Below are 72,089 nucleotides of genomic sequence, written 5' to 3' on the forward strand. Positions count from 1 at the left end.
CCGCGCAGAATTTTCAGCACTTCTTCTAAGTGCTCTAGGTGCTCCTGCCATGAACGACTGTAAACCAGTATGTCATTGAAGAATACAAGGACATACCGCCGTAGTAATGGTCTGAATATGTCATTCATGAGCCCCTGGAACGTCGCTGGTGCATTGGTGAGGCCGAACGGCATCACTCTAAACTCATAATGGCCATCGTGTGTCCGAAACGCCGTCTTGTGCACATCTTCGGGCCTGACACGGATCTGGTGGTATCCGGCACGGAGATCAAGTTTGCTAAAGTATTCCGCACCAGCAAGCTCATCCAACAGCTCCTCGATGATTGGAATCGGATACCGGTCCTTAACGGTGATCGCGTTAAGTGCCCGGTAGTCGACGCAGAATCGCCACGTCCCGTCCTTCTTATGTACCAGCAGCACCGGCGATGAATATGAGCTTCTACTGGGCTGAATGATGCCGCTCTCCAACATCTCTCGTACCATCTTTGAGATCTCCTCCTTCTGAACGTGCGGGTAGCGGTAAGGCCTCACATTCGCCGGTTCTGCTCCCGGTACAATCTCTATGTGATGATCGTGCTCCCTCTCGGGTGGAAGACCATGAGGCTCCTCAAATAAATCTGCGAACCCCTGTAAGAGAGCAGCCAAATCAGTAGGTATACCTGCCTCCGTCATGGTCTCCGTCGACAGAGGTAAGAGCTGCATCAAGTAGCTGTGCGCGTCGGATCCGGGCAAGCCGACTAGGGGCTGAAGTGCAGCCCTTGGGCTAGGCCGAATGCCATCCAATCTAACTCGCCGTCCGCTCCGTCTGAAAGTCACCCACATCTCGGCGAAGTCGAATGTAACCGGGCCAAGACTCTGCAGCCACTGCGTACCAAGGACCAAATCAGCTCCTCGTAATGCCAACGGATAGAGATCGAGCTTGAATTGGCTGCCCTGAATCGTCAAAGTGATGCCTCGGCATATGCCCTCCGCCCTCAACGTGGCTCCGTCACCCAATGCCACGTCGAAGCCCAATGTCGGCTCTGCTATGAGACCGATCTGTTTGACGAGCCTCTCATCCAAAAAATTGTGGGTGCTGCCCGTATCTATGAGGATACGCACCACACGTCTTTTGATCATGCCGTCCACGCGTAGCGTTTTCGGTGTCGCCGATCCAGAGTAGGCATGTAATGAAATCTGAGGTGGCACGTCCTCTTCCTTGGCCTCTAAATCTTGGGGCTCATCCTCAGCAACCTCATCACCATCTTCAGCCACGGCCTCGTCCTCCAATCCGTCGATCAACATCACCGCTCCGACGGGCCGCGCACACCGGTGTCCCGGTGTAAATTTCTCGTCGCAGTGAAAACATAGGCCTTTTGCTCGACGTTCCTCCACTTGTGCCGGTGTCAAGGTCCTCCCGGGTGGACGCTCAACCCTCTTGACGTCACCTGACAAGCGAAGAGGGGTCCTCGGCCCTGTGTTGGCTGCTGCAACCGTCGGCGCTCTCGGCTGGCCGATGGAGCCCCCTGCGGTTTGGCCGGCCCGGGGGTTGGTCCAGCTGCCCCGTGCCGCTGATCGAGTGGTCTTGATCTTCTCTTCCACCATTAGGGCCAAGGCAAAGGCATCCTCCAGAGATTGTGGCCGCAAAGTCCTCACCTCGGCTTGAATGTCGACACGAAGTCCTCCGAGGTATACGCTTTTCAGCGCGGAGTCGCCCCACCCCACCACTCGGTTGCTGATCCTCTCAAACTCCTCTTGAAAGGCTCTAACAGTAGTCTTTTGGGTGACCCTTGATAGCATAGACTGGAAGTCATCGTACTCGGTAGGGCCGAAACGCCGACAAATTGCTGCAGAAAAATCCTCCCAACCGTTGAAAGGTCGGGCTCGGTCGGCGGTTTGAAACCATCGCAGGGCGGTCTCTTCTAGGTGAAAAGATGAGATCAATACCTTTTGGTCCTCCGCTGTGCCATGGTAGTGAAAGAACCGCTCAGCTCGATACACCCAATCGAGAGGATCGCCGTCTTTAAACTTGAGAAATTTCAGCCTAAGAGTCAGTCCGCGATTTCCTCCCTCTCGATCTCCATTACGGTCCCGATCTCGTTCATATCCTCGGCGTGGGTACTCCCCCACACGCTGGTTCCTCATCTGAAAATTCTGGATGGGATCATCCTCCATATCCGACCCGTCGTCGATGCCAATCGGGCTCATCCCCCGAGCCCTAGCGCGTGCGCCAATCGGTATGAGCTCGGGTCGAGGTCTAGGTCGATCTTCTCCTTGGTCCAGCCGCATCTCCTCTGGTGGGTTGGGAAGGAGAGGCTCACGAGGAGGGGGTCCCCTCCGTCCTGGTCGTCCACGGGTAGGGGCCGGAGATTCCACCCGGGTCCGATGCGGAGCTCCCCCCGGTGGAGTTTCTTGCCGCTGATTTAGCAATAGTTGCAACATCATCTCAATATGGCGTTGCGTGGTATCCATCTTCTCCATCAATTGTTGTTGGCTCTGCTGCATAGTTGTTTGATTCCCACGCAAGAACTCCAAGAGACGGTCGGTGGAATCAAGATCGGGTCTCAGGTCTGCCGGGGCCGCGGGTGATCGCGAGCCTTCTTGATGTGGGTCGACGCCCCTTGAAGATGCCGCTTCTTGCTGCTTCGAGGTTGTAGAGCGGGTGTTCACCATCTTCCAAGGCCAAGGATTGAACTGCTCTGATACCAAATTGATGCGATCCGATAGAATTTGATCCGTATCCCAAGATTCTTGACTCTTCTTGATTTCTGGAAGGGTAGTTCTGACCTGATTGCAGACACGATTTCTAAAGATCCGTCCGTCAGATTGATCTCAATTTTGGATATGTTGTAGATCTCCGCGTTAGCTTTCCAGCGGTAGGTCGTGGGTCTAGAGATGATGTCGGGATCTTAAGATATCAGCCTCCGACTGATGACTGTGCAGGGAAGGACGGGCTGAAAATCCAACGGGAAGGAGTTGTTTGTAGAAGGTGGAAGGGATCAAGGAGGGGAGGAAGAAGAGGGAGGAGGTGGCTGGCCTCTCGGGACAGAGGTGGTGCAGCCGGATGAAGGAGGGGGCGGCGGCCTTGGACGGCGGCCTAGGGAGAGGAGGAAGGCGTCGCAAGAAGAGAAGAGAGAAGGGAAGAGAGTTAGGGCAAAAGCCTTTCAATCAATTTTTGCATACTGAAATAGGTGCTCACCACATCTATTTATAGGTGGCTACCGGACCCCTTAACTTGACTTGATCTAATTGAATTCAAGAAACAACTAAACCCAAAGCGACTCTAATAAAGGCCAAGTCGGCTAACCCGAGCAAGGCTATGCTGAAATAAAATTAACATCAAGGACTCAAAAGCAAAAATAACCAAATGATTAAGTCCGAGGCGGTCTAGTGGATCCAACCGCATCACTGTCTTTCTGTCTGTTCTCAGTCGGAGTCGACTCGTAGAGTACCGAAGTTGACTCGAGGTTGTGCCAGAACCTTTAAACCTCTCGGAGTCGACTCGTAATCTTCCGGAGTCAACTCGGGATGCAGACTTTAGTTCAAATTGAGTCCAATACTTATCCAAATTATTTTGAACCAAAGATCAAGGCACCTAACTAGAAATTCACACATATTTGCCCGAAACACTCGATTGAATTCATTAGTATAACATACAATAACTCAAATGCTTTGAGCTCATCAAAATCAATTAGGGAATGCTCAATCAACCACAAATATAACATGCTGACTCAAGTGCATATTCGCAAAAGGATATGGGTAGATCAGCGAACCCCATCATGGATCGAATCATGTCTAATAGAGTTCGATTTCTTCTTTCTGACACACCATTATATTGCGGTGTACCAGAAGGAGTCCATTGGGAGAGAATCTCATTTTCACCTAGATATGTCAAATACTCATTGGTGAGGTATTCACCTTCTTGATTTAATCGAAGAGTTTTAATACTCTTTTCAGTTTATTTTTCTACTTTATTACGATATAATTTGAACATTTCAAATGATTCAGATTTATGTCTCATTAGATAGACATAACCATACCTAGAAAGGTCGTCTGTAAACGTAATGAAATATGAATATCCACCTCTAGCATTTGTGCGCCCACATACATCAGAATGTACAAGGGTCAATAAGTTACTAGCTCGTTCATCTTTTTCGGTAAAAGATGATTTGGTCATCTTTTCAAGAAGACATGACTCACAGGTTGTCAATGATTCATAATCATTAACATTGAGGATTTCCTCTTTACTTAACTTGTTCATCCTGTTCTTGTTAATATGACCTAGCCTATGATGCCAAAGGTAGACATCCGTGACATTATCTATCCTAGGGCGCTTACTTAACTTGTATATTACATTAACAGGCTGTGACAATATATAAATTCCATTGCTCAAATGTCCATGCATTACAGTAACACAATTCATAATAATATCACAATAATCTCTTTTTATTGAAATCTCATAACCATTCATGGATAAAAGGCCTATAGAAATTATGTTCAACAAAAAACTTGGACAAAAGTAACAGTCACTTAAGACAATTTCTTGAAAATTGACTACAAGTTTCAGACTTCCTAAAGCTAGAACTGGAACTGATCTTCCATCTCCAACATTCAGGAATGTTTCGCTTTCTCCAAATCTCTCACTGACTTGTAGTCCCTACAAGGAATTGCAAATGTTAAAAGGACTACCGGTATCCAATACCCAAGTCGAATTGTCACATATTGAAAAATTACAAGGTGTTATCATATAAGTACCTTGATTTGCAACATATTGAACATTTCTTCTAGGCCTGTTTGGATCAAGTGTGGCAATGTATTGAGGACAATTTCTCTTCCAATGCCTCTGCTTCTTGCAGAAGAAGCACTCTGCCTTACTTTGATCAGCCTTCTTCTTTTTAGTCTGACACTGCTCAGCACGATGCACCTTTTTCTTTTGATTTTTATTTTTCTTCTTTCCTTTCTTAAAGGTACTACGACCCCTGGATGAACCTCCCACTAAATTCATCGATCCTTTTAGGAGTTGGTGATCCTTCTCAAAAGTTTGTAGTAAATCCAACAATTGATAATATTTTACTACCGGTTTCGTCATATGAAAGTTGGTGAGAAATGGGCGGTATGAACCAGAAAGAGAGTTCAGTATAGCATCTTTCCCCAATTAATCATGAAGGAAAAAATCGAGAGTGCTCAGGTGCTTGATCAACTCAATCATGTACAATACATGATCGGTCACCGATGCCCCATCCTTCATCCGTGCGCTGAAAATAGCACAACTAGTCTTGTGCCTTTCAACATCGTCGGAAGTGCCAAAAGATTCGTTCAACACTTGAACGATCACTTCAGACTGGGCATTCTCAAACCTACGACTGAACTCGTCGTTCATTGCAGCAAGCATAATGTAGTGGACAATGATACGATCATTGAGCCATTTCTGATAAGTGTCTCTGACTGTACCCTATGCATTAGCAGCGGGCTGCTCAGGTGCTGGATCCGTTATCATATAAAGGATCCGTTCATGCTCTAGCACTATCTTAAGTTTTCTAAGCCATTTGTTGAAATTTTGTCCAGTCAACTTGTCATTATCCAACAATGAACGAAGTGACAAACTAGTGGCCATTTCTGCATAAAAAGAAAATCGGCTATCAGTATATGAATTGACAATATCCTAAAGACTTGGACTTTAGTCTAAAGGTCCTCCCACTATTTTATAAAAATTTATAGCCTTTACCTCAAATTTGAAGAATTATACTTAACTCTTTATTGAGCACTAGAACCCAATAGATCGTATATGGGCCCGAGTGTGGCTCGGCCAACCCATATGCACCTATTGGTAGGTTCTGAATCAATTATTTCACCAAACAATTTCTAGTGATGATTTTGCCCCAGTCTCTTCGGCAGGCATGTGGCGCCTCCACCGAAAATTCTGGTTAGGTCCAACCATTAACATGATAGGGTTCCGTGTAATCTACTAATAGATGACCAAGTCTGAGTGTGGCTCGGCCCACCTGATCACCTATTGAAGGTATACTCGACTCATCATATATTGAATGATAATTCCAATGATCAAATAATCACCAGGCGTGTGGTGCCTCCAATGATTATCTAGCCATTGGACCCATTATCGCCCAACTTAATGGGAGACTATGACCTAGTTATCTCTATAACTATTTTATTTTAAGAATCTAATAATTTTAGAGAATTGATTTAATTGAGAATAGATGAGAAGAACCGGTTAATCTAGATCCTTCCACTGACTTCATCAAGTCAGATTAATAAAAACTAGATTCAATCCAGTTAAGAAGACACCTAAATCAGTCATACTGATTTTTCTTAAAGGCATGGGTCAACTCGAATCATTATGTAATTCAATCAAAATGTGCTTGACCAAGTCAGCCAGGTAAGTAAGATCGGTGGAAGGAATATGTCATTAACTCGATAAAGACGAATCAGTGCGAATAGCTCCCAATTAAAAACCACCGATCAAGCTGCCAAACTTACCTTAGACACCGACTGGTCAATCAATTTCGATTTGGTTACTCAAATGACTCGGGCTCTACCTCTGACAAGTTCCATTTTGGTCTAATCAAAGACATGAAATTGATCAATCTACAACTATTGCAAATTGAACTAGAATTACCTTGACCTAATCTAGTTACTACTTAATTAGATTTGATTAATTAATTCTATTAGTCCATGAATGATTCTAACCTTAGGTCTAAACCCAATTTTAAGAACTTGATTCAAGCTAACCCAAATCCCCAAAAGTTTATGCAATTGTCATTTAATTGAGTTACAATTCTAGATCTAGATTTTCATATCACTTAATTCTCAATTAAGTGTAAGCTTATGAAAGTATAGATCTTTACATAATCCTTTTAATTATATCTTAATTATAAACTTTCAGTTCTTAAAACATTTTTCAGATCTGAGTTTGATAATTAATCATGTGTAATTCACCTTTTAATTCATGTTTAAATCGTTACGAAAGCATTCGATTGGTTCTAGCAGTGATAGCATGCTGAAATTTAAAACTTTTTCAAAACCAATGGCTGTACCTATTCAGGTTGCCTACGTACCCCTTCATAAGGAGGATCAAGCCACACGTAGTTCTTTTAATTTGAAATTTGCAGCGGAAAAACCGAATTAAACATTTTAATTCTAGCATGCATAAGAAATCAAATTTCAAAATATCACTACAAGTATTCATGATCAATATGTCGGGATCGTTTAAACGATTATGCTAAAATCATTGCATGATTAATTTCAGATCTGAAATGAGATTATTAATTAAGTTCTAGACTTAATCAATCTAACACCCAACTAATCTTCGAATGCCCATCGAATAGGCTCTAAAGATTACTCTGTAAAGAGCCCCAAAAGAGGTTTAACCCTCGAGGATTGGAACCTATAAGAAATCTTTAGATCTAGATTCATACCTTATAAATCTGAAAGTAATAGATCCGATACTCGAGCTTTGTAGCCACACACTTGTCTGGCCTCTATGAGTAATCTACATGAAGCTCCTGGAGTGATCCAATCCCACGGAAGTGCTAGCTTGTGCAGGATCGTCCTTTGCTGAACTTGGATCTTCCCGACGCAATCAATTTTTGATTTGCCTTCTTGGAAGAACTTGGAGGAATGTCTAGTAGGGATTGAAGAGGACTTAGATCTAATCTAAAAGCTCTTATCCAGGATCCCTAACTCTAATGGCGTGAAGGATTTAAGGAGAAAGAAGAACTCGATGAGATGGAAGGCTGAATTTTTCTCTCCCTTTTTAATCTATCTCATTCTATTTGGCGACACAAGGAGATCATCCTTTTATAGGCATGCTATCTGATCATTTGAATTCGAAATTCAAGTAAAATCTGGTATCTTGTTGGCGCATGAAGGGGATGGTTGCAACAAGATAGATCTTATATTTGTTTGAATTCAAAATTCAAACAATAGTTGGTTCATGCGGGTGAGATAGGATCGAAATGCATGGTGATGATCTTCCATCATCATCTAGCCATTTTTCCATATGTTGCACGATCTAAATCCCATCAGATTTCATTGAAAAACAACTTCTGGATTGAATCTCGCAAGATCAGCCTGTCCGCGAGCTCCAGAATTTCCGAAAGGAGTCGACCTTCCCGATCTCAAGTCGACTCCTTTCCTTTCGAGTCGACTCCAAAGTTGATCCAAGTCGACCCCGGCTGATACAACAGAGAACATCTTTCCTGATACGCCCAGCGAGTCGACCCCTTCATAGCTCGAGTCGACTTCCAACTTGCTCGAGTCGACTCCAAGGAAACTCGAGTCGACTCCACCTAGAAAATAGACGAAGACATTCTCTGGATTCTCTGAGAGAGTCGACCCTAGCCATCTCGAGTCGACCCCAACCCATCTCGAGTCGACTCCTCTTTAGTTCGAGTCGACTCCAATTAGGTGAAAAAAACTGATTTAACCCAAAATTGAATCCAATTCAATTTGGTTTATCCTTAATCCATTTACTCAATCAAATTGAGTTTATTAGTAATCTAATTACTAATTAATTCTCTAATAATTACTTTAATTATTTTATAGGATAATTTGCCAATCGAATTAACTAAATTATCCCAAAATGATTCTCAATCATCCATCAGCTATCTTGATCAATCAAAAAACTTCTATGCGTGTGACCTCATAGGTTCGAAATTAAACCGATAGTACATGAACGACTTCCTGCACTAATCGATGTGACCATCTAGCAATAGTATCCGACATCCGGATAGGCCGAATATATGTGAAGCAAATATTCTGGAATCCTGGACTATGGTTACTGTATAATTCATTCCTTTGACTCCTAATGCTAGGATGACCTCAGAGTTCTGTCAACTCTCTAATCAGTACATCCACTATGTGATCAACTTTAGAAATCTTGTGACTCATCACAAGGATTATCCTGGTCAAGGTTTTGTTAAATTGAACACAAAGCATTATCTCCTGTTTTTAGGAGGGATCAATTCCATCTGACTCACGCACCGATTTCGCAAGTACTTGACTGCACCCAGTAATCTTCCATCCCAGAATTAGAAATTCTGCTAGTCCGGTACCAAAGTACAGTGATTTGCTTGCTAATCACTGTGGTGATCTCAGGTCTAAGGGATACTTATATCCATATCTACTCGAAATATCTCTTGATAGTAGAGCATTCCGAAATTGGTCACGTTCAGTGAAATGTACTCCTACACTTCACCAGTGTGACATATCAGTATCTTCACACTTCTTGGTTAAGAGGACAATCAACGTATATGTCCCCCAATGATCTAATCTCGACAATGCTGTCGTTCTATTAACAGCATATCATTTGGTCGTAAACAGGTTTAAGGACTTGAAGATAAATTCTCCTTTATCATAAAATATGTCCTAAGGACTTCATCATATAAGAGTTCATTTGAAGATGTACAATGAAATGATGAATAATGCCAAATAACACTTTATTAATTTGTCAATTTATTTACAAAATTCAATCATCAACATACTGACGATTGACTCTTAGGATACAATTCCCAACAAATTTTGCCCCAGGCTCCTCTTCAGCAGGCATGTAGCGCCTCCACTGAAAGTCTTGGTTAGGTCCAACCATTAACATGACATAATTCAGTGTAACCTACTGACAGATAACCAGGCTCAAGTATGGCTCGGCTAACCTGATGACCTATAGAAGGCACAATTGACTTATCATATTATGAGTGATAATTCCATTGGCCGATAAGCACCAGGCGTGTGGCGCCTCCAATGATTATCGTACCATTAGACCCATTATTATTCAACTTAATGGGAGGCATTGAGCTAGTTATCTCTATAACTATTTTATTTTAGGGACCTAATAATTTTAGAGAATTTGATTTAAGAGAGAAGAGAAGAGAAGAACCGATTAATCTTGATCCTCCAACTGAATTCACCAAGTCAGATAATTAAGGACTAGATTCAAGCCGGTTCAGGAGGCACCTAAATCAGTCACACTAATTTTTCTTACAGGCATGGGTTAACTTGAATCATTAAGTAATCGAATCAAAACGTAATTGACCAAGTCGCCAGGTAAGTGAGATCGGTGGAAGGGATGTATCATTAACTCGACAAAGACGAATCAGTGCGAGTAGCTCCCAATTAAAAACCTCCGGTCAAAGCTGCCAAACTTACCTTAGACACCGACTGGTTAACCAGTTTCGATTTCACCACTCTAATAATTTGGGCTCAACCACTGAGCCTCAATCAAGTTTTATTTGGTCTAATCAAAGATATGAACTTGATTAAGTACAACTATTGTATTTGATCAAGAGCATCCTTGACCTAATCTAATTACAATTTAGTTAGATTTGATCAACTTCTCTAATTAGTCCATCTTTGATTCTAACCCTAGGTCTAACCCAGTTTGTAGGACCTGATTTGAGCTAACCCAAACCCCAAGATTTATGCAATGTAATTTGACTTTAATTCATAATTTTAGGTCTAAGATCTGATCACTTAATTCTAATTAAGTATAGGTTTATGAGAAATTTCAGATCATTACATAAATCTTAAATTACATGTTAATTACAAACTTTTAGTTCTTAAAACATATTTTCAGATCTGAGTTTGTCAAATTAACATGTTTAAATCAGATTTAATTCATATTCTTTATATCACATATATACTAAAATGAATTTAACCTAAAAATTTACATCATATGCAACTAATTTTCAGATCTAATTTATCATGTAAAAATAGTAATTAAATCAATCATAAATCTTTTTTAGATTAGATCTAAACATATCTATAATTTTTTCAGATTTAATTACAAAGATTAAAACTATATTTAATCATCTTTTCGTGGTTCATCTTCAAGGATTGGATCACAGTGGCACCCCTACACGCCATAAGAGATCCCAATTAATGGGAAGAGAGGGTTATGAACCCTTCTTTCTCCTATGACTGGACGGCCTGATGATCAACCCAATTGGATTACTTGACTACTAGGATTAGCAAACTTGTATTAAGCATAAATGTTTAAACTACACTGAACCTGTGGCTCTGATACCATATGTTGACCCCCTAATGGATTTTGATGAATACAAAATACTAGAGTATAATTTATTTATCTTAACAATTTAATTGAGGATTTCATGTATTTTATTAGGAATATTGTTAAGAAATGTCTAGGCAAGTTCCCATGATTTTTAAGGATTTATTAAAGAATTTTTGAGATGAAAGAAAAAGTTCAGAGACAGCCGAGACGTCTCGGAGTTGTCTCAGAGACGTCTCTGGCACAAACAGGAAGAACTGGCACGTCTGGAGACATCCCTGGCACCTGCCGAGTCGTCCCCGCGATAGCGGAGTCGACTCTCTCAGTAGCGGAGTCGACTCTCTCAGTGGCGGCAGAAAGGCAGTTTTCAAGAGATATGCGCGAGACGTCCCCACCGTACGCGGAGTCGTCCCCGCAAGTAAAAAGCAGACTTCCGAGTCGTCCCCAAGATAGCGGAGACGGTTCTCTCAGGGTTTTCCAGAGAATGACTTTTTCGGTGATAAGGCAGCGGAGACGTCCCCTGAAAGAGCGGAGTCGACTCTCTCAGGGAATTCCAGAAGACATGTTTTTCTGAGATAAAAAAGCGGAGTCGTCCCCGAGGCAGCGGAGTCGTCCCCATTCAAAAAGTGCAAACAAGCCGAGACGTCCCCGTAAAGTGCAGAGACGACCCTCTCAGCAAATCAGAAAGGCAAGGATTCAAACGGTACAATTCCAGAGTCGTCCCCGTAAAGAGCCGAGTCGTCCCCAGACAACGTAAAAGTAAAATCTTGTAGCCGAGACGTCTCTCGTTGAAGCAGAGACATCCCCGGAGAGCCTGGGATGCGACTGACAGCTTTTACAGGTTTGGTTGGAATTTCAAATCTCTTTTACTTTATCTCTAACGGCTATATTTGCTTTTTGAGCTATAAAAGGGAGCTCTTAAGTGCTTCTCAATAACTTTTTACCAACCCAAAGCAAAATCATTCAAGAGAGAAGAAAGAAAAAGAGGTTCAAGGGAGTTAGTGCATTCAAGTGAAGAAATCAAGTGCTTTCAAGCTTCCCAAGTGATTTCAAGCTCAACTACTCTCTTCCGCCCGGGATTCAAAGCTCACACTCAAACCTACGCAATCCACATCGGAAGAATCACCATTTCCCACGCTTCCAACGGCAAAAGGATTCTTCCGGGTTCTATTGTTTATCATTGTCATATTTGCTTATTTAGAGCTTTCTAATTGTTTGTAAAACTCCTTCAATATTGTGCTTGTTCCAGTCAAGGGACTTGGAACAAGGGAAAGGCGTCCCAAGCCTAGGTTAAATTGGGGGTTTTAGGGTTCGTTGTTAGCCCGGTGTAAAACAACGAGTTGGGTAGTGCACTCGCAAAACTATCGGACTGTAATCTTGGATTATAGTGGAAATTCCCAAAGGTGCTTTGGGGAGTGGATGTAGGAGCAGTGGAAGCTCCGAACCACTATAAAACCTTGTGTTTGCGATTGACTCTTCTCATCCCTCTATCTTTACGTTAGTTCATACATTTGCGTGTTTTACTCTTAATTAGGCAAAAAGTTTTAAAACACCCAATTCACCCCCTCTTGGGTGACCATCTCTGGGCAACAAGTGGTATCAGAGCGGGTGCTCTGTATAATTCTTGAAGACCTAACCGTCTTAGCTAAAGATCTAGATGGGAACACCCTTTAACAATGTTCCTGCTGAGGGGCAGGCAACCAATAGACCTCCACTCTTCAATGGGACAAATTATACCTATTGGAAGACTAGAATGAAGATTTTCATTCAAGCACAAGACTATGCCTTGTGGAGGGTTATACTTAAGGGACCACAAGAACCATCACACATGGTTAATGGCATTCAGGTTCCCAAACCTGAGGAGGAGTGGGATGAGAATGATGATAGGATGGCTCAACTCAACTCTAGAGCCATGAACTCATTATTTTGTTCTCTAGATGTAAATGAGTTCAATAGAGTCTCCACATGTAGTTCCGCTAAGGAAATATGGGATAGGCTTGAAGTTACCCACGAGGGTACAAATCAAGTCAAAGAGTCTAAAGTGAACATTCTAGTTCACAAGTATGAGTTGTTTAAGATGGAACCCAATGAAACCATCACATGCATGTTTACACGCTTTACCGATATAATTAATGGTCTAAAGAGTTTGGGTAAATCTTATACTAACCCGGAACTTGTAAGTAAAATTCTCAGGTCTTTGCCGAAAGCATGGGAAGCAAAGGTCACGGCGATCGTAGAAGCCAAAGACCTCAACACTTTGGGACTAGAACAACTATTGGGCTCATTGATGACGCATGAGCTCACAATGAAGCAACATGAAGAAGAGTTGCCAAAGAAGAAGACAATCGCACTCAAGGCTACTTCGAGTGTAGTTGAAGAAGAAAGTAGTGAGAGTGAAGAAGGAAGCGAAGATGAGGACTTAGGTTTGATAGTTAGGAAGTTTAAAAAATTCATGAGGAAAAAGAAACCCTTCCCAAAGAAAAAGTTTGGAGGGAGAAATGATTGGGAAAAAGAAAAAGAAAAAGAAAGAGACCCAATCATATGCTATGATTGCAAGAGACCGGGACACATTCGTTCCGAATGCCCTCAACAAAAGAAGTATTTTGGAAAGAAGAAGAAGAAGGCATTGAAGGCAACATGGGATGATAGTGACACATCATCCTCCGAGGAAGAGAAGAAAGAGACCGCCAATTTGTGCTTCATGGCGTTCGAAGACGACGAGGTATGTCAAAATCCAACTATAAATTTTACTTTAGAAGAATTATATGAAGCTTTTCAAGAACTTATGGGTGATTGTAGTATGTTAGGAGCAAAGAATAAAGAATTAAAAATCTCCAATCAAAAACTGAAGGAAGATATTGAAAACCTATTAATTGAAAAGGAGAGCGTTAAAAATATTAACACTACTAACCTAGAAATCAAAAATTCAAAACTTAGCATTGAAAATGAAAAGGCAAAAATACTAATTAAGGAACTAAATCTAAAGTAAAATCCCTATTCGATAATAATACCTCACTTGCACAAAATGTTGAATCTCTTAGAAAAGATAAGGAAGAACTAGTTAAAGAAAATTTGAACCTTAAGAATGAGGTACATAAGTACAAACCAATTGTTGAAAAATTCACACAAAGCTCTAAAAAATTAAATCTTATTCTTTCAAATCAAAGAGCTGTTTTTAATAAAGCCGGATTAGGATATAAAACTAACAAGCAACAAAAGTATCTAAAGAATTTCTTTGTAAAAGCAAAAGATATAAAAACTGAAAAACCTACATGCTTTCATTGTGGAAAAAATGGACATAAAGCCTACTCTTGTATTCAAAGAAAGATCCAAACTAACAAGAGTATATTTGTAAAAGCTAAAAACATAACTAAAGTATGGGTGCCTAAGAGAACCAACTACACTAACCACGAAGGACCCAAGAAAACTTGGGTACCTAAGAGCTTCACATGATCATTTTGCAGGTATGCCTTGCAGCCGGGAATAAAAAGAGAATGTGGTATCTTGATAGTGGTTGCTTAAGGCATATGACCGGTGACAAGAGTCTCTTCGTCACCTTGGAATCAAAAGAAGGAGGAGTAGTCACATTTGGAGACAATGCTAAAGGCCGAATCATTGGTGTTGGTAAAATCTCCATATCACCCTCCTCATTTATTGATAATGTATTGTTAGTTAATGGACTAAAACATAATTTATTAAGTATAAGTCAATTTTGTGACAAGGGCTTTAAAGTGTCATTTGAATCATCACTATGCATAATTAGTAGTCCAATTGACAATGAGATCATACTCACAGGACATAGGCATGGAAATGTTTACATGGTAGATCTTGATGATCTCACCATGAAGGATGGCCAATGTCTTGTAGCCATGAATCCCAAAGTCAATGAGACTAGTTGGTTATGGCATCGTAGGGTAGGGCATGCTAGCATGGATTTAATCTCTAAATTAATTACATAGGATCTAGTCAAAGGACTACCAAAAATAGACTTTGAAAAGAATAAAATTTGTGCTGCATGTCAATTAGGGAAACAAACAAGAAGTTCTTTCAAGTCTAAGAACATAGTCTCAACATCAAAACCCTTAGAACTAATTCACATGGATTTGTTTGGACCCACTAGAACTGCTAGTCTAGGGGGTAAGAAATTTGGTCTTGTAATTGTTGATGATTTTTCACGTTTTACATGGGTTTCATTTCTTGCACACAAAGATGAGTCCTTTTCCGCTTTTATCAAGTTTCATAATAGGGTTTCGAATGAACTCAATCTTAAACTAAAAGCAATTAGGAGTGATCATGGTACCGAGTTTGAAAATCAGTATTTTGAAAAATTCTGTGAAAAAAATGGTATCAATCACAATTTCTCGGCACCTAGGACACCCCAACAAAATGGAGTGGTAGAAAGGAAGAATCGCACACTAGCAGATATGGCTCGTACCATGTTGTGCGAATCGGATCTACCAAAGTATTTTTGGGCTGAAGCAATAAATACTTCATGTCATATTTTAAATCGTGCTTTAGTTAGATCCATCTTAAAGAAAACACCTTATGAGTTGATAAAAAGTAAGAAACCAAATATAAGTTATTTTCATGTTTTCGGTTGTCGATGCTTTATTTTAAACAATGGAAAGGACAATCTAAGTAAATTTAGTGCTAAATCAGATGAGGGGATCTTTCTAGGTTATTCCTCATCTAGTAGAGCATACAGGGTCTTCAACAAGAGAACTCTCGTTGTTGAAGAATCCATTCATGTTGTTTTTGATGAAGCTAATGGAGATTCTTCTAGAAAAGAAGAAGATGGTGATGCAGGTATACTTGAAGACCGAATGAAAGAATTGTCCATACAAGACAAACAACATGAGGATGAGATCAAAGAAGATACAAATCAGCAAGATGAAGAAGATCAACCTCCATCAAGAAATCAAGATCTTCCTAAGGAATAGAGGTATGCACATGGTCATCCAAAGGATCTAATCCTTGGTGATCCTTCACAAGGTATAAGAACTAGATCCTCTCTAAGAAATACTAGTAATTATCTTGCTTTCGTTTCACAAATAAAGCCTAAATCACTAGAAGAAGTTGAAAAAGATGATAATTGGATGAATGCTATGCAAGAGGAATTAAACCAATTTGAAAGAAATGAAGTTTGGACTCTAATGAAAAGACCCCCTAATGTTTCAATCATAGGCACCAAATGGGTATATAGAAATAAACTAGATGAAGATGGGATAGTAATAAGAAACAAAGCTAGGCTAGTGGCCAAAGGATATAATCAGGGGGAAGGAATAGACTTTGATGAAACTTTTGCTCCTGTTGCTAGATTAGAGGCTATTAGATTACTTTTGGCATATGCATGCTTCATGGATTTTAAACTCTATCAAATGGATGTAAAAAGTGCCTTTTTAAATGGTTATATAATGGAGGAAGTTTATGTAGGACAACCTCCAGGTTTTGAAAATCACTTACATCCAGATTATGTGTATAAATTGCATAAAGCATTGTATGGACTTAAGCAAGCCCCTAGGGCATGGTATGAAAGATTAAGTAATTTTCTAATTGAAAATAAATTTAAGAGAGGAAATGTAGACAAAACCCTCTTCATTAAAAGAAAAGGAAATGACTTATTGCTTGTGCAAATTTATGTGGATGATATAATTTTTGGTGCTACTAATGATAGTCTTTGTCAAGAGTTTGCCAAGCTTATGCAGGGAGAATTTGAAATGAGCATGATGGGTGAGCTCAACTTCTTCCTTGGGCTACAAATAAAACAATCAGAGGAAGGCATCTTCATCAGTCAGTCCAAATACATCGAGAAAATGTTGGAAAAATTCAAGATGAAGGATGCAAAGAAAATCAGCACACCCATGGGCTCAAGTTGCAAGCTTGACAAAGATGAAAAAGGTAAAAGTATAGACTCTAAATTGTACAGAGGTATGATAGGCTCTTTACTTTACCTTACCGCTAGTAGACCAGATATATTATTCAGTGTTTGTATGTGTGCTAGATACCAAGCATGTCCTAAGGAATCACACCTGCAAGCTGTTAAAAGAATTTTTAGATATCTAGTAGGGACATCTAATGTTGGCTTATGGTATTCTAAACAATCTGACATAAATTTAATTGCTTATTCCGATGCTGATTTTGCCGGGTGCAAACTCGACAGAAAAAGCACAAGTGGCACATGTCAATTCTTGGGTGCTAATTTGGTTTCTTGGTTTAGCAAGAAACAAAATTCAGTTGCCTTGTCCACAGCTGAGGCTGAGTACATTGCAGCTGGAAGCTGTTGTGCCCAAGTCCTTTGGATTAAGCAACAACTTAAAGACTTCGGTATCAAAATGAATAATATACCAATTAAATGTGATAATACAAGTGCAATTAATTTAACAAAAAATCCTGTCCAACACTCTAAGTCAAAGCATATAGACATTAGGCATCATTTTATTAGGGATCATGTGCTGAAAAATGATGTGATGATTGAATATGTATGTATTGAAAATCAATTGGCCGATATCTTTACAAAGCCCCTTTGTAAAGATAGATTCAACTTCTTAAGGAATGCCTTGAGCTTGTATGATCCTAGCAAATAAATTAAACTTGTATTGCATTGCTTTGCCACTCAAACTAGTAATCCACCTCAAGGTAAACATAAGTGAAAGCATGAATTCATCTAAGCTAAATGACGAACTGTTTGACTTTCCGGAGGATGGTTACCCTCCCTTGGACTCTTCATGGAGATATTTTCAGAGCCTATTTCATAGGTATTTGAAATTTGGTCAAACATTCCTCATTTCAACATTAATAATTCAAAAATCTTTATCAATTTATTATAGGATGTATTATTAAGGGGGAGGATCACAAACAAATTCACTCTGTGTTTATCAAAAGAAATCATGTTGATTAGGGTGATTAAACAAAAATTTGGGAAAAGATAGAATTCAGTCTGAAATTTTTCAGTGCCGGAGACGTCTCTGGCAAATCGCAGAGACGTCCCCCCAGGCGAGACGTCTCGCCTTAGTCGCGGAGACGTCTCGGGGACCGAACGAGGTTTTTTTTTTAAATAAATGAAACCGCTCGAGCCGACCCGAGCTATCTTCTCTCATCCCCGACCAAAACAAAAAACCCTAGCCTCCATTTGCTCTCCACCTCAAACCCTAGCCTCCATTTGCTCTCCATCACAAACCCTAGCATCCATGGCACCATAGAGGGCTAGACGAACCGGTGGAAGGCGACCTAGGGTAGCGGCCGACGGTGAGGAACGGAGGGAAGAACCTTCCGCGCCATCTCCTCCGGTTGCTCCGCCAACCACGACCATTTCCTATGCAAATCGCACAGTGACGACCGGTAGGTACATAGATTTTGCATTTTTAGACAGTGAGGGGTTCTCTATTGGAGAGAGACTCCGAGCCCAAGGGTGGGAGCACCTTTGTACCCTCAATACCTCGACCTACCCCGGTCTAGTTAGAGAACTTTTTAGCAATATGGCCTTAGGGGACTTAGGGTACACTGCATATGTCCGGGGGACATTAGTAGAAATTAATGAAGACATCTTGTCCACTATTTTGCAAATCCCTAAGGACGGTGAGGCTCCAACCTCACATCCCCAAAGGAAAATAGCCCTAAATTTACTTTTAGGACGAGAGGACTGCGGCCCTCTTGATGTTGTCAACTCTCAAGACCTAAACGCTGAGATGAGACTCCTTTTGAGTATTGTCAACCGGGTCTTGTTTCCTAAAACCGGTCGCTTCGATTTTGTTTCGGAGCGAGACTTAGTTATTATGCATCATATCCTACTAGGGATTCCCCTAAACCTCCCTAGACTTATGTTGAACTACATTGCTCTATGTCATAGGTATTCTAGATTTAGTATACCCTATGGCATGATATTTACCCTAGTATTCAAACACTTCAAAGTTCCCATTCCAACAAATGAGCCTGCAAAACCCTTGAGAAACACCGACTATTATAATGAGGGCACAATGCGAAGAATGGAGTTTCATAAAGTAGATGGGTCGTGGGTCAAGGTACCAAAGAGAAAAGCCCAAATCCTAGAGCCTGAGATCCCACTTCAGGAGCCTGACCACCACTCTCCTCCACCTAGCCACATGGATTTGCCTGATATACCCTCCAGCTCAGCTGGACCTTCCACATCCATGCCACCACCTCCTCCAGTCAGTGGGCCCTCCTTCCTATCAGAAGACCAGATGCGTACCTTAGCATCTGTCATTTGCCAACAAATGAGGGAGGAAATGAGATCCATGATCTCTACTGAGTTGGCCCCCATCAGAGCTTCACATGAAGGGCTTCTACAAGAGCTAAAGGACATTAGAGCTCAAATTGAAGCCACAACGCAAGAAATAATTGGTGTGGGTGCCACCCAAACAGTCAGATCAATCGAGCTAAAGGACAGTTTGAAGGCCATTTCAAAGAATCTTAAAGAGTTGACAAGCCCAGGAGGAAATGTGGGCACCTTGGTTGCCCAACTCAGAGGAAGAATTGAAATGGCAACCATAGAATTTGAAGCACTCGTGGCAGCCTTCCATAAGTCACAGGGAGATCAGTTCAAGACCCTAATGGATTCAATCAATGCATTTATAGATGCAGCTTGTAGGGTCTATGAGCAACGTCGCCGATGAGGGACATTTTGTAGGATCTTCTTTTTGTAAACCCTAGGCTATTTTGGAACACTTCTTGTAATGATTTCTTCTTTTAACTATGTACTGACTTCAAAGGTTTACAATGATACATGAATACAATTTCTTTTGAAACCTTGTGTATGTGCTTCTGTGTATGTGATTCTGTGACTGTGTATGTGTTTCTTGTGATGTGCCATAAAAATCTCATAACATACCTTGAGTATTCAAATTCAACACAACTTATCAATACATATGACACAGGGGGGAGCACATCTTGTGATAACTATGTTAAACAAAAAGAGGAGTCTGAAATGAATTCCAAAACAAAGGGGGAGTGATATGAATGACTAAATTCTTGGACAGGGGGAGCACAACTTGAATCTCTTTGAGTAGTTCATGGAAGGATAATTTGTCCCCTTCATTGTTGATGACAAAAAGGGGGAGTAGATATAGCAGGGGGAGTAGAATCAAGAGTAGAACCAAGAGTAGAACCAATATGGATATATGGATATTGGATACATTGGAATGCAAAATTCATACTCCCAAGTTGAATTAAGAGAAGATAAAATTGAAAAATATTGGCCTTTAGATAATTGCTCTTCTGAAAAGAAAGGGGGAGTCAAAAAGAACTAAGCTTTCAAATTTTAACTTAATTCAAATTCAGTTGATATGCTAAAATTGCTTAAGAGCTATGAAGATCAATCTTATGCATAATGATAGAACTCAAAATTGACTATTTTGAATTATGCACACTGTATCTAGCTCTAATCAAAACATTATGCTTATACATCTGATCAAATACTGTGTATATGTTTAAATTTCGAATTTTGCATATACTCAGTGTTTTGTCATCATCAAAAAGGGGAAGATTGTTGACCCCCTAATGGATTTTGATGAATACAAAACACTAGAGTATAATTCTATTTATCTTAACAATTTAATTGAGGATTTCATGTATTTTATTAGGAATATTGTTAAGAAATGTCTAGGCAAGTTTCCATGATTTTTAAGGATTTATTAAAGAATTTTTGAGATGAAAGAAAAAGTTCAGGGACAGCCGAGACGTCTCGGAGTTGTCTCAGAGACGTCTCTGGCACAAACAGGAAGAACTGGCACGTCTGGAGATGTCCCTGGCACCTGCCGAGTCGTCCCCGCGATAGCGGAGTCGACTCTCTCAATAGCGGAGTCGACTCTCTCAGTGGCGGCAGAAAGGCAGTTTTCAAGAGATATGCGCGAGACGCCCCCACCGTACGCGGAGTCGTCCCCGCAAGTAAAAAGCAGACTTCCCGAGTCGTCCCCAAGATAGCGGAGACGGCTCTCTCAGGGTTTTCCAGAGAATGACTTTTTCGGTGATAAGGCAGCGGAGACGTCCCCTGAAAGAGCGGAGTCGACTCTCTCAGGGAATTCCAGAAGACATGTTTTTCTGAGATAAAGAAGCGGAGTCGTCTCCGAGGCAGCGGAGTCGTCCCCATTCAAAAAGTGCAAACAAGCCGAGACGTCCCCGTAAAGTGCAGAGACGACCCTCTCAGCAAATCAGAAAGGCAAGGATTCAAACGGTACAATTCCAGAGTCGTCCCCGTAAAGAGCCGAGTCGTCCCCAGACAACGTAAAAAGTAAAATCTTGTAGCCGAGACGTCTCTCGTTGAAGCAGAGACGTCCCCGGAGCGCCTGGGACGCGACTGACAGCTTTTACAGGTTTGGTTTGGAATTTCAAATCTCTTTTACTTTATCTCTAACGGCTATATTTGCTTTTTGAGCTATAAAAGGGAGCTTTTAAGTGCTTCTCAATAACTTTTTACCAACCCAAAGCAAAATCATTCAAGAGAGAAGAAAGAAAAAGAGGTTCAAGGGAGTTAGTGCATTCAAGTGAAGAAATCAAGTGCTTTCAAGCTTCCCAAGTGATTTCAAGCTCAACTACTCTCTTCCGCCCGGGATTCAAAGCTCACACTCAAACCTACGCAATCCACATCGGAAGAATCACCATTTCCCACGCTTCCAACGGCAAAAGGATTCTTCCGGGTTCTATTGTTTATCATTGTCATATTTGCTTATTTAGAGCTTTCTAATTGTTTGTAAAACTCCTTCAATATTGTGCTTGTTCCAGTCAAGGGACTTGGAACAAGGGAAAGGCGTCCCAAGCCTAGGTTAAATTGGGGGTTTTAGGGTTCGTTGTTAGCCCGGTGTAAAACAACGAGTTGGATAGTGCACTCGCAAAACTACCGGACTGTAATTTTGGATTATAGTGGAAATTCCCAAAGGTGCTTTGGGGAGTGGATGTAGGAGCAGTGGAAGCTCCGAACCACTATAAAACCTTGTGTTTGCGATTGACTCTTCTCATCCCTCTATCTTTACGTTAGTTCATACATTTGCGTGTTTTACTCTTAATTAGGCAAAAAGTTTTAAAACACCCAATTCACCCCCCTCTTGGGTGACCATCTCTGGGCAACACCATTGAAAGGAACCCTTGCGGGCTTCATGTATGATTTTAAAATTTTTCTAGAAATCAGCGGAAGCAATTAAAAATTAAACTTTTTAATTTTCATGCATGCATGAGATCTGATCTCTATCATAAAAATAAAAACCAGGATTTAAATGTTTATGTAAGATATGAAACTATGATTGTATGTCTAACATACAATCCTAAAATTTCAGCAACCATGTTTAAGATCTAATTTTAATTTCTAATGAGGCCAAATCTCATACCTGATTCGCTGGAGGTCTTTAATGACTCCTCGATCATGCTCTGTAGCCGTACACGTGTCCGGCCTCTATGGATCGTCCATGTGAAGCTCCAGAAAGATCGACGACTGCGGGAGTGCTAGCTCGCGTAGAGCTGCTGCAATAGCTGAACCTTTCTCTTTCGAAGCACTCAACCTTTGATTGTTCTTCGAGAAGATGAATGTTGACCCCCTAATGGATTTTGATGAATACAAAACACTAGAGTATAATTCCATTTATCTTAATAATTTACTTGAGAATTTTAGGTGATTAATTAAGAATATTGTTAAGAAATGTCTAGGCAAGTTCCCATAATTTTTATGAATTTATTGAAGAATTTTTTGAGTTGAAGAAAACAGATCAGGGACAGCCGAGACGTCTCCGGTTTGTCCCAGAGACGTCTCTGGCACAAACAGGAAGAACTGGCACGTTTGGAGACGTCCCCGGCACCTGGCGAGGCGTCTCGCAGGGTCGGAGTCGACTCTCTCAGTGGCGGCAGAAAGGCTGATTTCAAGAGATGCGCGCGAGCCGTCTCCACAGGACGCGGAGTCGTCCCCGCAAGTAAAAAGCAGACTTCCCGAGTCGTCCCCGAGGTAGCGGAGTCGACTCTCTCAGGGTTTTCCAGAGGATGTCTTTTTCGGTGATAAGGCAGCGGAGACGTCCCCTGAAAGAGCGGAGTCGACTCTCTCAGAGAATTCCAGAAGACTTGTTTTTCGGAGATATAACGGCGGAGTCGTCCCCAAGGCAGCGGAGTCGTCCCCATGCAAAAAGCGCAAACAAGCCGAGACGTCCCCGTAAAGTGCCGAGGCGACCCTCTCAGAAAAACAGAAAAACAAGTATTCAAACGGCTCATTTCCAGAGTCGTCCCCGTAAAGCGCCGAGTCGTCCCCAAACATCGTCAAAAGTAAAATCTTACAGCCGAGACGTCTCGCGATGAAGCGGAGACGTCTCCAGAGCACCTGGGACGCGACTGACAACTTTTGCAGGTTTGGTTTGAATTTCAAATCTCTTTAACTTTATCTCTAACGGCTATATTTGCTTTTTGGGCTATAAAAGGGAGCTCTTAAGTGCTTTCCAACAACTTCTCACCAACCCAACACAAGATCATTCAAGAGAGAAGAAAGAAAAAGAGGTTCAAGGGAGTCAGTGCATTCAAGTGAAGAAATCAAGTGCATTCAAGTTTCCCAACTGATTTCGTGCTCAACTACTCTCTTCCGTTCGGCATTCAAAGCTCACATTCAAGCCAACGCGATCCACATCGGAAGAACCACCATTTTCCACGCTTCCAACGGCTAAAAGGGTTCTTCCGGGTTTCATTGTTTATCAATGTTATATTTGCTTATTTAGAGCTTTCAAATCTTTTGTAAAACTTTTTCAATATTGTGCTTATTCCAGTCAAGGGACTTGGAACAAGAGAAAGGCGTCCCAAGCCTAGGTGAAATTGGGGGTTATAGGGTTCGTTGTTAGCCCGGTGTAAAACAACGAGTTGGGTAGTGAACTCGCAAAACTACCGTACTGTAATCTTGGATTATAGTGGAAATTCCCAAAGGTGCTTTGGGGAGTGGATGTAGGAGCAGTGGAAGCTCCGAACCACTATAAAAGCTTGTGTTTGCGATTGTCTGTTTTCATACCTTTATTTTTACTTTAGCTCATACATTTGTGTGTTTTATTTTTAATTAGACAAAAAGTTTTAAAACACCCAATTCACCCCCCTCTTGGGTGACCATCTCTGGGCAACAAGTGGTATCAGAGCGGGTGCTCTGTATATTTCTTGAAGACCTAACCGTCTTAGCTAAAGATCTAGATGGCAACACCCTTCAACAATGTTCCTGCTGAGGGGCAGGCAACTAATAGACCTCCACTCTTCAATGGGACAAATTATACCTATTGGAAGACTAGGATGAGGATCTTTATTCAAGCACAAGATTATGCCTTGTGGAGGGTTATAGTTAAGGGACCACAAGAACCATCACACATGGTGAATGGCATTCAAGTTTCCAAACCTGAGGAGGATTGGGATGAGAATGATAATAGGATGGTTCAACTCAACTCTAGAGCCATGAACTCATTATTTTGTGCTCTAGATGTGAATGAGTTCAATAGAGTTTCAACCTGTACTTCCGCCAAGGAAATATGGGATAGACTTGAAGTTACCCACGAGGGTACAAATCAAGTCAAAGAATCTAAAGTGAACATTCTAGTTCACAAATATGAGCTATTTAAGATGGAACCTAATGAAACCATCACATGCATGTTTACACGCTTCACCGATATAATTAATAGTCTAAAGAGTTTGGGTAAATCTTATACTAATTCGGAACTTGTGAGTAAAATTCTCAGGTCTTTGCCGAAAGCATGGGAAGCAAAGGTCACGGCGATCGTAGAAGCCAAAGACCTCAACACTTTGGGACTAGAACAACTATTGGGCTCATTGATGACGCATGAGCTCACAATGAAGCAACATGAAGAAGAGTTGCCAAAGAAAAGGACAATCGCACTCAAGGCCACTTCGAGTGTGTGTGAAGAAGAAAGTAGTGAGAGCGAAGAAGAAAGCGAAGATGAGGATTTGGATTTGATAGTGAGGAAGTTTAAGAAATTCATGAGAAGAAAGAAACCCTTCCCAAGGAAAAAGTTTGGAGGGAGAAATGATTGGGAAAAAGAAAAAGAAAAAGAAAGAGACCCAATCATATGCTATGATTGCAAGAGACCGGGACACATTCGTTCCGAATGCCCTCAACAAAAGAAGTACTTTGGGAAGAAGAAGAAGAAGGCATTAAAGGCAACTTGGGACGATAGTGACACATCCTCCTCCGAGGAAGAGAAGGAAGAGACCGCCAATTTGTGCTTCATGGCGTTCGAAGATGACAAGGTATGTCAAAACTCAACTATAAATTTTACTTTAGAAGAATTGTATGAAGCTTTTCAAGAACTTATGAGTGATTGTAGTATGTTAGGAGCAAAGAATGAAAGAATTAAAAGCCTCCAATCTAAAACTAAAGGATGATATTAAAAATCTATTGATTGAGAAAGAGAGCGTTGAAAATGTTAACACCATTGATCTAGAAAATAAAAATTCAAAACTTAGCATTGAAAATGAAACGGCAAAAACACTAATTAAGGAATTAAATCTAAAAGTAAAATCCCTACTCGATAATAATACCTCACTTGCACAACATGTTGAATCCCTTAAAAAGGATAAGGAAGAACTAGTTAAAGAAAATTTGAATCTTAAGAATGAGGTACATAAGTACAAACCAATTGTTGAAAAATTTACACAAAGATCTAAAAAATTAAGTCTTATTCTTTCAAATCAAAGAGCTGTTTTTAATAAAGCCGGATTAGGATATAAAACTAACAAGCAACAAAAGTATCTAAAGAATTTTTTTGTGAAAGCAAAAGATGTCAAAACTGAAAAACCTACATGCTTTCATTGTGGAAAAAGTGGACATAAAGCTTACTCTTGTATTCAAAGAAAGATCCAAACAAACAAGAGTACATTTGTAAAAGCTAAAAACATAACTAAAGTATGGGTGCCTAAGGGAACCAACTACACTAACCACGAAGGACCCAAGAAAACTTGGGTACCTAAGAGCTTCACATGATCATTTTGCAGGTATGCCTTGCAGCCGAGAATAAAAAGAGAATGTGGTATCTTGATAGTGGTTGCTCAAGGCATATGACCGGTGACAAGAGTCTCTTCGTCACCTTGAAATCAAAAGAAGGAGGAGTAGTCACATTTGGAGACAATGCAAAAGGTCAAATCATTGGTGTTGGTAAAATCTCCATATCACCCTCCTCATTTATTGACAATGTATTGTTAGTTAATGGACTAAAACATAATTTATTAAGTATAAGTCAATTTTGTGACAAGGGTTTTAAAGTGTCATTTGAATCTTCACTATGCATAATTAGTAGTCCAGTTGACAATGAGATCATACTTACGGGACATAGGCATGGAAATATTTACATGGTAGATCTTGATGATCTCACCATGAAGGATGGCCAATGTCTTGTAGCCATGGATCCCAAAGTTAATGAGACTAGTTGGTTATGGCATCGTAGGTTAGGGCATGCTAGCATGGATTTAATTTCTAAATTGATTACAAAAGATCTAGTCAAAGGACTACCAAAAATAGACTTTGAAAAGAACAAAATTTGTGCTGCATGCCAATTAGGAAAACAAACAAGAAGTTCTTTCAAGTCTAAGAACATAGTCTCAACATCAAAACTCCTAGAACTAATTCACATGGATTTGTTTGGACCCACTAGAACTGCTAGTCTAGGGGGTAAGAAATTTGGTCTTGTAATTGTTGATGATTTTTCACGTTTTACATGGGTTTCATTTCTTGCACATAAAGATGAGTCCTTTCCCGCTTTTATCAAGTTTCATAATAGAGTTTCAAATGAACTCAATCTTAAACTAAAAGCAATTAGGAGTGATCATGGTACCGAGTTTGAAAATCAGTACTTTGAAAAGTTTTGTGACGAAAATGGTATCAATCACAATTTCTCGGCACCTAGGACACCCCAACAAAATGGGGTGGTAGAAAGGAAGAATCGCACACTAGCAGATATGGCTCGTACCATGTTGTGCGAATCGGATCTACCAAAGTACTTTTGGGCTGGAGCAATAAATACTTCATGTCATATTTTAAACCGTGCTTTAGTTAGATCCATCTTAAAGAAAACACCTTATGAGTTGATAAAAAGTAAGAAACCAAACATAAGCTATTTTCATGTTTTCGGTTGTCGATGTTTTATTTTAAACAATGGAAAGGACAATCTAAGCAAATTTAGTGCTAAATCAGATGAGGGGATCTTCTTAGGTTATTCCTCATCTAGTAGAGCATACAGGGTCTTCAACAAGAGAACTCTCGTTGTTGAAGAATCCATTCATGTTGTTTTTGATGAAACTAATGGAGATTCTTCTAGAAAAGAAGAAGATAGTGATGCAGGTATACTTGAAGACAGAATGAAGGAATTCTCCATACAAGACAAGCAACTTGAAGATGAAGTCAAAGAAGATACAATTCAGCAAGATGAAGAAGATCAACCCCAAGCAAGAAATCAAGATCTTCCTAAGGAATGGAGGGAGAATTTGAAATGAGCATGATGGGTGAGCTTAACTTCTTTCTTGGGCTACAAATAAAACAATCAGAGGAAGGCATCTTCATCAGTCAGTCCAAATATATCAAGGAAATGTTGGAAAAATTCAAGATGAAGAATGCAAAGGAAATCAGCACACCCATGGGCTCAAGTTGCAAGCTTGACAAAGATGAAAAAGGTAAAAGTATAGACTGCAAATTGTACAGAGGTATGATAGGCTCTTTACTTTACCTTACTGCTAGTAGACCAGATATATTATTCAGTGTTTGTATGTGTGCTAGATACCAAGCATGTCCTAAGGAATCACACCTGCAAGCTGTTAAAAGAATTTTTAGATATCTAGTAGGGACATCTAATGTAGGCTTATGGTATTCTAAACAATCTGACATAAATTTAATTGCTTATTCCGATGCTGATTTTGCCGGGTGCAAACTCGACAGAAAAAGCACAAGTGGCACATGTCAATTCTTGGGTGCTAATTTGGTTTCTTGGTTTAGCAAGAAACAAAATTCAGTTGCCTTGTCCACAGCTGAGGCTGAGTACATTGCAGCTGGAAGCTGTTGTGCCCAAGTTCTTTGGATTAAGCAACAACTTGAAGACTTCGGTATCAAAATGGATAATATACCAATTAAATGTGATAATACAAGTGCAATTAATTTAACAAAAATCCTGTCCAACACTCTAAATCAAAGCACATAGAGATTAGGCATCACTTTATTAGGGATCATGTGCTGAAAAATGATGTGATGATTGAATATGTATGTACTGAAAATCAATTGGCCGATATCTTTACAAAGCCCCTTTGTAAAGATAGGTTCAACTTCTTAAGGAATGCTTTGAGCTTGTATGATCCTAGCAAATAAATTCAACTTGTATTGCAATGCTTGGCTACACAAACTAGTAATCCACCTCAAGGTCCATGAAAGCATGAATCCATCTAAGCTAAATGACGAACTGTTTGACTTTCCGGAGGATGGTTACCCTCCCTTGGACTCTTCATGGAGATATTTTCAGAGCCTATTTCATAGGTATTCGAAATTTGGTCAAACATTCCTCATTTCAATATTAATTATTCAAAAATCATTATCAAACTTTTATAGGATGTATTATTAAGGGGAAGGATCACAAACAAACTCACTCTGTATTCACCAAAGAAATCATGTTGATTAATGTGGTTAAATAAAATAAATTGGAAAAAGATTACAAATCAGTCTGAAATTTTTCAGTGCCGGAGACGTCTCTGGCAAATCGCAGAGACGTCCCCTCGGCGAGACGTCTTGCATCAGTCGCGGAGACGTCTCGGGGACCGAACGAGGGTTTTTAAAAATAGGTCGAAACAGTTCGAGCCGACCCGAGCTATCCCTTTCATCCCCGACAAAAACAAAAACCCTAGCCTCCATTTTCTCTCCAACACAAACCCTAGCCTCTTTCTCCTCATTTCCCTAGGTTTTCCATTCAATGGCACCTAAAAGAGCTAGGAGGACTGGTGGGAGGCGTCCTAGGGCAGCGACCGATGGTGAGGAACGGAGGGAAGAGCCTTCCGCGCCGTCTCCTCCGGTTGCTCCGCCAACCGCGACCATTTCCTGTGCGAATCGCACAGTAACCACTGGAAGGTACATAGATTTTCATTTTCTAGATAGTGAGGGGTTCTCTATTGGAGAGAGACTCCGTGCCCAAGGTTGGGAACACCTTTGTACCCTCAATACATCGACCTACCCCGGCCTAGTTAGAGAACTATTTAGCAATATGGCCTTAGGGGACTTAGGGTACACTGCACATGTCCGGGGGACGTTGGTAGAGATTAATGAAGATGTCCTATCTAGCGTTTTGCAAATCCCTAAGGACGGTGAGGCTCCTACCTCACATCCCCAAAGGGAAATAGCCCTAAACTTGCTTTTAGGACGAGAGGACTGCGGCCCTCTTGATGTAGTGAACTCACAAGACCTAAATGCCGAGATGAGACTACTTTTGAGTATTGTCAACCGGGTCTTGTTTCCAAAAACCGGTCGCTTCGATTTTGTTTCGGAGCGAGACCTAGTTATCATGCACCACATCCTACTAGGGATTCCCCTAAACCTCCCTAGACTTATGTTGAACTACATTGCTACATGTCATAGGTATTCTAGGTTTAGCATACCTTATGGGATGATCCTTACCCTACTCTTCAAACATTTCAAAGTACCCATTCCAGAAAATGAACCTGCAAAACCCTTGAGAAACACCGACTATTATAATGAGAGCACAATGCGAAGAATGGAGTTTCACAAGGTAGATGGGTCATGGGTCAAGGTACCAAAGAGAAAAGCTCAAACCCTAGAGCCTGAGATCCCACTTCAGGAGCCTGACCACCACTCTCCTCCATATAGCCACATGGACTTTCCTGATGTACCTGTTGGGAACCGCCCATGCCGCTGATATTTCAAAAATTTTTCAGATGGCAACGGAATCGGCATGCACGGGTTCGACGTTCATCGCATGAACGTTGTTTCGAGACCTTTCATAATTAGGTAAGAATTAAAACTTTTAAAACTATTAGGAAGATCAAATCTTCACCTTGCGCGGGTAGATGATCACCGCAAATCTGAATTCGTGGTTTTGGAAGAGGGTTCGCTTGAAGCCGTTCAAACGTCCGGCCTCTACGGGTATCCACACGAAGCAGGATCCGATCCAAGCTCTCTATCTCACCGGGGTGCTAGCTCCCTTGCAGAGATAGCTTTGATGGCTGATGTCCTTCCTCTCAATCAACTCTTGATTGTGCTTAGAAGGAGGAAGAAGAAGGATGAAGAATAGGAAGAAGATGATCCCCTACGCAGCCTTCTCTTGTTCCTTGCGTTGGATGAAGGAAGGGAAGGGAAGGAGGCCGCCAACACTTGGAGATCTTTTCCCTTGCTTGCGGCTGCAACTAAAGAGGAGGAGAGGGGGCTTCCACGGCTTGAAGAGGAGGAGAAGACTCATCTAGGGCGCCGGCCCTAGTGCCTCTCTTATAGCCATCAAGGGCTCCTCCAAAGTAGGAGCCCTAGATGATTTTCCAAAGAGGGGGGCGCCGGCCCCCTCTCTTGTGCCGCACCAACCAAGATGAGAGGGGCTTATGCCCTCTTACTTGGTTAACCTAATCCTCTTCCAAAGAGGATTAGGTGCCTCTCTCATGGTTTAATCCTAATCTAATTAGGATTGCCAAATTGGGTTCAATCTATGCTAGTCCTAATCCAATTAGACTTGAATGAACCATGGACTCAATTGAACTCTTCAATCCTAATCCAATTAGGAGTCATGTTGATTCATTAGATTAATAATTAATTAGGACTTAAGGAATCCTAATCCAATTAGGATTTGTTTTAATTTTAGTCCTAATCCAATTAGGACTTGTTTGAATCCGAAGTCCTAATCCAATTAGGACTTCTAGGAATCCTACTCCAAGTAGGAATCCAATTTTAATTCAAAATTCCTAATCTCATTAGGATTGTAGGAATCCTATTCCAAGTAAGAATCCCAGTCCTACTCCAACTAGGATTTCCAGTCCTAATCCAATTAGGGACTCTAGGTATCCTACCTGAAGTAGGATTCTTGTTTCAAGTCCGATTAATTAATTCCCTTTCCTTCTTCAACTTCTCATCAATCAAATTGATTACTTGTGATTCTTAATCACGATTTCAACCATCGGATCGGTCAATACTTCTAGTGTGTGTGACCCCATAGGTTCTACTCTGACTGGTAGTGAGATATATTATGATCTCTATCACAATATCATTGAAAACTCCTTTCAATGGGTTGGAACGATTCCAACTCAACTCATTAGGGTTTATCGATCATCAAGATAATCCCTATGAGTCCCACCATCCACCAGTGACACCTAGCAGCATGTAGTGGGCTACCCAGTAGAATAGAAAGATGAACCTCTAGGTGCAGTTAACATGTGATACAGTCCTACTATCGTGGATCCCTGCAGGACGGAGGTCATGGACAACTCGTCAAACCCCATCGTCTTTCATATGTCAAGATTTATTCGACTTGAGTTCGATAGTGGAAAACTCTTTTTCCACTTTATATTACTGCCCTGGCCAAGGTCTTAGAACTCAGTCTAACAAATCACATAGGATCACTCCTCTTCTATCAAGGTCGATAGATTCCTTATAGGTGCATACCCTACTCCTACAGTGAACTTACTGCAGCCAATCTACACTGCATGGACCCATATGGCTAGAGACCATGTATGTGTGCAGTCAAACTACAATAACCTCACTGTGAGTAACCGAAGCACCGCAGGTCAAAGGACCAGTCACACTACTGCAACATCAAGCAAGTCACTGACGAGTGGATAGACATCCAAGTGACTTCTTGTCTTGGTCACGCTCAGTACCCTTGTTCTCTAACAAGCACCTGCACTATCACTTCAGTGTCCCTACACTGTGGACTCAAGTCTCGTCCATCCAGAAGAAAAGTGATCTGTGCACTGATCGGATCGATCACCGTCCTCGTGATGATCCATTGATCAGGAGCATTTAGAAATTAATCACCAATGATACATGGCTCAAATTCTCAACTCTTGAGAATATGTATCATCATCTTATTATTTCTTGGACGATTCATAGACACATAAACAATATGAATGATAAGATGCCTTTTATTTATTCAATAATAAATAGTCAAGTACAAAATTATGTCCCTAGAATCAACAATGTGTCAGCCAAATTGGCTTCAGGGCATACATCTAACAATCTCCCACTTGCACTAAAGCCAATTGGTCATATATCTTTAGGCCCATCTTCTCAAGGTGGGCTTCAGTCTTTTGCTGACTCAGCTGCTTAGTGAACGGGTCTGCCACGTTATCCGCGGAGTCTACTCTCTGCACCTCTACATCATAGTCGCGTATGAAATGGAAGCGCCGTTCTATGTGCTTGGACTTCTGATGAGACCATTGGCTCCATAGCTAGTGCTATGGTGCTAATGTTATCGCATTAAAGTGTTATGACATCTAATGACATTACACCTAACTCTGCAATTAACTTTTAATCAGAAGGTTTCCACTGCACCCTTAGATACGGCTTAATCATTCAGCTTCTAAGGTAGAATATATAACGATCGGTTGTTGGAACTCTTCCAATTTACTGAACCACAATTGCACATATTCTGATGTAGACTTTCTATCATCAATATGTGTGCATCCTTCTACCTTCAACTCTGATCTTCTCCCAAAGATCAAGAACATGTCCTTAGTTCTTCTCAAGTACTTAAGACTGTTCTTCACAGCTATCCAGTGCTTCTTGCCTGGATCCGACTGATATCTGCTTGTGACACTCACAGCAAGAGCTATATCAGGTCGTGTACATAGCATGGCATACATGAGGCTCCTATTGCCGATGCATAGGGAATCTTGCTCATGCGTTGAATCTCTTCAGATGTGTTGGGGCACATCTTCTTGGAGAGATGAATTCCATGTCTTAGGGGTAAGAGACCCCTCTTGGAGTTTTTTCCATGCTGAACCTCTTCGGCACCTCCTCTATGTACATCTTCTGTGAAAGGCCAAGCATCCTTTTAGATCTATCTCTATAGACCTTTATTCCCAAATATAGGATCCTTCCCCAAGGTCTTTCATGGAGAATTCTTTTGACAACCAGACCTTGACCGAGGTTAGCATGGGAATATCATTTCCAATCAGGAGAATGTCATCTACGTACAGTACGAGAAAAACGACAGCACTCCCACTAACCTTTTTGAAAACACACGGTTCCTCTTCGTTTTTGATGAAATCAAACGTTTTGATTGCGTCATCGAAACGAGTGTTCCAACTCGAGATGCTTGCTTTAGTCCATAGATGGACCTTTGCAGCTTGCAGACCTTATGATCTCCATCACTGGTAGTGAAACCCAAAGGCTGTTCCATATAGATATCTTCATCAAGATATCCATTCAGGAAAGCAGTTTTCCACATTCATCTGCCAAATTTCATAATCATGAAATGCTGCAATGGCAAGCAATGTTCGGATGGATTTTAGCATGGCTACAGGTGAAAAGGTCTCCTGATAGTCAATGCCTTCGCGCTGACTATACCCTTTCGCCACAAGCCCTTGCCTTATAGGTCTCTACCTCTCCATCCGAACCTATCTTCCTTTTGTAGATCCATTTGCATCCAATAGGTACAATACCTTCTGGTGGATCTACTAAGGTCCAGACTTGATTGGAATGCATGGAGTCTAACTCTGACTTCATAGCTTCCAGCCATTTCTCGGAATCGATATCAGATATCGCCTCGTTGTAGGTTTTGGGATCCTGTATGTGATCCCTATCTCCCACTAGGAACATTTCCTCGGTATCCTCTTCTAGTATACCTAAGTATCTATCGGGAGGATGGGAGACCCTACTAGATCTACGAGGTGGTCGAGGGACATCGTGTACTGGCTCTGTATGAATGGGTTCAATAGGATCCATGACTCGTTGCTTTTCAGAGACTTTCTCTTCAAGCTCAATTTTCCTCCACTGCCTCTATCAAGGATAAACTGATTTTCCAAGAAGATGGCATGACGGCTCACAAACACATTGTGATCCTCTGAGATGTAGAAATTGTATCCTAATGACTCTTTAGGATATCCTATAAAACGAGCACTTATGGTCCTAGCCTCTAACTTGTCCGCCTGTAGTCGCTTGACATGGGCCGGACATCCCAAATCTTGAGATGACCCAGACTTGGTTTCTTACCATGCCATATCTCATACGGTGTGGTAGGAACAGATTTAGAGGGAACTCTATTCAATAAATAAATCGCTGTGAGTAAGGCATCTCCCCAAAGGAACATAGGTAAATCAGTGAAGCTCATCATGGACCTGACCATGTCCAACAGGGTCCGATTCCTCCTCTCTGACACCCCCGTTGAGTTGAGGTGTACCCGGAGTGTCCATTGTGAGACTATGCCGTTTTCTTTGAGATAGTCCCGGAATTCCCACTAAGGTATTCTCCTCCTCGATCTGATCGAAGAGCCTTAAGAGGTTTTCCAGTTTGTTTTTCTACTTCATTCTTGAACTCTTTGAACTTTTCAAAGGATTCAGACTTGTGTCTCATAAGATACACATACCCATATCGTGAATAATCATCAGTAAAGGTAATGAAGTAAGAATAACGTCCCCTGGCTAGCACATCGAATGGGCCACATACATCTGTATGTACTAGGATAAGTATTTCAGTGGTCCTCTCCCCATGTCCTACAAAGGGCAGTCTAGCCATTTTTTCTTGAAGACAGGACTCGCAAACTGGATATGACTCGGAAGTCAATGAGCCGAGAAGCCCATCTTTATCCATTTTGTTCATCCTATCCTCTCCAATATGGCCAAGTCTGAGGTGCCACAAATATCTTTGGTTTATCTCATCTCTGGATCTTTTGGATCCTTTGGCACTCATATCTTGCTCGGTAACATTCACAGATACATCCATATGTAAATGATAGAGACTGTCGATCATGAAACCACGTGCGACTATTTTATTTCTTAAATAAATAGAACAGCAGTCTTTGTCAAATGTAAAAACATGACCTTCCTGTGCTAGACATGAAACAGAAATCAATTTCTGCTAGCAACAGGTACATAATAGCAGTCTCTAAGTATTAAACGAAATCCAGACGGTAGTCGCAGATGGTAGGTGCCCCACAGCCACAGCAGCAACTTTTGCCCCGTTGCCAACCCTAAGGGTTACCGCACCTTCCGCCAGCCTTCTACTTTCCTTTTAGACCCTGCATGGTAGTGCACAGATGAGCACTAGAACCAGAATCTATAACCCAACTAGAAGTAGAAGAAACCGTTAGATTAGTTTCAATTATGAGCAAGTCTATACCTTCTGAAGGTGTGTCACCTTTCTTGTTCTTCAGGCTCTCGAGGTATGAAGGACAGTTTCTCTTCCAGTGGCCTTCGACATTGCAGTGGAAACATTTTCCTTTGTCGTTAGCCTTTTTCTTTTTGAACTTCCTTCTTTGGCTTTCTTGTCTTTCTTCTGCTTCTTAGCAGGCTTCTTTTTCTTCCAAGTAGACTTTCTCTTGGAACCAGAAGTCAACTCAGGAGCAAGGACATTGCCCCTTGAACCTTTCAAGGCTCCCTCAGCAGTTACCAACATGTTGATTAGTTCAGTCTTAGTGCATTCAATCTTATTCATCGTGGTAGTTTACTATAAATGACCAAATGAATCAGGAAGTGACTGTAGGATCAAATCCACTTGGTAATTCCTTGTGCATGTCGATACCAGAGCTTCTCAAGCTCCTCTAGGTCCTTGATCATGGTCAGACCGTGATCATGGACAGACTGCCCCTCGCGCATCTTCGCTTTGAAAAAGCCTCTTGGACACTTCAAAACGAGCTGTGCGACTCTGCTCACCATACAACTCTTGCAGGTGTGCCAGTATGTCCCTAGCAGTCTTTATATTTTCATGCTGGCATTGGAGTTCATTAGACATGGATGCCATCATATAGCATTTTACTCTAATGTCATCATCCAACCACTTTTTATGCATTTCACGCTGAACATCAGTAGGACGTGCTGGGTAGTGTGGGGATATCTGAATCGAGTATGTAGCCTATCTTCTCACAGTCCAAAACTATTTTGAGATTCTAAGCCAGTCTTTGTAATTGGTTCCGGTCAGTCGGTTGGTCTCAAGAATACGGGTCAAAGGGTTTGAAGCTGACATTGTATCTGCAGAGAGTAAAGATTCTAGTTAGACCTTTTGTACTTGATCCTAATCTGTTCTAAGGTCTTTTAGAACAAATGTAACTCCCACTATTTTGTCGAATTCCTCACACTCCCCTGGTAGGAAAAACGGAAATCCCACACGACTAGGGTTTCTAGTGGTACTGCAGTCCCACCGATTTATATGCCACCTCACCTAATAGTTATTGGTGACACATAGATGGATGAGTGTACAACTCTTGTACAATGCTTCTCAAGCATGTTGCAGTGTAACTTGGTCTCTAAGCCATGAAGACCTCACCTAACAGTTATTGGTCCCATTTCTTAGTTAAGTCAGACCCACCGTATAACCGTAGGAATAAAGTCGTCATTGGGTCCTCACCTAACAGTTATTGGTGCCCAACCCCACCTTTACCCTACAACATCTCATGTCTATAGAGAGGTCCAGCCCCCCAATGCAACTTGACCACTGTGTCCAGCCGAGACAAATCAACATCAGAAAGGCCTTAGCAGCTCTACTACAGTGGAAGACCTATTGATTAATATTGGTTAATCAGGTCTTAGTGTTTGCAACTGAGCCCTTCATAAGAGGTAATCGAACAATTGGCCAGGTAAGCAGGTGGGAGGCTCCCTTACTCAGAGAGTAAGGTCTAATTAAGTAACCACCTTTCATGCTTTCCTAGACACCAATTAGATCAATTTAATCTAATATGACTTGCTCATGTCGGTTCACTCTCGACTTGATTGAGGAGGTTTTGATTTAGGTCTCAATTGGGGTTTGCTACATCACATGTAAACCTATCACCCGACTCGCATTTACATCACATGCAAAACGGCGCATCACAGGCAGTTATAATCGCAGCATCAAATTAAAGCTAAACTTTAACTAGGTGATGATCATGGATTCTAATTAGGTCGTATTACAAGCACATTGCACATCAATCGATCAGTGGTCTCAACTCTTGAATTGGTTCCAAGCCCTCCTTGATTCGATCCTTGATCAACTCTTGATCCATCCGCCATCAACCGCTTAGATCACCTTTCATCTCATGCCTTTGCTTCAACTGAATGTTGATGTACATCATATCACAGAAATACAACCAGATGTAAAATAAAAATAAAATAATTTACATCTCCTTTTAGGAGGCACGCAGGCCTCTCAAAATATCAAACAAGATGCATGCAAGCATCTGAAAAATTACATGACATCGCAGATCACATCGCAGGTCATTACATTGATACCAAAAAGGGTTTGAATCCTATGATCATCACCGTATGCAACAATTATAATTTTCAGATCTGAAAACTAACTGATTGTATCATGACATAGGTCGCTGATCATGCTAATCATGATTCTAAACTTTGTAATCCCATTAACAATGCATTTAGAATCATCTTTTTAATCACATAAAAATCAGCATGCAAAAAATCCAGCACCCCTGAAAATCTGCATGCAGAATTTTTCAGCATGCATGATCATTCAATTTTCAGATCTATTATGCCTTTAGATATTTAATTCTTACCTTAATCTACGAAGCCTCAGGCTCTGATACCACTGTTGGGAACCCGCCCATAGCCGCTGATATTTCAAAAATTTTTCAGATGGCAGCGGAATCGGCAATGCACGGGTTCGACGTTCATCGCATGAACGTTGTTTCGAGACCTTTCGTAATTAGGTAAGAATAAAACTTTTAAAACTATTAGGAAGATCAAATCTTCACCTTGCGCGGGTAGATTATCACCGCAAATCTGAATTCGTGGGTTTTGGAAGAGGGTTCGCTTGAAGCCGTTCAAACATCCGGCCTCTACGGGTATCCACACGAAGCCATGGATCCGATCCAAGCTCTCTATCTCACCGGGGTGCTAGCTCCCTTGCAGAGATAGCTTTGATGGCTGATGTCCTTTCTCTCAATCAACTCTTGATTGTGCTTAGAAGGAGGAAGAAGAAGGATGAAGAATAGGAAGAAGATGATCCCCTACGCAGCCTTCTCTTGTTCCTTGCGTTGGATGAAGGAAGGGAAGGGAAGGAGGCCGCCAACACTTGGAGATCTTTTCCCTTGCTTGTGGCTGCAACTAAAGAGGAGGAGAGGGGGCTTCCACGGCTGAAGAGGAGGAGAAGACCCATCTAGGGCGCCGGCCCTAGTGCCTCTCTTATAGCCATCAAGGGCTCCTCAAAGTAGGAGCCCTAGATGATTTCCCAAAGAGGGGGGCGCCGGCCCCCTCTCTTGTGCCGCACCAACCAAGATGAGAGGGGCTTATGCCCCTCTTACTTGGTTAACCTAATCCTCTTCCAAAGAGGATTAGGTGCCTCTCTCATGGTTTAATCCTAATCTAATTAGGATTGGCCAAAATTGGGTCAATTCTATGCTAGTCCTAATCCACATTAGGACTTGAATGAACCATGACTCAATTGAACTTTCAATCCTAATCCAATTAGGAGTCATGTTGATTTCATTAGATTAAATATTAATTAGGGACTTAAGGAATCCTAATCCAATTAGGATTTGTTTTAATTTTAGTCCTAATCCAATTAGGACTCTGTTTGAATCCCGAAGTCCTAATCCCATTAGGACTTCTAGAATCCTACTGCCAAGTAGGAATCCAATTTTAATTCAAAATTCCTAATCTCATTAGGATTGTAGGGATCCTATTCCAAGTAGGAATCCAGTCCTACTCCAACTAGGATTCCAGTCCTAATCCAATTTAGGACTCTAGGTATCCTACCTGAAGTAGGATTCTGTTTCAAGTCCGATTAATTAATTCCCTTCCTTCTTCAACTTCTCATCAATCAAATTGATTACTTGTGATTCTTAATCACGATTTCAACCATCGGATCGGTCAATACTTCTAGTGTGTGTGACCCCATAGGTTCTACTCTGACTGGTAGTGAGATATATTATGATCTCTATCATAATATCATTGAAAAACTCCTTTCAATGGGTTTGGAACGATTCCAACTCAACTCATTAGGGTTTATCGATCATCAAGATAATCCCTATGAGTCCCACCATCCACCAGTGACACCCTAGCAGCATTAGTGGCTACCCAGTAGAATAGAAAGATGAACCTCTAGGTGCAGTTAACATGTGATACAGTCCTACTATCGTGGATCCCTGCAGGACGGAGGTCATGGACAACTCGTCAAACCCCATCGTCTGTCATATGTCAAGATTTATTCGACTTGAGTTCGATAGTGGAAACTCTTTTTTCACTTTATATTACTGCCCTGGCCAAGGTCTTAGAACTCAGTCTAACAAATCACATAGGATCACTCTCTTCTATCAAGGTCGATAGATTCCTTATAGGTGCATACCCTACTCCTACAGTGAACTTACTGCAGCCAATCTACACTGCATGGACCCATATGGCTAGAGACCATGTATGTGTGCAGTCAAACTACAATAACCTCACTGTGAGTAGCCGAAAGCACCGCAGGTCAAAGGACCAGTCACACTACTGCAACATCAAGCAAGTCACTGACGAGTGGATAGACATCCAAGTGACTTCTTGTCTTGGTCACGCTCAGTACCCTTGTTCTCTAACAAGCACCTGCACTATCACTTCAGTGTCCCTACATTGTGGACTCAAGTCTCGTCCATCCAGAAGGAAAGTGATCTGTGCACTGATCGGATCGATCACCGTCCTCGTGATGATCCATTGATCAGGAGCATTTAGAAATTAATCACCAATGATACATGGCTCAAATTCTCAACTCTTGAGAATATGTATCATCATCTTATTAATTTCTTGGACGATTCATAGACACATAAACAATATGAATGATAAGATGCCTTTTATTTATTCAATAATAAATAGTCAAGTACAAAATTATGTCCCTAGAATCAACAATGTGTCAGCCAAATTGGCTTCTAGGGCATACATCTAACAGTACCCTCCAGCTCAGCTGGACCTTCCACATACATGCCACCACCTCCTCCAGTCAGTGGGCCTTACTCCCTATCAGAAGACCAGATGCGCACTTTAGCATCTGTAATTTGCCAGGAGATGAGGGAGGAGATGAGATCGATGATCTCTACTGAGTTGGCCCCCATCAGAGCCTCACATGAAGGGATTTTACAAGAGCTGAAGGAAATTAGAGCTCAGATAGAAGCTACAGCGCAAGAACTAGTTAGTGTGAATGCCTCCCAAGCCTTCAGATCAATTGAGCTACAAGACAGCTTGAGGACCATTTCAAATAGCCTTCAAGAACTGACAAGCCCTGGAGGTAATGTGGGCACTGTGGTTGCCCAACTTCGAGGAAGAATTTGAAAGGGCAAGCATTGAATTTGAAGCACTAGTGGCAGCCTTTCATCAGTCCCAGGGAGAGCAGTTCAAAACATTATTAGATTCCATCAATGCATTTATAGATGCAGCTTGTAGGGCTTATGAGCAACGTCGCCGATGAGGGACATTTTGTAGACATCTAGGGTTCTTCTTTTGTAAACCCTAGGCTCATTTTGAAACACTTTTTGTATTAGAGATGAATACTTGTAATGATCTCCTCTTTTAACTTTGTAATGACTTCAAAGGTTTACAATGATATATGAATGACATACAATTTCTTTTGAAACCTTGTGTACATTTCTGACTCTGTGTATGTGACTCTATGATGTGCCTTAAAGATCTCATAACATACCTTAAGTGCTCAAATTTGACACAATTTATGAATGCATACAAAACAGGGGGAGCACAATTACTTTTACAAAGGTCTGAAATGAATTACTTTTACAGGGGGAGCACAACCTGAATATCAAAGGGGGAGTGAAATGAATTCTGAATTCATTAATAAAACAATAGATAGTGGGAGCATAACTTGAATATCTTTGAGTGATTCATTGTAATATGCTGAATTGCCCTAGGAATTGTGTTTTAAGTACCTACGTATAATTTGTCCCCTTCATTGTTGATGACAAAAAGGGGGAGTAGATATATAGAACTTATATATGGAGTAGAACCAATAGGGAATGCAAAATTGAAGAATATTGGCTTTAAGATAATTGCCCTTCTGGAAAAGAAAGGGGGAGTCAAAAAGAACTTAGCTTTCAATTATCTTTAGCATCAATATCTCATTTTAACTTGATTCAAATTCAGTTGATATGCTAAAATTGCTTAAGAGCTATTAAGATCAATCTTATGCATAAGGATAGAACTGAAAATTGACTATTTTGAATTATGCACACTGTATCTAGCTCTAATCAAAACATTATACTTGTACATCTGATCAAATACTGTGTATATGTTTAAATTTCGAATTTTGCATATACTCAGTGTTTTGTCATCATCAAAAAGGGGGAGATTGTTGACCCCCTAATGGATTTTGATGAATACAAAACACTAGAGTATAATTCCATTTATCTTAACAATTTACTTAAGAATTTTAGGTGATTAATTAAGAATATTGTTAAGAAATGTCTAGGCAAGTTCCCATAATTTTTATGAATTTATTGAAGAATTTTTTGAGTTGAAGAAAACAGATCAGGGACAGCCGAGACGTCTCCGGTTTGTCCCAGAGACGTCTCTGGCACAAACAGGAAGAACTGGCACGTTTGGAGATGTCCCCGGCACCTGGCGAGGCGTCTCGTGTTGGAATCCCTCGCACGCCGCAGAAAATTTCAGAAAAATTCTGCGCGCAGCGGAATACATGCGCGAGATTCCGTTCATCGCATGAACATATTTTAAAACCGTCGTTCGTAGATAGATTGGGATTAAATACTTTTACATAATATTAGGAAGATCAGATCTTCACCTTGTGCGGGTAGATATTCACTGCAATCTGATGATCGTGGTATTTGTTGAAAGGTTCACTTGAAGCCGCACACGCGTCCGGCCTCTACGGGTATCCACACGAGGCAGAGAACCAATCCAAACTCTCTAATCTCCCCGGGGTGCTAGCTCCCTTGCAGAGATATGTTTTGATGGCTGAAATCCTCTCTTGATTTATCAACTCTTTGATAGATCTCAAGAGGAAGAAGAAGGACTTGAAAGGGAGGAAGAAGATCCCATCTTGCTGCCTCCTTTTTCTTTTATTCTTGTGGATGGAAGAAGGGTGAAGAGAGAAAGCCATACACCACCCTATTTTTCTTTGATGCTCATGGCTGAAAACCCCAAGAGGAAGGAGGCTTGCCCATGGCACAAAAACCAAGAGGGGAGGAGGCACTCTCACGGCACAAAAAGGGGGAGAGGGGAGGAGCTCTCACGGCACAAAAACCAGAGAGAGGGGAGGAGCTCTCACGGGAAGAAAAATCCATGATTTGGGCCCCACTTTTGTTTCCCCTTTTCTTCTTTTTTTTTTTTTGTTTGTGTGCGGCTGAAAACCATCATGGGAGAGGGGGGCTGCCGTATCCTCTTTCTTTTATGAGAAGAGGGGGCCACATGCTCCCTTTTTTTTTTGTTTGAACCCTAGGCGTGAGCTCCTACAAATTAGGAGCTCACGTCTATCTTTTGGCAAGAGGAGGGGCGTACGCCCCTCCCTCTAATCCTCTCATGTCCCACGCCCAAGCCTCATCTCATGAGGTGCGTGGGCCCCACTTTCAGCCCCTTTTAATCCCCTCACAATTGAGGTCTAATCTAATTAGATCTCAATCAATTTATGAATCAATTAGGACTTATCCATATGAGTCCTAATCCAATTATGACCCAATTGAATCTTGACTCATTTAAATTCTTCAATCCTAATCCAATTAGGAGTCATCTTAATTTATTAGATCAAAAATAATTAGGACTTTAGGAATCCTAATCCAATTAGGATTTATTTAATTTTAGTCCTAATCCAATTAGGACTCTAGGTATCCTACTCCAAGTAGGACTTTAATTAAATTTGAAGTCCTTAATCTAATTAGGACTCTTGGAGTCCTACTCCAAGTAGGACTCTTATTTAATAAGATCAAGCCCAATTAATTAAGTCCAATTGATTCAATTGAATTGCAATCCAATTGCAATTACTCCTTCTTCAACTCACTAACTCTTAGTGGGTTAATTAATTATCAATCAAATTGATAATCATGAACTATTGTGATTCCAAATCACAACTCAACCATCGGATCGGTCAATACCTCTATTGTGTGTGACCCCATAGGTTCTATTCTGTCTGGTAGTGAGATATACTGCGATCTCTATCACAATATCATTGAAAACTCCTTTCAATGGGTTGGAACAATTCCAACTCAACTCACCGGGGATCATCAATCATCAAGATAGTCCCTGTGAGTCTCACCATCCACCAGTGACACCTAGCAGCATGTAGTGGCTACCCAGCAGAATGGAATGATGAACCTCTAGGTGCAGTTAGTATATAATATAGTCCTTCTATCGTGGATCCCTACAGGACGGAGGTCATGGATAACTCGTCAAACCCCATCGTCTGTCATATGTCAAGATTTATTCGACTTAAGTTCGAGAATGGAAAACTCCTTTTCCACTGTACATACTACCCCGGCCGAGGATTTACGAACTCAGTCTCATAAATCACATAGGATCTCTCTTAACCTATCAAGATCGATAGATTCCATCTAGATGCACCCCTACTCCTACAATGAACCTACTGCAGCCAATCTACACCACAAGAACCCAATTGGCTAGGGCTCATGTTTATGTGCTCGTCAAACTACAGCAACCTCACTGTGAATAGCCGAGGCATCGCAGGTCAAAGGACCAGTCATATAACTACAGCATCAAGTAAGTCACTGACGAGTGGATAGACATCCAAGTGACTACTTGCTATGGTCACGCTCAGTACCCTTGTTCTCTAACAAGCACTTGCACAATTGCTCCAGTGTCGCCACACTGTGGACTCAAGACTCGTCCATCAAAGAAAGCGATCTGTGCACTAATCTCAGCGGATCGATCACCGTCCTCGTGATGATCCATCGATCAGGAGCAATTCAGAAATTAATCACCAATGACACATGCCTCAAATTCTCAACTCTTGAGAATATGCGTCATCATCTTATTAATTTCTTGGACGATTCATGGACACATAAGAACATGAATGAAAAGAATGCCCATTCTAATAAATTCATTATTAGGTCAAATACAAATTTATGTCCCAGAATAAAATAATGCGTCAGCCAAATTGGCTTCTAGGGCATACTTCTAACAATCTCCCACTTGCACTAAAGCCAATCAGCTATAAACCTAAACCCCATCTTCTCAAGATGCGCTTGAGTTTTCTGCTGACTTATCTGCTTAGTGAATGGGTCCACCACATTTCCTGTGGAGTCTACTCTCTGATCCTTTACTTATTTCTTTTCAAGGTAGTCGCTTATTAGGTTAAACCACCGCTCTATGTGCTTCGGCTTCTGGTGAGACCTTGGCTCTTTAGCTAGTGCTATGGTGCCTTTGTTATCGCAGTAGAGTGTTATGGCATCTGATGACATTACACCTAACTCAGCAATGAACTTATTAAACCAGAAGGTTTCCACTGCACCCTTAGATACGGCTAAACATTCCGCTTCTAAGGTAGAATCTACAATAATCGGTTGTTTGGAACTCTTCCAATTTACTGAACCATCATTGTATATAATCTGATGTAGACTTTCTATCATCAATATGTGTGCATCCTTCTACCTTCAACTCTGATCTTCTTCCAAAGACCAAGAACATGTCCGTAGTTCTTCTCAAGTACTTAAGACTGTTCTTCACAGCTATCCAGTGCTTCTTGCCTGGATTTGACTGATATATGCTCGTGACACTCACAGCATGTACTATATCAAGTCATGTACATAGCATGGTATACATGAGGCTCCCTATAGCCGAAGTATAAGGGATCTTGCTCATCCACTGAATCTCTTCAGATGTGTTGGGGCACATCTTCTTGAAGAGATTTACCCCATGCCTAAGGGGTAATAATCTCCTTTTAGAGGTTTCCATGCCGAACCTCTTCAACACTCCCTCTATGTAATATTCTGTGACAGGACAAGCATCCTCTTAGATCTATCTCTATAGACCTTAATTTCCAAAATATAGGATGCTTTTCCAAAGTCTATCATGGAGAATTCCTTAGACAACCAAACCTTGACTTAGGATATCATCCACGTACAATACGAGGAATGCAATAGCCCTCCCACTAACCTTCTTATAAACACATGGTTCCTCCTCGTTCTTGAAGAAATCAAACGATTTGATTATATCATTGAAACGAGTGTTCCAACTCCGAGATACTTGTTTTTGTCCATAGATGGACCTTTGCAGCTTACAGACCTTGTGATCACCATCACAATATCATGATATGCTACAACAACAAGCAATATTCGAATGGACTTCAGCATGGCTACAGGTGAAAAAGTATCCTGATAATCAGTGCCTTCGCACTGACTATAACCTTTCGCCATTAGCCTTGCCTTATAGGTCTCTACCTAGCCATCCGAACTTAATTTTTTCTTGTAGATCTATTTACACCCAATAGGTACTATACCTTCCGGTGAATCTACTAAAGTCCAGACTTGGTTGGAATGCATGGAGTCTATCTCTAACTTCATGGCTTCCAGCCATCTCTCGGAATCGATGTCTAACATCGCCTCGTTGTAGGTATTGGGATCCTTACCTTGATCCCTATCTCCCATGAGGAACACTTCCTCTACATCCTCTGTAAGTATACCTAAGTACCTTTCAGGAGGATGGAAGATCCTACTAAATCTACGAGGTGGAGGAGGTACAACATGTACTGGCTCGATATGAATAGGTTCTATAGGCACAATGGCTCGTTGCTCTTTAGAGACTTTCTCTTCGAGCTTAATTTTTCTCCTACTGCCTCTATCAAGGATAAACTATTTTTCATGAAGATAGCATGTCGGCTCACAAACACTTTGTGATTCTCTCGGACATAAAATTGTATCCAAATAACTCCTTAGGATATTCTATAAAACGAGCACTAATTGTCCTATCCTCTAACTTGTCCGCCTGTTGTCATTTGACTTGGGCCGGACATCCCCAAATCTTGAAATAACCAAGACTCAGCTTCTTACCATGTCATATCTCATATAGTGTGGTAGGAACAGACTTAGAGGAAACACTATTCAATATGTAAATAGCTGAAAATAGGGCATCTCTCTAAAGAAACAAGGGTTGATCAGTGAAGCTCATCATGGACCTAACAATATCCAATAGGATCTGATTCCTCCTCTCCGACACTCCGTTAAGCTGAGGTGTACCAGGAGGGATCCATTATGAAACTATACCATTCTCCTTGAGATAATCACGGAACTCTCCACTAAGGTATTCACCTCCTCGATCTGATCGAAGAACCTTAATGAGTTTTTCTGTTTGTTTTTCTACTTCATATCTGAACTCTTTGAACCTTTCAAAAATTTCAGATTTATGTCTCATACACATATCCATACCGTGAGTAATCATCGGTAAATGAAGTAAAAAATTACAACCCCTAGCCTGCGCATCGAATGGGCCACACACATAAGTGTGTACTAGGGTAAGTATCGCAGTGGACCTATCCCATGTCCTAAAAAGGATAATTTGGTCATCTTTCCTTGAAGGCAGAATTCACAAATCGGATATGACTCGAAAGTCAATGAGCTCAGAAGCCCATATTTCTTCAATTTGTTTATTCTGTCTTCTCCTATATGACCAAGCCTGAGGTGCCATAAATACTTTAGATTTATCTCATCTCTAGATCCTTTTGGATCCTATGGTACTCACTGTTTGCTTAGATACATTCACAGGTACATCCAAATGTAAGTGATAGAGACGGTCAATCATAAAACCATATGCATCCAATTTATTTCTCAAACAAATTGAACAATAGTCTTATAAAAATCTTTCTGTGCTAAACAAGATACAGAAATCAAATTTCTGTTTGCAACAGGTAACAGTCTCTAAGTATCCTTTTAATAATGAGCATATCTGGCATACCTTCTGAAGGTCTGTCACCCTTCTTACTCTTTATGCTTTCCATGTATGTAGGACAGTTCCTCTTCCAATGGCCGTCTTAAGATGCAATGGAAACACTTTTCCTTGCAATCGGCCTTTTTCTTGGAACTTCCTTACTTGGCTTTTTCTCGGTCTTCTGCCTTTTCACAGGTTTCTTCTTCTTCCAAGTAGACTCTCTCTTGGAAGTAGAAACCAACTTGACAGCGAGAACGATGCCCCTTGAACTCTTCAAGGTCCCTAAGGTAGTTACCAATTTTATTTAACAATTCTATTTTGGTGCATACAATCTTGTTCATATGGTAATTTACTATAAACTGTTCATATGAAGCTAGAAGGGATTGCGGGATCAAATCCGTTTGCAATTCCTTGTGCATGGTCATGCCGAGCTTCTCAAGCTCCTCTAAGTTCTTTATCATGGTCAAACCATGATCATGGATAGACTGCCCATCACACATCTTGGCCTTGAAGAGCCTCTTGGACACTTCAAAACATGCTGCATGACTCTGTTCACCATACAACTCTTGTAAGTGATATAATATGTCCCTGGCAATCTTCATGTTCTCATGCTGGCATTAAAATTCATTGGACATGGATGCCTTTGTGCAGCACCTAACTTTATTGTCATTGTTCGTCCACTTAGCATGCGTCTTACGCTGATCAGTGATCGGACGGATTGGTAACACGGGGATTCCATGGTCTAGCACATACCCTAATTTCTCACAATTCAAAACTATTTTGAAATTTGCTGAGCCAGTCTTTATAATTGGGTTTGGTCAAACGGTTGTTCTATAGGATATGAGTTAAGAGTCTAGAAGTTGAATTTCTAATCCTCAGAGAGTAAAGATTCTAATTAGAATTTTGTACTTAATCTCTATTTATTTTAGGGCCTTTTAAAACAAATATACCTCCCACTATTTTCTCGAATCTCTCACACTCCTCTAGTAGAGAAACGGAAACCTTGCGACTCTAGGTTTCAAGTGGGGTGCTACGGTCCCACCAATTTACATACCACCTCACCTAACAGTTATTGGTGATAAATAAACGATGAGTGTACAACTCTTGTACAATGCTTCTCAAGCAAGTTGTAGCGCTATCAGGTCTCTAAGTAATGAAGACCTCACCTAACAGTTATTGGCCCCATTCCTTAGTTAAGTCGGACCCACCGTATAACCGCAGAAGTAAAGCCGTCATTGGGTCCCTCACCTAACAGTTATTGGGCCCAACCCTATCTTTACCCCTACAACATCTCATGCCTAATAGAGAGGTCCAGTCCCCCGATGCAACTTGCCCACTGTATCCAGCCGAGACAAATCAACGCCGGAAAGACCTTAGCAGCTCTACTACGGTGGAAGACCGCTAGACTTAATATTTTCGAGAAGATTTAATTTAGGTCTCTTTCATTTAATTATCTACATCTCATGCAAATAATTATCTACCCGCTATGCATAAACATAAACATAAACATCCAGGCATAATAACAAAAATTAAACTGGTGATGATCATGGATCCAGGATGGGGTCATAGTATAAGCACATGCACGTCAATTGGTTAGATCGTCTTCAACTCTTGACTCGATCTTGAGCACCCTTGGTCCAATTGCGATCAACTCCTTGATCCATCTCCAATCAACCCTTGATCTCGATCCGCGCAAATCGTGCTTGTAGAGGCATGCACCGATCAACCATTGACATGCAACACATCACAGATTACATCCCAGATAACTTTAAAAATAAATAAAATTAAATAATAGTTACAACCCTTTTTCATGAGACACGCAGGTCTCTAATACATCAATATAAGATGCACGCAGGCATCTGAAAATCTGATTTACATGCATCACATAACATCACAGAACATCACAGAACATTTCAGCACATGTAAAGGGTCCATCCATGATCATCACCATACGCATCTCATGCATTAAATAAAATTTACAGATCTGAATATTTAACAGATTATGTCATCTTATGAGTTGCTGATCATGCAAGATATGATTCTAAATATTTTTAATCTCATTAACAAATCAATAGAATCATTAATCTAATCGCATAGAAAATCAGCATGCAGAAAAATCAGCAAGCTGAAAATTCTGCATGCAGAAAAATTCAGCAAGCATAATCTTTAAATTTTCAGATCTACTATGCCTTAATCATTTAATCCTAATCTTAATCTACGCAACCATGGCTCTGATACCACTGTTGGAATCCCTCGCACGCCGCAGAAAATTTCAGAAAAATTCTGCGCGCAGCGGAATACATGCGCGAGATTCCGTTCATCGCATGAACATATTTTAAAACCGTCGTTCGTAGATAGATTGGGATTAAATACTTTTACATAATATTAGGAAGATCAGATCTTCACCTTGTGCGGGTAGATATTCACTGCAATCTGATGATCGTGGTATTTGTTGAAAGGTTCACTTGAAGCCGCACACGCGTCCGGCCTCTACGGGTATCCACACGAGGCAGAGAACCAATCCAAACTCTCTAATCTCCCCGGGGTGCTAGCTCCCTTGCAGAGATATGTTTTGATGGCTGAAATCCTCTCTTGATTTATCAACTCTTTGATAGATCTCAAGAGGAAGAAGAAGGACTTGAAAGGGAGGAAGAAGATCCCATCTTGCTGCCTCCTTTTTCTTTTATTCTTGTGGATGGAAGAAGGGTGAAGAGAGAAAGCCATACACCACCCTATTTTTCTTTGATGCTCATGGCTGAAAACCCCAAGAGGAAGGAGGCTTGCCCATGGCACAAAAACCAAGAGGGGAGGAGGCACTCTCACGGCACAAAAAGGGGGAGAGGGGAGGAGCTCTCACGGCACAAAAACCAGAGAGAGGGGAGGAGCTCTCACGGGAAGAAAAATCCATGATTTGGGCCCCACTTTTGTTTCCCCTTTTCTTCTTTTTTTTTTTTTGTTTGTGTGCGGCTGAAAACCATCATGGGAGAGGGGGGCTGCCGTATCCTCTTTCTTTTATGAGAAGAGGGGGCCACATGCTCCCTTTTTTTTTGTTTGAACCCTAGGCGTGAGCTCCTACAAATTAGGAGCTCACGTCTATCTTTTGGCAAGAGGAGGGGCGTACGCCCCTCCCTCTAATCCTCTCATGTCCCACGCCCAAGCCTCATCTCATGAGGTGCGTGGGCCCCACTTTCAGCCCCTTTTAATCCCCTCACAATTGAGGTCTAATCTAATTAGATCTCAATCAATTTATGAATCAATTAGGACTTATCCATATGAGTCCTAATCCAATTATGACCCAATTGAATCTTGACTCATTTAAATTCTTCAATCCTAATCCAATTAGGAGTCATCTTAATTTATTAGATCAAAAATAATTAGGACTTTAGGAATCCTAATCCAATTAGGATTTATTTAATTTTAGTCCTAATCCAATTAGGACTCTAGGTATCCTACTCCAAGTAGGACTTTAATTAAATTTGAAGTCCTAATCTAATTAGGACTCTTGGAGTCCTACTCCAAGTAGGACTCTTATTTAATAAGATCAAGCCCAATTAATTAAGTCCAATTGATTCAATTGAATTGCAATCCAATTGCAATTACTCCTTCTTCAACTCACTAACTCTTAGTGGGTTAATTAATTATCAATCAAATTGATAATCATGAACTATTGTGATTCCAAATCACAACTCAACCATCGGATCGGTCAATACCTCTATTGTGTGTGACCCCATAGGTTCTATTCTGTCTGGTAGTGAGATATACTGCGATCTCTATCACAATATCATTGAAAACTCCTTTCAATGGGTTGGAACAATTCCAACTCAACTCACCGGGGATCATCAATCATCAAGATAGTCCCTGTGAGTCTCACCATCCACCAGTGACACCTAGCAGCATGTAGTGGCTACCCAGCAGAATGGAATGATGAACCTCTAGGTGCAGTTAGTATATAATATAGTCCTTCTATCGTGGATCCCTACAGGACGGAGGTCATGGATAACTCGTCAAACCCCATCGTCTGTCATATGTCAAGATTTATTCGACTTAAGTTCGAGAATGGAAAACTCCTTTTCCACTGTACATACTACCCCGGCCGAGGATTTACGAACTCAGTCTCATAAATCACATAGGATCTCTCTTAACCTATCAAGATCGATAGATTCTATCTAGATGCACCCCTACTCCTACAATGAACCTACTGCAGCCAATCTGCACCACAAGAACCCAATTGGCTAGGGCTCATGTTTATGTGCTCGTCAAACTACAGCAACCTCACTGTGAATAGCCGAGGCATCGCAGGTCAAAGGACCAGTCATATAACTACAGCATCAAGTAAGTCACTGACGAGTGGATAGACATCCAAGTGACTACTTGCTATGGTCACGCTCAGTACCCTTGTTCTCTAACAAGCACTTGCACAATTGCTCCAGTGTCGCCACACTGTGGACTCAAGACTCGTCCATCAAAGAAAGCGATCTGTGCACTAATCTCAGCGGATCGATCACCGTCCTCGTGATGATCCATCGATCAGGAGCAATTCAGAAATTAATCACCAATGACACATGCCTCAAATTCTCAACTCTTGAGAATATGCGTCATCATCTTATTAATTTCTTGGACGATTCATGGACACATAAGAACATGAATGAAAAGAATGCCCATTCTAATAAATTCATTATTAGGTCAAGTACAAATTTATGTCCCAGAATAAAATAATGCGTCAGCCAAATTGGCTTCTAGGGCATACTTCTAACATCTCGCAGGGTCGGAGTCGACTCTCTCAGTAGCGGAGTCGACTCTCTCAGTGGCGGCAGAAAGGCTGATTTCAAGAGATGCGCGCGAGCCGTCTCCACAGGTCGCGGAGTCGTCCCCGCAAGTAAAAAGCAGACTTCCCGAGTCGTCCCCGAGGTAGCGGAGTCGACTCTCTCAGGGTTTTCCTGAGGATGTCTTTTTCGGTGATAAGGCAGCGGAGACGTCCCCTGAAAGAGCGGAGTCGACTCTCTCAGAGAATTCCAGAAGACTTGTTTTTCGGAGATATAACGGCGGAGTCGTCCCCAAGGCAGCGGAGTCGTCCCCATGCAAAAAGCGCAAACAAGCCGAGACGTCCCTGTAAAGTGCCGAGGCGACCCTCTCAGAAAAACAGAAAAACAAGTATTCAAACGGCTCATTTCCAGAGTCGTCCCCGTAAAGCGCCGAGTCGACCCCAAACATCGTCAAAAGTAAAATCTTACAGCCGAGACGTCTCGCGATGAAGCGGAGACGTCTCCGGAGCACCTGGGACGCGACTGACAACTTTTACAGGTTTGGTTTGAATTTCAAATCTCTTTAACTTTATCTCTAACGGCTATATTTGCTTTTTGGGCTATAAAAGGGAGCTCTTAAGTGCTTTCCAACAACTTCTCACCAACCCAACACAAGATCATTCAAGAGAGAAGAAAGAAAAAGAGGTTCAAGGGAGTCAGTGCATTCAAGTGAAGAAATCAAGTGCCTTCAAGTTTCCCAACTGATTTCGTGCTCAACTACTCTCTCCCGTTCGGCATTCAAAGCTCACATTCAAGCCAACGCGATCCACATCGGAAGAACCACCATTTCCCACGCTTCCAACGGCTAAAAGGGTTCTTCCGGGTTTCATTGTTTATCAATGTTATATTTGCTTATTTAGAGCTTTCAAATCTTTTGTAAAACTTTTTCAATATTGTGCTTGTTCCAGTCAAGGGACTTGGAACAAGGGAAAGGCGTCCCAAGCCTAGGTGAAATTGGGGGTTATAGGGTTTGTTGTTAGCCCGGTGTAAAACAACGAGTTGGGTAGTGAACTCGCAAAAATACCGTACTGTAATCTTGGATTATAGTGGAAATTCCCAAAGGTACTTTGGGGAGTGGATGTAGGAGCAGTGGAAGCTCCGAACCACTATAAAAGCTTGTGTTTGCGATTGTCTGTTTTCATACCTTTATTTTTACTTTAGCTCATACATTTGTGTGTTTTATTTTTAATTAGACAAAAAGTTTTAAAACACCCAATTCACCCCCCTCTTGGGTGACCATCTCTGGGCAACAATGAAGGATGGAGATGAAGGAGAGGAAGGAGAAGAAGAGGATGGCACAATCTTAGAATTTTCAGAACCTTTTGTGTGGAGTGATTGAGTAAACCCCTATTTGATTTTGATGAGCTCAAAGCATTTGAGTATATTTTATATTGTACTAATAAATTCAATCTAGTGTTTCAGGCAAATATGTGTGAATTTCTAGTTAAGTGCCCTAAGCTCTGGTTTAAAGTAATTTGGATAAGTATTGGACTCAATTTGAACCAAAGTTTGCATCCCGAGTTGACTCCGGAAGATTACGAGTCGACTCTGAGTGGTTTAAAGGTTCTGGCACAAGCTCGAGTCGACTCCGGTACTCTACGAGTCGACTCCGACTAAGAATAGACAGAAAGATCGAAAGAAGAGTTTCAGACCCTGTCAGCGAGTCGACTCCAAAAGGTTTCGAGTCGACTCCGATGCTTGCCGAGTCGACTCCCGACGGTTCTGAATCGACTCTAAAGGGTAATAGATAGAAACACAGAACAATGGATTTTAGACCCTGTTACCGAGTCGACTCCGACGTTTGGCGAGTCGACTCCTAGTTATGTTCGAATCGACTCCCAGAGGAAAGCAGTCTGAAAAGTAAAGAACCAATCTCGGAAACCCTATGAACGAGTCGACTTCAAGAGTTCCAGAGTCGACCCCCAAGTCAGCCGAGTCGACTCCAACAAAGCGCGAGTCGACTCCGAGGCAGATCAGTTCAATAGACAGAGAATCGGTTTTTCAGACTCTGAGAACGAATCATCTCCTCAAGATCTCGAGTCGCCTCTCAAGACAGCCGAGTCGACTCTAAGAAAATCCGAGTCGACTCGAGGAAGAAAAACAGAAAGATGGATTTCTAAAATCCTAAAAACGAGCTGACTCCTAAGTGCCCGAGTCATCTCAAGATGTTGTCGAGTCGACTCGAGGTTTGGTCCGAGTCGACTCGAGGACGAGACAAGCACTTTAATTCAAATCCTGAACAACGGGCCAGTCGTCTCTAGTAAAGCATGAGTCGATTCCAGCAACAGCCGAGTCGACTCTGATCCCAACGGATACATTGTCAGGATGTGCAGACGGGATAGAACGGCTCCAAATCACTCTCTAATGGCTAGTTTTCGAATGGAACCACTTAAATAGCCAGAGTGAACAGTAGTAGACAACAAGAGAGCTATTCTATCTGAGCATTAAAGCATTTCAACTACCAAGAGCTTGTTAAGAGTAAATACAAGCAAAAGAAGGAAAAGGTGCATTCAACTCAATCCGAGAAGTACTTCCTTCGCATTCAAGGCTCTACTACTATCCTCCAATCTTCAGTGCTTTCAAGAGGAGACTCAGAAATCGAGAAGCTCCTACTTTCCCATCTAAAATCTGTTTGAGGGCTTCTAACTTTACTTTGCTTATATTGTTCTCACATATGCTTTTTAGAAGCTTTATTTGTGAACTCCCAAACTTTGTTTTTCTTACTTGATTCAATCAGAGGATTGAATCAAGAGTTGTAAGGTTTATTGGTGAGCCAAATATAAAACCAACGGTGTAAGATTGTGGTTGGTGAACCGGAAAAAATTAACTGGGTTTGATTATGAATCCGGAAAAATAATCGGATGGTTCTAGTCGGTGAGCCTGTGAAAACCGACCGAGTTCGTTGTAATCTCGTGAAAATAATAAGTTGGGTTGTGAGCTTGTAAAACAACCGGCTGTAATCCTAGAAATTATAGTGAACACCGAAGTGCGGCTTGGGGAATGGACGTAGGAGCAAGAGTTGGCTCCGAACCACTATAAACTTGTCTGTGTTTGTATTGGTTGTTGTCTCTTTCTCTCTCTTTACTCACTGCATCTTAGTAAACTAACTAATTTGCTTGCAATAGATTTAGTTAATTACTCATTATACTTTTAATTGGTCATATTTAATTAAAACCCAATTCACCCCCCCTCTTGGGTTGTCTCCTTGGGCAACAAGTGGTATCAGAGCAGGTGCTCTCATATCGATTGGTATTTCAATTTGTTGCCCAGATAGACAACCCAAGAGGGGGGGTGAATTGGGTTTTAAAATAATCTTACAATTTAAAACGATGTGGATGACTAATTAAAGCTATTGCAAGTTGTTCGATTAATTGCTATGTGCTGTGAGTGATATGAGAGTAAGAGAAAGAGAGACAATCAATCACAAACACCAAGTTTTATAGTGGTTCGGAGCTAACCCTTGCTCCTACGTCTACTCCCCAAGTCTCACTTGGGAATTCACTATAACCCCTTGGATTACAGCCGGTTGTTTTCCAAGCTCACAACCAAACTTGTTGTTTTACGAGCTCACAACGAACTCGGTCGGTTTTCCCAGGCTCACCGACTAGAACCAACCCCGATTGTTTTCCCGGGATCACAATCGAACCCTTACACGTTGGTTTTACACTCGGCTCACCAACCAACCTCTATACCCTTGATTCAATCCCCCGATTGAACCAAGCAAAGACAATGTGTAGATGAAAAGAACAAACAGAAAAATACAGCTTCTCAAAAGCAGATAAATGGCAATATGAACAATAACGAAGTTAAGAGCCCTCAAACGCTTTTAAGTTGGAGAAGAGGAAGGGCTTCTTGAACTTCGGCTCTCCTCTTGAATGTGTAGTCGACTTGAATGCAGGAGGAGGCTCTTTCAATGTTGGGAAGAAGTAGGTGGATGCAGTTAATGCTGCTCTTCCCTCTTTTTCGTTGAAGAACAAGTTGCAGAGATTGAAAGCTTGCTTACTTGGAGTGGAATGGTTGTTCTCTACTTTTCTACAGTCCTCTGTGGCTATTTAAACCAACCCCCACGGAAACTAGCCGTTAGAGAGCTTTTTCTGCCCGTTCTGCACACTCTGTACACCCTGACAATGTGTCCGTTGGTGGGTTGGAGTCGACTCGCGCGATCAGGAGTCGACTCGGCTGTAGCGGGAGTCGACTCATGCTTTTCTGGAGTCGACTCGGCAACTGTTTCGGATTTGAATTAAAGTAGCCTCTTAGACTGGGAGTCGACTCGTCTTGACCTGGAGTCGACTCGCCAACTTCTGGAGCTGACTTGGCTTTCTCGGAGTCGGCTCATCCCATGGAGTCCGTGGATCTATTTTTGAATTTGGTCCACTCGAGTCGACTCGACAATCCTGGGAGTCGACTCGGCGCTCAGAGCCCGAACTCCCTATCTTCTGTCTTTTGCCTCGTCCAGTCTTGGAGTCGACTCGAACTTCCCCGGAGTCGACTCGGCTCTCAGTTTCCGAAACACTGTCTTCTGTCTTTTTGATGTAGAGCTGCCTTGGAGTCGACTCTAGCTGTCTGGGAGTCGACTCGAATCTCAGAGACAGTAAATTGGTCTTCTGTCTTCTTTGTGGTCGCGGAGTCTCGGAGTCTCGGAGTCGACTCGCGTATTGCGGGAGTCGACTCGAATCTCAGAGTTCGAAAAACGTTCTCTGACTTTTTCCTTGTGTTCCTCTGAGAGTCGACTCTCACTTTTTTTGAAGTCGACTTGCCAACCATCGGAGTCGACTCGCGTTCCACTGGAGTCGACTCGAATCTCAGACCCGAAAACTGCTCTCTGACTTTTCTGCCTGTGGCTCCTTGGAGTCGACTCTTGCTACCCTGGAGTCGACTCGGTGAACATCGGAGTCGACTCGCGCACTTCAGGAGTCGACTCGCTGACAGGTTTTGAGTTGATGCTTTCTGTTCGTCTGTCTGTTCTAAGTCGGAGTCGACTCGTACTTATCCGGAGTCGACTCGAGCCCGTGCCAGTGAACTTGATACGCTTGGAGTCGACTCGTGATACTCTGGAGTCGACTCGAGTCTCAGACTTTGGTTCAGGCTGACTTCTTAACTTATCCAAAATATTATGAACTAAGTCTAGAGACACTTAGACAAGATTTTCACTGAAACACTTAATTGAATTCATTAGTAAACAAGAGATATACTCAAATGCTTTGAGCTCATCAAAATCAAATAGGGTTTTAATCAATCACTCCACACAATCCTTAAAAAGAGTAAAAGATTAAGATGACAACCCCTTTTGTATCTTTTCTTAGTGAGGGGTAATCCACCAATAGGCCTCCATTGTTCAATGAAGCTAACTATACCTATTGGAAGTCTAGAATGAGGATATTTATCCAAGCCCAAGATTATGATGTTTGGAGCATCATAATTAATGGACCACATATTCATTCTATCTATGTTGATAACATTGCTATACCTAAGCTTGAAAAAGATTGGGATGATAATGATAGAAGGAAGGCACAACTAAATGCCAAAGCAATGAATGTTCTTTATTGTGCCTTGGACCTTAATGAATTCAATAGAATCTCTACTTGTAATTCTACAAAAGAGATATGGGATAGACTTGAAGTGACCCACGAGGGCACAAATCAAGACAAAGAATCTAAAATTAACATGCTAGTTCACAAATATGAACTATTTAAAATGGAGTCTAATGAAACCATTTCTTGCATGTTCACAAGATTTACTGATATTGTCAACGGCTTAAAAAGTCTTGGCAAAAGTTATACTAACAGTGATCTTGTCAGAAAAATTCTTCGCTCTTTACCAAGGTCATGGAAAGCCAAGGTCACTGCAATCCAAGAAGCAAAAAACTTGAACAAGCTGCCACTCGAGGAGCTTCTTGGATCTCTAATGACGCATGAGCTCACAATGAAACAACACAGTAAAGAAGAATCCTCCCATAAGAAAAAGGTAATTGCCCTCAAGTCTACTTCTTCTAACAAGGATCTTTCTTGCAGTAGCAGCAGTGAAGAAGAAGACAATGAGGAAGATGAAGAAGAGGCTCTTCTTGTGCGAAAATTCAGAAGATTCATCAATCGGAAGAAGCCTTTCCATAAGAGGAGAGTTCCCTCGAGTTCCTTCAACAAGGATAAAGGTAAGGAAAGGAAAAGTGAGGGAATCAGATGCTATGAATGCAAGAAGCCGGGTCATTTTAGAGCCAACTGTCCCTTGCTGAAGAAGAGCAATAAGTACAAAAAGAAGAAAGCTCTTATCATCACATGGACTGACTCTGATAAATCATCATCATCATCGGAAGAGGAATAAGAGGAGAAAGCTAATTTCTGCCTTATGGCAAACGAAAAAGAGGTAATGTCTGAAACTCATTTAGATTTTACTTTTGAAGAATTGTATGATGCCTTTAATGAACTAATGGATGAATATAGGAGAATAAACCTTAAAAACAAAGAATTGAAGCTAGCTAATTAGTCCTACATTCATAAAAATGATAAATTGATTAAGGAGAAGGACTCTATTGTCAAAGAATATTTAGAACTTAAAACAAGCAACCAATTGCTAACTCAAAAAACTGATGCCTTAATTAAAGATAAAGAAAGTCTAACTAAAGAAATCTCCGAACTTAAAAATAGTAATCATACTTTAAAAGATAATTCAATTACTAATATTAAATCATTGAGTGAAGAAAACTTGAAATTAACCAAAGAACTTAAAAAATATAAACCTATTGTTGAAAAATTTACCTATAGCTCTGAAAAACTTGATATGATCCTTAATAGTTAAAGAGCTATGTTTAATAGAGCAGGGTTAGGGTATAAGCCCAAGAACAAGCAAAAATTCCTCAAAAACTTCTTCATAAAAGTCGGTGAAAGTAAAACTAAAATGTAACCTATTTTTGTTGTGGTAGAGTAGGACATAAAGCTAATATATGTAACTATTGAAAAACAGAATCTAAAAAAAAGATTAAAAAGATTTGGGTTCCAAAAGGAACCAACATAACTAACCTTGAAGGACCCAAGAAAACTTGGGTACCTAAGATTGTATGATTTCTTTGTGTAGGAGTGTCTTGTAGCCAAGCTCAATAAATACTGTTGGTACTTGGATAGTGGCTGCTCAAGACACATGACGGGTGACAAGGAGCAATTCTTCACCCTAGAATCTAAAAATGGAGGTGCGGTGATTTTTGGAGACAATAACCAAGGTCACATCATTGGTATCTGTTGCCCAGATAGACAACCCAAGAGGGAGGGTGAATTGGATTTTAAAATAATATTTGCAATTAAAAGACTTTGTGAGTAACTAATTAAAACTTTTGCGAGTGGATTAATTAGTTGCTATATGCAGTGGATGAAGGGAAAGGAAGAGACAATGAAACAATCACAAACACAAGCAATTTTATAGTGGTTCGGAGCTAACTCTTGCTCCTACGTCCACTCCCCAAGCCTCACTTGGGAGTTCACTATAATCCCTCGGATTACAGCCGGTTGTTTTACAAGTTCACAACCCAATTTGTTGTTTTACGAGATCACAACGAGCTCGGTCGGTTTTCACAGGCTCACCGACTAGAACCACCCGATTATTTTTCCGGGATCACAATCAAACCCTTACACCGTTGGTTTTAACCTTGGCTCACCAACAAACCTTAACACCCTTGATTCAATCCCCTGATTGAATCAAGTAAGTAACAAATAGTTTGACACAAACAAAAAGGTAGCTTCTCAAAAGCGTATTTAAACAATTTAAGCAAGGAAGAGTAAGAAGCCCTCAAACTGATTTTGGAGATGGAGGAACTGATTTTTGAACTGAATTTTTTGTTTTTAGAGGAAAAATCTGTCAATTTGTTCTTGAGTAGGATTCAGCTAATCTCCGAATATCCCTTGAATAGATTCTGGAGATTACTCTATTAGGAGCCCCAAAAGAGAGATAATGAGCCTCGAGGTACCAAATCCACTTAGAACAAATTTTGTATGTTTTAACAGTTTTTTTTTGATTTTCATTGATTCCTTTTACATATTTTATACATATTTCTCCCCCTTTTTGTCATCGTATCAAAAAGAAGGTAAGCACACACAATCAATGGCACAACCAATCAATCATCAAATGGCACAGAATTGAAGAAAATATGGCTACTCATTGTATTGATTTGCATGTAAATACATTTGAGAGTACAAAAAATAAGGCAAAACAATACAGTCAAAACAAAACACAAAAAGTAGCTATGGTCTCCTCGAGGATGTAGCTCCTCCTCTCGAAGATGTATCTCCTCCTCTCGAGGACGTGGCTCCTCCTCTCGAGGATGTATCTCCTCCTCTTGAGGACGTGGCTCCTCCTCTCGAGGATGTAGCTCCTCCTCTCAATCTGCTCTGCTCCATGAGGAGGGTGACTGCATCTGTAACATGCCCGAGCTGAGTGATAATGGACGAAGTGGCTCTGCTATGTGTAGTAGAGAGCTCAGTCACCGACGTCTGAAGTGCGTCCAGCTTGTCGATGAGCACATTCGACAAGCGCTCGGCCCCCTCGGTAGTGGTGTGCATGTCACGACCAATGTCCTCCCTCATCTGTCGAGTGGTGCTCGTGACCTCACTCATGCTATGAAACTGGGCCTGGAGCAAAGTCCTCATGTTGTAGATCTCTTCCCGCACATGAGCCGTCATGTCAGTCACGGCCGTCAGGGAAGGGACCAACGCTGAAGATGGAGCGGAAGAGGGAGCAGGCACCGAACCTCGGAGCTCCCGAAGCAACTCATCCCTCAGATCTCGGACTATCTCCTGCCGCAGCTCCCGGAGCTGCTCAGGAGCGATGCGGACCTCCATAGATGGTGGAGCCGAGGAGGAGGGTCCGGCGGAGGTGGTAGGAGCAGAAGTGGATGGAAAGTCCGGTAAGTCAGGATAGTCAGAATCTGGCTTAGGACTAGGGGAGTGTCTGGTGGTCTGTGTGGTGATGGAGGACTTCCTAACCCATGTCCCCTCTATCTTCCGAAACCCCATCCTGTGTAGGGTCCCTGCACGCGTGCGATCAGTCCATCGCAATGCGCGAAAGGGTTCCCCCTCAGGGATAGGAATCTCGTACTTCCTAAATAACAAGGTGAAGACCATACCGTAGGGCAAAGTGAGCCTAGGTCTGTCTAGTGGCTCACACATGTATCGATATATGAGTTTGGGGAAGTTGATTGGGGTGTCATGAAGCATGTAGAACATGAGAGCTAGGTCTCTCTCAGATACAAAGTCAAATCTCCCGGTCTTAGGGAAGATGGACCTAGACAATATACTTAGGAGGATCCGCATCTCAATCGGAAGTGAGCTAGCGGATACCTCGTCTAAGGGTGACTGGGGTGGATGCCCTAGAACGGCCGTAAGGGCCTCAACCCTGTCCTCGGGATGTGTGGGAGCCACCCCTACTAGTGGAAGGTGGAGGATGTGGGCAATAAGATCCTCCGTAATGAACAGAGGGACACCGGCTACCGTGCCCTCGATACCCCCATCTCCCCGATGGACGGTACCGTAAAACTCTCTAATGAGCCCTGGATATGTGGGGAGATCTAAGGTGAGGAAGTACTCTAAGCCCTAGGCCCTAAGTCTATCACTTATAGTGAACCCTTCCCGGGAGAGATAGTCGAGGTCGACATATCTCCCGGTGGTGACGGCCTTCCCGGCTAATGGCCTCGCGGGAACCGCCCTTGGCGGGGGAACGAGCCGGAGGTTGTGGCCTCGCGGGATCGTGCCGAGCCTTGGAGCGCCTCTCGGGACCGGCCTCGGGTCGGGACCTCTTCCGGACTACGGTTTTACGCGGCATAATGACCTAGAACGGGATGAAAACCTAAAGGATGGTGAAAGGTCGACGGAGAAGGCTTGGGAACGACCGGGGACGACCTAGAAAGGGAGGAAAACCCTAAGGGACGGTGAAAAATCGACGGGAAAAGGTCTTTGGGACGACCGGGGACGACCTAGGAGTCGGCTCTAGGGCTTGTGAACAGTGGCGGCTGAGAAAGAAGTGTTTTCGAAACGACAAAGTTAGGGTTAAAAAGTCGGATCCCGACTGCGAGTCGACTCCACTGAGTCGCGAGTCGACTCGACCTCGAGTCGACTCCAGAATATGCGCGAGTCGACTCTCCTTATGCGCCTGTAGACCTCGAGTCGACTCCCGACTATATGAGAGTCAACTCCCCCTCTGCTGCCATCTTTGCGAGTCGACTCCCGCAAATGCGCGAGTCGACTCCCCCTTAGGAGCCGACTCTGAAACTTACTCGAGTCGTCTCTAACTTTGGCACGCACCTAAAAATCATGTTATGTTCGTGCCGAATGAGGAAAAATCACTAAATTATGATCTGATTTGATGATCATTGAAAAGAAACTCTATTTTAACCACAATCTAATCATCAAAATCAACGAATCTAGTGGAAACTACCACTAGGAGGATCAATCACTCCTAATCCCCTCCTAAGCACACTAAACCTCTCTTCACTTAGGAATTTTATAAAAATATCTGCTAATTGATCATCAGTACAAACAAATTGTAGTGTTACATCACCATTCAGTACATGATCTCTTATGAAGTAATGTCTTATCTCAATGTGTTTAGTTCTTGAATGCTGAATTGGATTTTTAGTTAGATTAATGGCACTTGTATTATCACAGTTAATAGGTATTTTATCTTGTTTAATGCCATAATCTTCTAATTGTTGTTTGATCCACAAGATTTGAGCACAACAACTCCCGGCTGCAACATATTCAGCTTCAGCAGTAGATAATGCAACCGAGTTTTGTTTCTTGCTAAACCATGAGATTAGGTTTTCTCCTAGAAATTGACAAGACCCGCTGGTACTTTTTCTATCAAGCTTACATCCAGCGAAGTCTGAATCTGTGTATCCTATTAAGTTTAGGCTAGATTCTTTAGAGTACCATAACCCTATATTCTTAGTTCCTATTAAGTATTTAAAAATTCTCTTAACTGCAACTAGATGTGATTCCTTAGGATTAGCCTGAAATCTAGCACACATGCAGACACTAAACATAATATCAGGTCTACTTGCAGTAAGATACAATAAAGATCCTATCATACCTCTATACAGTTTCTGATCTACAGATTTACCTGATTCATCTTGGTCTAATTTGCATGATGAGCTCATGGGGGTGCGGATTGACTTGTTTCCCTCCATGTCAAACTTCTTGAGCATCTCCTTGATATATTTGGCTTGATTGATGAAGATGCCTCCTTCAGACTGTTTGATTTGAAGCCCGAGGAAGTAGTTCAGCTCTCCCATCATGCTCATCTCAAATTCACTCTGCATCAAATCAGCAAATTCTTCGCAGAGGCGATTGTTAGTAGCACCGAAAATGATATCATCAACATAAATCTGTACTAGTAGCATATCTTGGTTTTTCTTTTTCAGAAATAGTGTTGTATCTACATTACCCCTAGAGAACTCATATTCTAGTAGGAATTTGCTAAGCCTCTCATACCATGCTCTAGGTGCTTGTTTTAAACCATAAAGTGCTTTGTTCAGTTTATATACATGATTAGGGTATTGATGATTTTCAAAATCAGGAGGTTGTTCTACATATACCTCCTCATTTATATACCCATTTAAAAATGCACTTTTTACATCCATTTGAAATAGTTTGAAATCCTTAGAGCATGCATATGCTAATAATAATCTAATAGCCTCAAGTCTAGCTACAGGAACAAGGGTTTCATCAAAATCTATATCTTCTTCTTGATTATAACCCTTTGCTACTAGTCTAGCCTTATTCCTTATAACAATTCCATTTTCATCAAGTTTATTTTTATAAATCCATTTAGTACCTATAATCGGATATTCAGAAGGTCTCTCTACTAGATTCCATACCTTGTTTCTAGTAAATTGGTTTAATTCTTCTTGCATTGCATTTATCCAATTTACATCATTTTCGGCTTCTTCTATATGTTTGGGCTCAAAGTGTGAGACGAAAGCTAGATGGTTATTTAAATTTCTAAGAGATGCTCTAGTCCTAACCGGTTGAGATGGATCATCTAGAATTAGTTCCTTAGGATGCCCGTGAGCATACCTCCAAGCTTTAGTTAGCCCATGATTCACAATAGCCTCTTGGCTTGATGATGCTCCTTCAATCAATTTTTGATTATCATCTTGTAATGTCATCTCATCTATCTTTTCTTCAAGAATTTCAGCATCATCATCAAAGTTAACTTTCTTACTAGAGGAGATGTTACTAGAATCATCAAATACAACATGTATAGATTCTTCTATAACTAAGGTTCTTTTATTAAAGACTCTATAGGCTTTACTAGTTGTAGAGTAACCTAAGAATATTCCCTCATCAGATTTAGAGTCAAATTTACCTAGATTATCTTTCCCATTATTATGAACAAAACATCTACATCCAAAAACATGAAAATAATTAACTTTTGGTTTTCTGTTTTTCCAAAGTTCATAAGGTGTTTTCTTTATGATGGGTCTCAATAGAACTCTATTTAGTATATGACAAGAAGTATTAATGGCTTCTCCCCAAAAGTACTTAGGGAGGTTACTTTCACATAACATAGTTCTAGCCATTTTCTCTAGAGCTCTATTTTTCCTCTCCACAACTCCATTTTGTTGTGGTGTCCTAGGTGCAGAAAAATTATGGGTTATCCCCTTTTTACTACAAAACTCATCAAATGACTGATTTTCGAATTCGGTACCATGGTCACTTCTAATGGCTATTACTGAAGTATCTCTAGCATTGGTTACTTTCTTATGAAACTTTTTAAATACTGAAAAAGCTTGATCTTTATGTGCTAAGAACATAACCCAAGTGTATCTAGAATAGTCATCTACAATAACTAGACCATATTTATTTCCACCTAGGCTAGTGGTTCTAGTTGGTCCGAATAGGTCCATGTGTAATAATTCTAGAGGTCTAGATGTAGAGACACATTTTATGGATTTAAATGAGTTCCTAGATTGTTTGCCAAATTGACATGCTTCACATATTTTGTTCTTCTCAAATTTTAATTTTGGCAAACCTATCACGGAATCTCTTTTAACTAGTTTAGTTATTGTGTCCATGCTTGCATGACCTAACTTACGGTGCCATAACCAGCTAGCATCATTATCCTTAGTTTCATTAACAACTAGACATTGGTTATGTTTGGCAAGATCTTCAAGGTCTACAACATACACATTCCCACGTCTAATTCCTTTAAAAACTAAACTATTGTCATTAGGGTTTGTTATAATGCATAGTGATGGTTTAAACATAACATCATACCCTTTATCACATAATTGACTAATGCTTAATAAGTTATGCTTAAGACCATCAACATATCTAATATTATCAATAAAAGTAGAAGGGGTAATTTGAACTTTACCAATACCAATGATGTGACCTTGGTTGTTGTCTCCAAAAGTCACAGCACCTCCCTTCTTAGCTTCAAGGGTGAAAAATTGATCCTTGTCACCCGTCATGTGTCTTGAGCAGCCACTATCCAAATACCAGCAGTTTTTGTTGACCTTGGCTGCAAGACACTCCTACACAAGCAAATCATATCATCTTAGGTACCCAAGTTTTCTTGGGTCCTTCATGGTTAGTCAAGTTGGTTCCTTTTGGAGCCCATACCCTTTTAATTTTTCTTTTTGTTTTACCTTTCCTAAAATTACACACATTTGCTTTATGACCTATAGTTCCACAACAAAAGCAGGTTATTTTCTTAGTTTTACTTTCCCCAGCTTTAACAAAGAAGTTACTAAGAAGTTTTTGTTTATTTCTTGGTTTATATCCTAAACCCGCTTTATTAAATACTGCTCGTTGACTATTTAGTATCATATTTAACTTTTCAGAACTATATGTAAATTTTTCAACCAAAGGTTTGTATTTGTTAAGTTCTTTAGTTAGTGTTTGATTTTCTGCTTTTAGATCATTTAGTTCTTTTGTGAGATCCTTGTTTAAGATTTGTTTATGGTTTTTAAGTTCTGAGAATTCCTTAGTTAGTTCTTCGTTATCTTTACTTAAGGTGTTAGTTTTCTTAATTAAGAGTTGGTTGCTTGTCTTAAGTTCTAGATTTTCTATAGTGATACAGTCCTTATCCTTAACTAGTTTATCGCATTTAAGTATATATGATTGTTTAGCTATTTTTAGTTCTTTATTCTTAAGATTTATGGCCTTATATTCTATCATTAATTCATTAAATGCATCATAAAGTTCATCAAAAGAAAAATCGAGATGTGATTCAGATGTTACCTCATTTTCATTGGCCATGAAGCACAAATTGGCCTTTTCTTCTTGTTCTTCATCCGATGATGAAGATGATGCGTCGGAGTCCGATAAGGTGGTGATGAGGGCTTTCTTCTTCTTGTACTTGTTGCCCTTCTTTAGTAAGGGACACTCAGCTCTGATGTGTCCCGGTTTTTTACACTCATAGCAGTCAATCCCCTCATTTTCCCTTTCCTTACCTTTGTCCTTGCGGTAGGAATTTGAGGGGCCTCTCCTTTGATGATAGGACTTCTTGTGGTTGATGAATTTTCTGAATTTGCGCACAAGAAGAGCCTCACCATCATCTTCCTCATGTTCTTCTTCTTCACTGCTGCTACTGCAAGACAAGTCCTTGTTAGATGAAGTAGATTTAAGAGCTATTACCTTTTTCTTATGGGAGGACTCTTCCTCGTTGTGTTGCTTCATGGTTAGTTCGTGCGTCATTAGGGATCCAAGAAGCTCCTCAAGTGGTAACTTGTTCAAGTCCTTGGCTTCTTGGATTGCCGTCACTTTAGCTTCCCATGACCTTGGTAGACAACGAAGGATTTTCCTGACAAGCTCACTGTTAGTATAGTTCTTGCCAAGGCTTTTTAGGCCATTGACAATGTCAGTAAACCTAGTGAACATGCATGTGATTGTTTCATTAGAATCCATTTTTAAATAGTTCATACTTATGAACCAAAATATTTATTTTGGATTCTTTGACTTGATTCGTGCCCTCATGGGTCACTTCAAGTCTGTCCCAAATCTCTTTTGCAGAATTGCAAGTTGAGACCCTATTGAATTCAATTCTATCTAAGGCACAATAAAGCACATTCATAGCTTTAGAGTTTAGTTGTGCCTTTCTCATGTCATGTTCATCCCAATCCTTTTCTAGTTTGGGTACCGTGACACCCTCTACATATATGGATGGGATGTATGGCCCATTTACTACAATGGTCCACATCTCATAGTCTTGGGCTTGGATGAATATTCTCATCCTAGCCTTCCAATATGAGTAGTCGGATCCATTAAAGAATGGGGGTCTTTGGGTGGACTGACCCTCAATGTAGGAAGATCCAAATGGGGTTGTCATTTCGATCTTTTACTCTTGGGTGGAAGAGTTTAGGCTCTGATACCACTTGTTGCCCACATAGACAACCCAAGAGGGGGGGTGAATTGGGTTTTAAAATAATCTTACAATTTAAAACGATGTGGATGACTAATTAAAGCTATTGCAAGTTGTTCGATTAATTGCTATGTGCTGTGAGTGATATGAGAGTAAGAGAAAGAGAGACAATCAATCACAAACACCAAATTTTATAGTGGTTCGGAGCTAACCCTTGCTCCTACGTCCACTCCCCAAGTCTCACTTGGGAATTCACTATAACCCCTTGGATTACAGCCGGTTGTTTTCCAAGCTCACAACCAAACTTGTTGTTTTACGAGCTCACAACGAACTCGGTCGGTTTTTCCAGGCTCACCGACTAGAACCAACACCGATTGTTTTCCCGGGATCACAATCGAACCCTTACACGTTGGTTTTACACTCGGCTCACCAACCAACCTCTATACCCTTGATTCAATCCCCCGATTGAACCAAGCAAAGACAATGTGTAGATGAAAAGAACAAACAGAAAAATACAGCTTCTCAAAAGCAGATAAATGGCAATATGAACAATAACGAAGTTAAGAGCCCTCAAACGCTTTTAAGTTGGAGAAGAGGAAGGGCTTCTTGAACTTCGGGTCTTCTCTTGAATGTGTAGTCGACTTGAATGCAGGAGGAGGCTCTTTCAATGTTGGGAAGAAGTAGGTGGATGCAGTTAATGCTGCTCTTCCCTCTTTTTCGTTGAAGAACAAGTTGCAGAGATTGAAAGCTTGATTACTTGGAGTGGAATGGTTGTTCTCTACTTTGCTACAGTCCTCTGTGGCTATTTAAACCAACCCCCACGGAAACTAGCCGTTAGAGAGCTTTTTCTGCCCGTTCTGCACACTCTGTATACCCTGACAATGTGTCCGTTGGTGGTTTGGAGTCGACTCGCGCGATCAGGAGTCGACTCGGCTGTAGCGGGAGTCGACTCATGCTTTTCTGGAGTCGACTCGGCAACTGTTTCGGATTTGAATTAAAGTAGCCTCTTAGATTGGGAGTCGACTCGTCTTGACCTGGAGTCGACTCGCTAACTTCTGGAGCTGACTTGGCTTTCTCGGAGTCGGCTCATCCCATGGAGTCCGTGGATCTATTTTTGAATTTGGTCCACTCGAGTCGACTCGACAATCCTGGGAGTCGACTCGGCGCTCAGAGCCCGAACTCCCTATCTTCTGTCTTTTGCCTCGTCCAGTCTTGGAGTCGACTCGAACTTCCCCGGAGTCGACTCGGCTCTCAGTTTCCGAAACACTGTCTTCTGTCTTTTTGATGTAGAGCTGCCTTGGAGTCGACTCTAGCTGTCTGGGAGTCGACTCGAATCTCAGAGACAGTAAATTGGTCTTCTGTCTTCTTTGTGGTCGCGGAGTCTCGGAGTCTCGGAGTCGACTCGCGTATTGCGGGAGTCGACTCGAATCTCAGAGTTCGAAAAACGTTCTCTGACTTTTTCCTTGTGTTCCTCTGAGAGTCGACTCTCACTTTCTTTGAAGTCGACTTGCCAACCATCGGAGTCGACTCGCGTTCCACTGGAGTCGACTCGAATCTCAGACCCAAAAACTGCTCTCTGACTTTTCTGCCTGTGGCTCCTTGGAGTCGACTCTTGCTACCCTGGAGTCGACTCGGTGAACATCGGAGTCGACTCGCGCACTTCAGGAGTCGACTCGCGCACTTCAGGAGTCGACTCGCTGACAGGTTTTGAGTTGATGCTTTCTGTTCGTCTGTCTGTTCTAAGTCGGAGTCGACTCGTACTTATCCGGAGTCGACTCGAGCCCGTGCCAGTGAACTTGATACGCTTGGAGTCGACTCGTGATACTCTGGAGTCGACTCGAGTCTCAGACTTTGGTTCAGGCTGACTTCTTAACTTATCCAAAATATTATGAACTAAGTCTAGAGACACTTAGACAAGATTTTCACTGAAACACTTAATTGAATTCATTAGTAAACAAGAGATATACTCAAATGCTTTGAGCTCATCAAAATCAAATTGGGTTTTAATCAATCACTCCACACAATCCTTAAAAAGAGTAAAAGATTAAGATGACAACCCCTTTTGTATCTTTTCTTAGTGAGGGGTAATCCACCAATAGGCCTCCATTGTTCAATGAAGCTAACTATACCTATTGGAAGTCTAGAATGAGGATATTTATCCAAGCCCAAGATTATGATGTTTGGAGCATCCTAATTAATGGACCACATATTCATTCTATCTATGTTGATAACATTGCTATACCTAAGCTTGAAAAAGATTGGGATGATAATGATAGAAGGAAGGCACAACTAAATGCCAAAGCAAGTGAATGTTCTTTATTGTGCCTTGGACCTTAATGAATTCAATAGAATCTCTACTTGTAATTCTACAAAAGAGATATGGGATAGACTTGAAGTGACCCACGAGGGCACAAATCAAGACAAAGAATCTAAAATTAACATGCTAGTTCACAAATATGAACTATTTAAAATGGAGTCTAATGAAACCATTTCTTGCATGTTCACAAGATTTACTGATATTGTCAACGGCTCAAAAAGTCTTGGCAAAAGTTATACTAACAGTGATCTTGTCAGAAAAATTCTTCGCTCTTTACCAAGGTCATGGGAAGCCAAGGTCACTGCAATCCAAGAAGCAAAAAACTTGAACAAGCTGCCACTCGAGGAGCTTCTTGGATCTCTAATGACGCATGAGCTCACAATGAAACAACACAGTAAAGAAGAATCCTCCCATAAGAAAAAGGTAATTGCCCTCAAGTCTACTTCTTCTAACAAGGATCTTTCTTGCAGCAGCAGCAGTGAAGAAGAAGACAATGAGGAAGATGAAGAAGAGGCTCTTCTTGTGCGAAAATTCAGAAGATTCATCAATCGGAAGAAGCCTTTCCATAAGAGGAGAGTTCCCTCGAGTTCCTTCAACAAGGATAAAGGTAAGGAAAGGAAAAGTGAGGGAATCAGATGCTATGAATGCAAGAAGCCGGGTCATTTTAGAGCCGACTGTCCCTTGCTGAAGAAGAGCAATAAGTACAAAAAGAAGAAAGCTCTTATCATCACATGGACTGACTCTGATAAATCATCATCATCATCGGAAGAGGAACAAGAGGAGAAAGCTAATTTCTGCCTTATGGCAAACGAAAAAGAGGTAATGTCTGAAACTCATTTAGATTTTACTTTTGAAGAATTGTATGATGCCTTTAATGAACTAATGGATGAATATAGGAGAATAAACCTTAAAAACAAAGAATTGAAGCTAGCTAATTAGTCCTACATTCATAAAAATGATAAATTGATTAAGGAGAAGGACTCTATTGTCAAAGAATATTTAGAACTTAAAACAAGCAACCAATTGCTAACTCAAAAAACTGATGCCTTAATTAAAGATAAAGAAAGTCTAACTAAAGAAATCTCCGAACTTAAAAATAGTAATCATACTTTAAAAGATAATTCAATTACTAATATTAAATCATTGAGTGAAGAAAACTTGAAATTAACCAAAGAACTTAAAAAATATAAACCTATTGTTGAAAAATTTACCTATAGCTCTGAAAAACTTGATATGATTCTTAATAGTTAAAGAGCTATGTTTAATAGAGCAGGGTTAGGGTATAAGCCCAAGAACAAGCAAAAATTCCTCAAAAACTTCTTCATAAAAGTCGGTGAAAGTAAAACTAAAATGTAACCTATTTTTGTTGTGGTAGAGTAGGACATAAAGCTAATATATGTAACTATTGAAAAACAGAATCTAAAAAAAAGATTAAAAAGATTTGGGTTCCAAAAGGAACCAACATAACTAACCTTGAAGGACCCAAGAAAACTTGGGTACCTAAGATTGTATGATTTCTTTGTGTAGGAGTGTCTTGCTGCCAAGCTCAATAAACACTGTTGGTACTTGGATAGTGGCTGCTCAAGACACATGACGGGTGACAAGGAGCAATTCTTCACCCTAGAATCTAAAAAAGGAGGTGCGGTGACTTTTGGAGACAATAACCAAGGTCACATCATTGGTATCTGTTGCCCAGATAGACAACCCAAGAGGGAGGGTGAATTGGATTTTAAAATAATTATTGCAATTAAAAGACTTTGTGAGTAACTAATTAAAACTTTTGCGAGTGGATTAATTAGTTGCTATATGCAGTGGATGAAGGGAAAGGAAGAGACAATGAAACAATCACAAACACAAGCAATTTTATAGTGGTTCGGAGCTAACTCTTGCTCTACGTCCACTCCCCAAGCCTCACTTGGGAGTTCACTATAATCCCTCGGATTACAGCCGGTTGTTTTACAAGTTCACAACCCAATTTGTTGTTTTACGAGATCACAACGAGCTCGGTCGGTTTTCACAGGCTCACCGACTAGAACCACCCGATTATTTTTTCGGGATCACAATCAAACTCTTACACCGTTGGTTTTAACCTTGGCTCACCAACAAACCTTAACACCCTTGATTCAATCCCCTGATTGAATCAAGTAAGTAACAAATAGTTTGACACAAACAAAAAGGTAGCTTCTCAAAAGCGTATTTAAACAATTTAAGCAAGGAAGAGTAAGAAGCCCTCAAACTGATTTTGGAGATGGAGGAACTGATTTTTGAACTGAATTTTTTGTTTTTAGAGGGAAAATCTGTCAATTTGTTCTTGAGTAGGATTCAGCTAATCTCCGAATATCCCTTGAATAGATTCTGGAGATTACTCTATTAGGAGCCCCAAAAGAGAGATAATGAGCCTCGAGGTACCAAATCCACTTAGAACAAATTTTGTGTGTTTTAATAGTTTTTTTTTGATTTTCATTGATTCCTTTTACATATTTTATACATATTTCTCCCCCTTTTTGTCATCGTATCAAAAAGAAGGTAAGCACACACAATCAATGGCACAACCAATCAATCATCAAATGGCACAGAATTGAAGAAAATATGGCTACTCATTGTATTGATTTGCATGTAAATACATTTGAGAGTACAAAAAATAAGGCAAAACAATACAGTCAAAACAAAACACA

Source organism: Phoenix dactylifera, unplaced genomic scaffold, assembly GCF_009389715.1.
Source record: "Phoenix dactylifera cultivar Barhee BC4 unplaced genomic scaffold, palm_55x_up_171113_PBpolish2nd_filt_p 000364F, whole genome shotgun sequence".
NCBI lineage: Eukaryota > Viridiplantae > Streptophyta > Magnoliopsida > Arecales > Arecaceae > Phoenix > Phoenix dactylifera.